Here is a 72089-nt window from a genome sequence, read left to right on the forward strand (position 1 = left end):
AACATCCTTAGTCACTAGGAAAATGCAAATCAAAACAACTCTGAGATACCACCTTATACCTGTCAAAATGGCTAAGATAAAAACCACTGATGACAGCCTATGCTGGAGAGGATGTGGAGTAAGGGGAACACACCTCCATTGCTGGTGGGAATGCAAACTTGTACAACCACTTTGGAAATAAGTATGGTGATTTCTCAGAAAACTGGGAATCAATCTACATCATGATTCAGCAATACCACTTTTGGGCATATACCCAAATAATGCAAATTCATACCACAAGGACATTGCTCAGCTATGTTCATAGCAGCATTATTTGTAACAGCCAGAACCTTGAAACAACCTAGATGCCTCTTAACTAAAGAATGGAAAAAGAAAACATGGTACATTTACACAATGGAGTGTTACTCAGTGGGGAAGAAACAATGACATCATGAAATTTGTAGGCAAATTGATGGAACTAGAAAAAAATCATCCTGAGAGAGGTAGCGCAGACACAGAAAGACAAACATGGTATGTACTCCCTCATAAGTGGATATTAGATGCAAAGCAAAGGATAATCAGACAATAATCCACAACTCCAGAGAAGCCAGGTAACAAGGAAAACCCTAAGAGAGACATGCAAGGATTCCCCTAGGAAAAGTAAGTAGATAAGATCTCCTGAGTAAATTGGAAGCATGGGTGGGAGCTGGAGGAGGAGATAAAGGAAAGTAGCAAGAGAACATAAGGGAACAGGATGGTTGAGTTGGAGAAGGAGAGCAGGGAAAGAGATATCTTGATAAAGGGAGGCTTTATGGGTTAGGGAGAAACCTGATGCTAAGGAAATTCCCAGGAACTCATAAGGATGACCCCAGCTAAGACTCCTAACAATAGTGCAGAGGGTCCCTGAGCTGGCTTTGCCCTATAATCAGATCGATGACTACTCTAATTATCATCATAGAACCTTTATCCAGTAACTGATGGAAGCAGATGCAGAGATCCACAGCTAAGCACTGGGTAGAGCTCCCACAGTTCAGTTGAAGAGAAGGAGGAGGGATTATATAAGCAAAGGGGTCAAGATCATGATGGGGAAACCCACATAGACAGCTGATCCAAGCTTGTTGGAACTCACTGACTCTGGACTGACAGCTGGGAAACCGGCATGGGACCGAACTAGGCCCTCTGAATGTGGGTGACAATTGTGTGGCTTGGGCAGTATGTGGTGGGGGGTAGGTGGGGAGTGAGCAGGAGGAGGGGAGGGAGGGGAAACTGTGGATGGTATGTAAAATGAAAAAAAAACCCTTTTAAATAAAAATAAAAAATAAAAATCCTAACAAAAAGAATGCAATGAATCTATATATGCATATGAAAAGAGAACATATTTCCCTCTTTCTATTTCACCCCTGGTACAAATTTGCTTTCAGATTTCAGGCTGTGTATTTAAAATGTTGGATATACTAGAATGACATTAGAATTCTTGTTACAGCTATCAGTAAATGATGTCTGAAAAGTAAGTCTTGACCTTGTTCCGGATCACAACTGGAAGTATTGATGGTGGAAAGTAACATTCCTTCTTTCCAAGAATCAAAGCACGTCTTGATGCTGTCTTGAAGAACACATGCCCAGAAAGATAGGAATTCCTGTAGGAGTTGTGTACTAAAGAAACAGAATCATTACCCATTTCTCAGTTTTCTTTAGGCAAGACAGTATCAGATATGATTTGTTTTCATTTATTAGTTACCATTAATTATGTTGCTTTTAAAAAGCAGTGAAGCAGTCATGCCACACAGAAGATGGGGTAGGAGAAATCACGGTTCTCATCACTCCTTTTCAAAAACTTAGATAGCTAGCCACAAAAATGTTTAGCTCTGGGGGAGCTGAGGAACGCAATGAAGAACACAGAGTGACAGGGGGACAAAAGGAAGAGAACAATTTAAGACAAGGGACCACTAGGACACTCACACAGCAGAAGTCCAGAGATGCATAGAAAGAGTTAGAATGCCAGTGACTCTGCATGTGCCGTGGGAGGGGTGCCATCATGGTAGTGTCACATGTCATCTGCTCTGTAGGGGAAGATGTGTCCTAATAGCCCCATCAACTTCATGGACTCCCCATACTTCTCATCGTGTTCAATGGTATTGTCCCCATGGCTTGCTCTGTGGAAAGTACCAGGAGCTTTCACCAGTGAACCCCTTCTGCACCTCCCTGAAGGTTGTTCCCCCCTCACACAGAAATGTTCCATGACCAGGACTGCCATCGACAACTACACTCATGCTCCAGATGCCACAGCAGCACACTAAGCATGTGCATTTCAGATGCTTTTACAGACACCTCTAAAATAAGAGCATATTCTAGGCTACAAGTCTTAACAAATGCAAAATAATTAAAATCATTTCTTATAATTCACCAGATCATAGCAAAGTAAAACAAGAAACTAACTGAAGAAAAACTATAAAAACTATGCAAATATTCAAGGATTGAACAATGGACTTTGAATGTCCAATGGATTATTGAAGAAATTGGGGAAGAGATTAGAAAAATAATCCTAGAGGCAAATGAAAAAAGTATAATTTAGCAGAACATTTTTTTTTCTAAGAGAAAAGTTTATATATGTAAGTGCTCCCATTTAAAAAAAAAACAGGAAATATTTCAAATAAATAGGCTAATGATGCACCTTAAGGCTCTAAAAGGCAAAGAGAAGCCAAGTCCAAAAAATGCAGTAGAAAAGGGGTTGAAATATGGCTCAGCAGTTAGTAACACTTCTTACTATTTCAAAGGTCCTGAGTTTGGTTCTTAGTACCATATGGCTCTTAGTGTCATATGGCTCACAGATGCCTATAACTCCAGCTCTAGGGAATCTGACTTCCTCTTCTAGACTCCAAGAGTACACACATGCACTTATATGTGCACATATTCACAAATAGATACATATAATAGAAAACAAAGATCAGGGTAGAAATTAATGAATTGGGCACCACTCAAACTCATAACACTAGAGATGGAAAGAGGATTGTTACAATAGATTCCAATGAGATCAAATATTGCAATACCTTCAGCATTGTGTCAGACATTTGTGGCCTTTTGTGCTTCCACATCGATTTTAGGAACCTAGTGAAAATTTGATAATTTATAATTCAAAAATACCCTGAAAATGTAAAAGAAATGGATGAATCTGAGACATATATGACCTATCAAAATTAGATGAATAAGATATGAAGGTAACAAGTTATGAGGACCTTAAACAGATCCGTAGGAAGTAGGCGGTTCAACTGGTAATAACAAGTGTCCCTGTAAAGAAGAGCTCAGGGCTAGGAGGCTCTGCTGAATTCAACCAGACCATTAAAAGAAGCAAACACTAGCATTTCTCAGACTGTATACAAGTTACAAAAGGAAGGCAGGCTAAAAAGCTAAAAAGCTCCTCCTAAGCCAGCACTATCCTGATGGCAGAACCAGCTAGGAATACAGTAACAGCAGACAAATAAACCACTAAACAACAACAACAAAACTAGAGACTAATTTTCCTGATGAACATAGATGCAGCTTATTAATGAAATTATTATAAACTGAATTCAAGAACTTTTAAGAAGATCATACATGAAGATGAAGCTGTTTTTGTTGTGGGGTTACAAGGATGCTTTCAACATATACAAATTGATAAAATGTTAATACAGCACACAAATAAGCTATGGCAGAGATCACAGGATCAACTTATTAGATTCAGACAAAGGCCTATGTATTCCCTCATGATCAAAAGCTAGAAAAAACTAGGAACAGAAGAAACATAACCCTGCATATTAAAGGCTAGATATGATGAACTATAGCTAACATCATATTTAATGGAGAAAGACTGAATGAATATCTTCTAAAATCAGAAATGAGTCAAAGGTGGTCAGTCCTTCTGTTCTTACTCTATATAGTGCTCAGAGCCTTAAACAGCAAGATGGGAGATGAGACAAGATAACGGGAAAGCAAATAAGGAGAAGTATGTATTAAGATGGTGTTACCACAATGAAAACCCCTATTTTGTAAGCTAACTGAAATTAATTTAAAAAGAAATTCTAGAAACAGCCCCAGCTAAGACTCCTGGCAGCAGTGGATGCACAGTGTGAAGTAGTCATCCCCTGTGATCATATTGGTGACTACCCCAATTGTCAGTGGAGAGCCTTTATCCAATGACTTATGGAGGCATATTCAAAGCCAAACATTGGGCCTAGCTCAGGGAACCCTGCTGAGCAGAGGGAGGACAGATTGTAGGAATCAGGGGTGTCAGGAACATTGGAGGGAAATCCACAGAAATGGCTAGCCTGGCTCACAGGAACACTCAGAGTCTGAACCAACAACCAGGTACTAAGAGCCTACATGAGACTGACCCAGGCCCTCTGCATGTATGTGACAGTTGTGTAGCTTGGTCTATTTGTGGAACTCCTGGCAATGGGAGCAGTGCTATCCCCAGTGCTTTGGCTGTTTCTTGGGAACCTACTCCTCATGCTGGATTGCCTTGCCCATCCTGAATTCAGAGGAAATGCTTGCCATGCTTTGCTGTTGCCCAAGGAGGCCTGCCCCTTTCTGTTCAAATACAGAGGTGAGGTGGATGAGGGGAGGTTGGTGGAGTGGATACAGAGATGGGGAGAGGGAGTAGGAGGAGAGGAGGGAGGGGAACCTGTAGTTGGTATGTAAAATAAATAAAGAATTTCTAGAAACAAGAAGTTTACACAGATTCAGATGCATACAAAATGAAATCTGTGGGTGATACCAGAATCTCAGCAAATTGGAATTTCAAAGCTCATTTTCCCCCTGGAGTAGGAGGCTCAACAGGCTACAGCTTCATGCTGCACTATGACTTCAGCGTTTCATCACTAGGACAGTGGCCATGCGGGAAGTGGAGACCAGCAGGTGAGGCTGTCCAGAGGTGAGTAGACATCTTGTCCACTAAAGTAGGTTGCTTGCATCTTTGAAGAATTTATGAGATGAAGGCAAGGAGGGAGGAGGAATGATCCATCCTTAGGTGACAGTAACGTTGAAAGTCCATGGGAGCATTTCTTTAGCCAAGACAAATTTAGAGGGACTAGATTTTTCTTTTAATTTGACATACTTGGGTTTATTATCATGACTTAAGTATTACAAACAATGTTAGGACTGTCAAGTGAGTGGATCTCTGCAAGCATGGGCAACAAAATCCCGCAATATGAGTGAATCAAATAGATCTTTGAAAATATGAAGACTTTTTGAAGCATGCTAAGGATCATGATATGCAGTCATGAAAAATGAGGCCATGTAGGCAACTGAGCAGGAACATGTTTTAAAACACAAGCTTTATTTATACATATAAAAGCTTTATCCGACAGAAAGATTTATTTGATACAAAACTATCTGCAGGTGTTCTGGTGACACCCTTGAAAGCAAAGGAAGTCAGAACACACATCCCACAGAAGGGATGCTTTAACAAGGCCCCCTATCAGGACATCTAACAAGTTGACATTGAATGTGATTCCAAGGAAGAATACTCTGATGAGAGAAATTGCGTGTTTGGTTTTAAATTAATATGTAAATGATGTTGATTACAGTAAGAGAATAACCAGGCTATAGCTAGTAGTAACATTCAGTCCTTGGCCTTGCATTAAAATCTAAGGTAAGGAAATTTAGATCCCATTCTTGACCCTCTGTCTTAGAATACGAAGCCTTGACATCACTACATCCCAGTCAGCATAAGCTCCTTCCAGATGGCGGGATATCTCAGTTCCTGCCTCATAGCTACGACGTCCATGGAGCAAGCGCCAGTTGTCAAAGATAATCACATCACCTAATTAGGAGAAAATTTTCAACATGAATAATTTATGCTTGAATGGTTTACAAAGATAGATATTATTTACAAGATAGAAATTATGCTTTTTGTTGCAAATAGCAAAATTTCCATGTTCAGATCAGTTGCTTACCATAGTGACTGTAGTTAGTAAGAATGTACTATATTCATTAAGAAAACAAATACCAAGAAAATGCAATAAGCAAGATGCCACCACTACTCAGTTCCCACTAAAATAGAACATTTCTTTTGTAAACAAAATTACACATCTACTTTTTTTAAACTAATTAATTTTTTTCCTGGACAATTTTGTACATGTAGATAATGCATTCTAACTACTCTCTCCCTCCACTTTCTCATATCTTCTTCCCATGCCTACCACTTCCTACCTCCATCACATCCGGTCCCTTTTCTAGATTCTTGACTTTTGATTTTGTGACCTCTCTAGTTTTTCCAAGGCCATCTGCATGACTACTGGGTTGGAACTATCCACTGGAACTTGTTAGGACCATCCGTGGGTACACAACCATAGGAAGTGGCTCCCCATATGCACCATGACATTTAAACTTCATAGCTTGACAGGGCTATCATGGACATGGTTACATAAAAGAGTTTGCTTTGTGTAAAGCTTTTGTATTGTTCAACTTTTGAAAACATCAATAACAGATATTTCTTCCCAGTTTAAGAGCTTCAAGTAATTATAAGGCTAGTGCAGTTTTCGGCTGTTATCCTACATTCTTCATATTTTATATACACTTTTTAAAAAAGGAAATACTTAAAAGACAGCAGAATTTAATCTCTTCATCTATGAGAAAACTCACATTGAAATATTTATCCAAAGCTACACTGCCACTAAATGGTGAAGCTTGGATTCCAACTCCTATTATTATTTTTTCCCATGGTATTTCTGTTTTTTCTCTTAAAATCAATGCACTTTGGCCACATGCCAAAAGCTTTAAGGAGTTATCTGGTTCTATTTATTTACTTTATTATGTCAAAGAGTGTTTCTAAAAACAACTCGACTAGATGTGGTATGTGTGTGTGTGCCTGTAGACCCATTTACTTAGGAGAAAGAGGTAGGATTATTGCTGAAGTCTAGCTCAGGAGCTAAAGATGAAGTTTTATGATACAGCTGGAAGGGTAGGATAGGGGGTTTGTGTATGTGTGTGTGTGTGTGTGTGTGTGTGTGTGTGTGTGTGTGTGTGTAGGGGCTGGAGAGATGGATCATAAATGAAGAGTATGCTCTTCCAGAGGATGCTTATTTAATATCCAACACCCACATGGTGGCTTACAACTGTCTGTAACTCTACTCCAGAAGATTTGATGTCCTTTTCTGGACTTTGTGGACATTATATGTGTGTAGTACACATAAATACACTCAGGGAAACACTCATACACATAAAAACCAGAAGTAAAATAAAATCTCAAAAATTAAAACAATAAAAAGAATGTTCAAATTGGCCAAACCAACAGCAAAGAGAAATTATGCCTTTTATTGCAGATAACATGCAGATCTTCATGTTCAGATCTATTGTTCAATATGGTAACTATAATCAATAAGGATATGCTGTAATCACTAAGAAGGTAGATCTTATGTGTTCCCTTCATGAAAATTGATAGATATGTAAAATAATGTTGTAAATTGTTAATTAACTCAATTTAGCCATTCCATAATATATACATATCTCAAAATATACACATGATAAACATTCACAATTTTATTGTTAATAAAAAATTAATGACAAGAAAAAATAGCTCAAGTTTGATGACACTTTAATTAGTAGAGATTGTCTAGAAAAATTATCCACGTTTCCTTATTCATTTTAAGCCACTGGAATAAGCTGAGTCCTGCTTTATTTTAGTATTACTATCTTTGCGAATAAGTTTTATCAATAAACATTACTCATGTGTTTTGGAGTGGGAATTACAAAGATAATTTTGTTTAGCAAGACAGAAGAATTTAAAGCAAACTTCATTTGTACTCTATAGTTTTTACTATCTCGAGAGGAAGTGATGCCTTTTTAGGACGGTGGGTGTGATCTTCATGTTGTAATTTCTATACCATCTCTTATAATCTAACTTGTAGATTAGATGATACTGTAAGATAACACAGCATTTGTTGTAAGGGAAGATAGCATCCTTTCTTGGATTGGAGCCATGATAGCTTTAATAAAATAGGAAAATCACACAAATGACAAGAGTTTTCCAGAAGCTTATTAGGAAGGTGACTATCAGAATAGAACTGTAAAACAGTCTTAATATTAGACATAGGCTTCATCCGGCCTCTCTTTGATTGGAAGCTTTTAAATTTCATGTACTAGGATTTCCATGACAGTTTGCAAAAAGGACTGTTTTTAAAGTCTGGGGAGTCAACAGTCTAGAAGTGGAGATGACAGGAATCTTCTATTTAGGCAAATCAGCACTCATTAATAGTCTGCCAGTCTGGATGTCGTTTTCTTCCACTCACCTGGATTCATCTTGAAAGTGTACTTGTATTCTTTGCTGCTCATGAGGTCCACGAACTCTTTCAGAGCAGAATAGAAAGGCTGAACTCTTTCAATGGGGACATCGAAGACTGTATCTCTGGTTGCATTGTTGAAGTTGATGCGAATCACTTGGCCTTTATCATCCAACCTGTTTTATTCAATAGGCAAAATTAACATCTAGTAAGGGTCAATTTATCTTAGAAGATAAGTCTGAAATACAGCATACATAAAAAGATACAAATTAAACATAATGGGGGTAATGTGATGTTTAGATGTATGCATAATTATGCACGTTGTGACTCTTTGTATCAAATTAAAATCCCAAATAGCATTTTTTAAAAGTAATGTAATTTAACTGTGAAGTAAGACTCTTGTGTTGCTGAGGACAGCGGTACATGCTTGTCAGAAGTCTGAGGAATGAGTATCTCAGGGTGAACACAACATAAGCTATATAGAGATACCTTATCCCCAAAGGGAAAAATTCTCATCTCAGAGTCACCAAGGAACTTGTTAGATTTGTTTTTATCTGAAATTTATTCCTGAAACTTATCTTTTCTCCACATTTTCCATCCACCTTCTCCAGAAAGTCATCTGTTTCTACCCATAAAATATAGGTCAAGCAGTTTGCTGAAATCTCGGTCAGGAAAGTTTGACAACCCAAGTTTCATCCTTAGAAAGTCACATTTTTTTAAAACATTAATTATAATTTGGCCAAAAAATTAAAAAAAACCCATTAAATATAAATTCTATAAAGCTTTGTTTTTTTCCAGTGATGCTTCCAAATACTGAGCAGTTCCCTGGTTCCAATAAACATTTGTTGAATGAAGGAATGAAATTAGTCTGTGTATATAAATGTCAGCTGAAGGATTTGATATCTACTAAATGACTTTATTTCTATACTATTTAGTTATTTCTTCTGAAATAATACAGATTGATTCTAAAGTATAACCCTTCCCAGTTTGACTGAGATATAATTAAATGCATGACATCTTAAAAACACAACAGTAAGGCAATTCTCAAATGAAAAGTTAAATCAGTGTCCTTTTTATGTTCAAGAAAATCATGATTAAATAATATTAAAAGAAAAACATAGGATGGAGGACATAGCTCAGATGGTAAAGTGCTTTTTGCATAAGTGTGAGGGTCAATGAGAGACTGTCTCAAAATACAAGGTGAAGAACAATCGAGAAATATACTCTAGCCTTCTCATGAACATTCACCTATATGCATCTATATACACAGGAACATACATACATACACACAGAGAGAAAGTTAATTGAGTATGTGAAAAAGAATAAGAAAACAGAAAAAAAGTATCATAATTAAGAATGAAGGACCAACCTTGTCAAGGAAAATAAGATGTTTCTCATCATGTACTCACACCAAAGTCAGAAAAAGGATAATATAAAATGGTCTATGTAGGACCATTTTATGATTAAAATGATTTATATTGACTTGGCACTTTCTGAGGGATTTTTTCATTCTTAGTCCATGTGACTAAAATAAGACAGATTCTGCTCTAGAGATGTACATGGGATCTAGCTATGGCCAAGCAGCATTCTGCAATCCCCTGGTAGGTCATCCTGGTGATTGTCTCATGAACAGACTTAGACAAGACTGGGCAGGGAGTCATCCAGATGTGCCATAGTTTTTGAAAAACAAATGCTATATTTGTGCTGTGGTTGCTAGCATGAAGGATGATGAAAAACTTGGAGCATGACTTAACTCCTGGACCTATCTATTCCTACCCTTATATTCTTTCACTTCCAGCTGTAAACTTTCTTTCTTTTTTTTTAAAGCTTGACTTAATACACTTTATTTATTTTTTTAATAAATATTTTTTCTTTATTATTATGTGTTTTAAATTTTATACATCAGCCATGGGTTCCCCTGTCCTCCCCCCTCCCGCCCCCACTCCCACCTTCCCCCCAGCCCCTCCCCCCCATTCACATCTCCTCCAGGGCCAAGACTCCCCTGGGGATTCATTTAAACCTGGTAGATTCAGTAAAGGCAGGTCCTGTCACCTCCTTCCAGACTGAGCAAAGTGTCCCTGTGTAAGCCCAGCTGTAAACTTTCTAATAGCTATAATCACATCAAGAAGGCAGAGTTTATACTTAATAATGAAGTATGGATGAATTCTTAGTTGCCCAAAAATCTAATATTGATTGACAAAAAATTTCATGTCATTTGGTAACTTTTTAATGCAATTTTTTTCTTTTTACTTCTAGCAATATATTAAACCAAAGTTTCAGAGTTAATCAATGCTTTCTGCTGTTTAAACCTCAGTTTCAACTAAAGGAAATTTATAAGACTACTCACTCTATAATCTTGTGTTTAGATTGCACAGAGAAATCACAGTAATCCACACCAATGTCTGTAAAATCCACAAAGGTGGAGGACAGTATGTGGAATGCCTGAGGATTCTTCTCCTTGAGCTTTTGGCATACATTAAACCCATCTACAATTTCAGAATCACCTCCTGTGACTGTTTGCTTTATACAGTGCAGAAGCTGAACCTATAAGGAGAAACAGAGAAATAGGTAAAGATAATGGCACTCACTTTAAAAAATTACTATTTTAAATATTCTAAAAGATACAAATAGATAAAAATTAATAAAATGAAAAAGATCTATTTTCTGATTCAGTATTGATAGGAAGTAGGGATGAAAAAGTTGCCTACAATAATGTGATATAATTCAATATTTATTTGTTCTATATGTAGATGTCTGCTGCAGTTGAAGATATGGACATAGGAATAAGGTTCACAGATTACACCATCTGTAGGCAGGGAGCACAGCATGCTGCTGCAGGTAGGGAAGGCAACAGCAGAGGCAGTTTTAACCTGGGCAGAGGACTGTGGGTAAGACTTGAGTTCCATAAAAGAATGAGAACATAAATAGATGACTGTGCTGACAGGGCTGACAAATATATAGCTTCCTGAATAATGAAAAGATTGGCTATAGCAGAGGGTTATAATGAGTGGATTGAAAGGATAATTGGGCTTTTGTCAAGAACAGTCTTAAATGTGAGATGAAGGATTCTTGTACTTCTGTTGTGCATAAAGGACATTGACTCTAGAGATCACATGGGCTGAGCTGAAGAATAATGTATCAGTCCAATGGTGTTGCACAGACACACTAATTTTAAGATGGGGACAAGCTTGGCCATAGCTACTTGTGACTCTAATGAGACAGTTCAGGCGTGAAGACATAAAGGGAATGAAGTAGGCTGTGACTAGGGAGGGTGAGTAGATACAACAAACAGTGGAAATGATGACCAAAGGGGTAAGGTTTAACGTAACTATGTTTTAACAGAACATGGTGAACATATTAAAATTTGAAAATCAAATCAGAGAAACTAAAAGAGTTGTTTTGTGAGTAGAATTTTCATGGATTTTGTGATTCCTTTTGGTAGGTTAGTTTGGGCAATTCTAGATATCTAAATTTAGAGCCTGGTTTTCTTCTTGAAGGAACTAATGGTGTTCTTTTGGGAAAACTTCACTTACATTTTAAATTATTTTCTCACTGATTTCTCATAGAATGAATGAATAAATTGTGATATCCATACTTGGATGGATATCAGTTTTAGTGGGAAAATATTCATTTAGCTTGGTTTTCCTTCACAGGTGGTTTAGAACAGTGGTTGTCCAGACTTTCTGCAGTGGACAGACATGTTCTTCTTTGTTATGTAATACAGTAACCACCAGTTACACATGGCCATTGTACACTTGAAATATAGTTATTATAACTAAGTAATGTAATTTGAAATTGTATTTAATATTTATTTTTTGTACATGTGGTGTGTGTGTGTGTGTGTGTGTGTGTGTGTGTGTGTGTGTGTTCATGTTTGCATGCATGTGGGTACACATGTATGTGGTTTATGTGAGCATGTGCACATGTGTGCAGAGACACAAGGCTAACATTGGGGATTTCCCTCCATGGCTTTCTACTTTATTCATTGAGGCAACATTTCTCAGTTGAACCCAGGTCTCACCAATAAGGCTAGCTAGCAAAGTAGATTGATCAGGAGATCCCTTGTGTATGTTTTATAAGTGCTGAAATTACACCAGGGCTGCAATGTGGGGATCCAAACTCTGACCCTCACGCATGCCTGGCAGGTGTTTCATCCACTGAGCCACAGGGGTTTTTGCAATTTTTATGATTTTATACACACGTTGTTCTCAAATGATAGTTGTGTAATGTATGTTACTATTTTATAATAGTACTAGAATTTGATAAATTTATCTTTATTTTGTAGATGGAGTGATTGAAATACAGAGTTGTCAAAGTTCACAATTAAAAATTCAGTTAATCTGTGATAAAGACGTCATTCAAACTTTGGCCCATTTGTCACAAGTCCCAAACATAGAAAATCCCTTTCCTTTCAGGGAATCCATTTATAGAGCTCTTAGAAATCCAGTCTTGCTAGGTGGTGGTGGCACATGTCTTTAATCCCAGCACTTGGGGTGCAGAGGCGGGCAGATATCTGTGAGTTCAAGGCCAGCCTGGCCTACAAAGTGAGTTCCAGGACACCCAGGGCTACACAGAGAAACCCTGTCTTGAAAAAGAAATCCAGTCTTAGGTGTTCATTTATATACATATATATGCAAAAAGTCAGTTATTATTTCCTAATTGTTGCACAATAATTCAAACAGATTAATAATGATTAAATATTTAAATGAAGACAAATTTTAACCTTGAAAAATATGTGTATTAACTTATCAAGCCATTTTAGAAAATCTCAGTAGGTCAAGAAGAGATCAGGCAATACTGATGAAACAAAGGAGAAATAGCCATGTCAACTGCAAGTTTGGAGAGTTCCAGAAAGCAAGAACACAGCATTGTCCTCAGGAGAATCACAGCAGTTAGACTATTTTAGATTTTGCCATAATGATCCCACTGATTCAAACGTTAGTTTTAAGAAGGCCAGTTGGTATCTTTTACATCTGGCTAGGCCAAATAATATCTCCTTTTGTATAGTTACATTTTAGCACAATCTTATAAAAGAAAATAGATTATGAAGCCTGACAATATTTTTACCACTAATTCAAAGGCTAAATATACTCCTGTCATGTACAAAACCCAATTTTATTTCACATAAATCATTCAGAATAAAAAAATTCCTTTCTAAATATTTCCTTATGGAAGCATGTGACTTTTGGCCCAGAGAAAAAAGTGAACAAAGTCACATCTGTGTATCATTTAAGATATGTTTCCTCATGCTGATCAAGCTGAACCCTCACGATAAAACTCATTTTCCAGATCATTTCAAATATACTGAAAAGGACATTTACCTTTTCCATTTGTTAAAGAAAAGATAAAACTTTGGTATTAAAAATTCTTTATAATCTAAAATCGAAGCTGCACAATAAGACAGACAGCCTATGTGTGTTTATCTGTTAGGTTGAAAACATGTCAGGGTTCATTACTTAAAGACCATAGAAAGTCAATGGCTCTGGACACCTCCTTGGCCACACTTTGTGGCTTCTCTAGAGCAGATCTCTCATGTCTCTATTTGTGCACAAGATGCTTTAAATTTTGAGATATAAAGAAGTACCAGGTCCAGTTACTGTCCTTGAAGAGTCTTGTAAAATATGAAGGCGTCTACAAATAGCCTATCACATCACATACTATGGAAGTTAGTAACTCCAGTTCTGGACCATACTGGTGTGTTAAAAATGTAGACAGAGATGTATGTCCGAGTCCAGGCTCCTCATTCATTAGTTGTCATCCTAGAAAAGCCTTCTGCTTTATGTCCTCATCTACCACTGCAGGGCATGATCAAGCTTGTCAACGTTAAAGGACTTCTAAGAGAAATCATGTAAAGAAATTGAAAACTCTGAGAAAGTGTAAAATGCTTTGTTATATTTCAGTTATATTTAGGAAGCCATTTAATCATGTTTCCCTGGGATTTCAGTTTTAGCTTAGATTCAGACTCAAATTCAGAAAGAGATAAACACAATTTAAAAGTTCAAGTAAGGGATTTAGTTATTCAACTCCATTTTTAAAGTTGTTCTGCATTCAATGTCTCCAAGCAATTGTTAGCAGGCAGAAGGCATTGGCCTCCCTGATCCACCTTCAGAACAAGCCTCACTGTTCCTCTCCTTCTCCATCTCCCACCCAAAAAGGTGATTAGAGGAGTCATCCCTCTGTCATCATTTGGTTCAGAGAAACCATGTGGTGTTTTACAATCAATACAATAATTTAAAACATATGAAGCCAAATACTAGAGCAGCTTAGCTAACTTATTCTGGCAAGAACAATGTGTAAGAAGCAGGGCACAGTGAAGGCACGCCCATTTATGCTTAATTAACTTGAGAAATGTCCAACTTCTTATCTACATCTGAGGATACAGATTTGTATGCGGTTGTTTCAGCTCAGTTCAAGTTAGCTAAAAAACGGAGAGCTACACTCTATTTAGTCTTCTGACCATCTGCTTTTTGGTTTAAGAAAATAATGATTTTGTAAAAATGTATTTGGTTTGAAAGATGATGATTTGTAAAGATGGAGAGAGAAAGTGTCCAGTCAGGATTCTCCTGGGTAGAACTGCTATGCAAAATGCATCTTCTTTGGCAAGGAAACTTGTGTGTGGATTAGGAGAGGACTTCCAATACTAGCATGGTTATTCTGCTCCTTATGCCGATAGATATCCCTTTACAATGCATTTTTGCAGCTTTTCATGTGAGCATCCCACTTTCTTATCCCCTCTGTCTGGGCTAGCCTCACTAACTGCTTAGATCAATAAAACTTCACTGAAAGGAGTGGTGATTACTGGCAAGGTCCCAAGAACTCACAATGCTTTGGCTTTCCCATGGAAAATGTTGCCAGTTGCCATGTGAGAAAGCCTAAGCTAGCCTGTTGGAAAATGATAGACTATGGGGAACAGAGGCAAACCATCTCAGCATCATCTGAAGTGAGCTATTTCCTAGTCAACCTAGCAGCTGACAAGAGCCAGATGGACTGAAAACAATTAACTGCTTAGCTGAGCGCAGCCCAAATAGTAAAAACACATGTGCTGAGTATCTAGCTGTTTATTATAATAATAGTAAGTATTCATTTTAGTTTTTAACACTACCAGGGATTGAATACAGAGCCTCATGTATGCTGGTCAAGAACTCTTATCATTGAGATACATCCCTACCTCCAGTAGTATTTTGTTAAGCTTTTAATTTCATATGTACTGTCCATCAGTTCAACCTTATGTTTGTGTGATGCATACATGTGATGTGAAGGTGTACACATGCCCATGTGTGTGCATGAGTGAGCTGGAGCAGGATGCCAAGTGGTCTTCCTGTATTGGCTGTTCTTGTAAGCTGTTAAATTGAATAGGTGATAGGTGTGTGTGTGTGTGTGTGTGTGTGTGTGTGTGTGTGTGTGTGTGTGTATGTGTACCACAGGTCAACATTGGTATCTTCCTCAATTACTCTCCACCTTATTTTAGGGACAGGGTTTCTCACTAAACTTGGAGCTCACCATTCAGTTACACTGGCTGTCTTGCATGCCCCAGAGCTGGGATTACAGAAACACATACATACCCACACCATTTTACTTGGGTGACAGGCATTTGAATGCAGACCCTCATGTTTGTGTAGCAAACATTTTTATCAATTGAGCCAGCTCAAAAACCCTGAACTTGGAAAGGTTTCAATTCATTTGCTGATATAAATGATGGGCATGTGACTTCACACTACGTTTCCACATTTCATTCTCTTTTAACTCTCATGGGAGTGATATATGTGCAGAGACATCTCAAGATATATTGCTGTCTTAAAAATATGTCTTGGCAAAGCAAAAGTGCTCCAATAATTATTTCAAAGAAGAAATAAAGAACTGATTTTTAGAAAGATGAGTGAAAATATCCCTTTCCCTTTAAAAAGTGAGGATGTTCAAGACTTAGGCATGAGATTTTCGTGAGTTCAGATTGTGTTTCAGAAAAGATGTACATAAGACAAATCCAGTGGTGAGCTATATAATCTAGACAGTCCAGAAGAACATTTTCCCTTGGCCTGGCTTGTGGAAAATGTGATGAAGCTCACCTTACCCCAGGTGGATGATGGAGAGCTGGGTAGTCAGTGTGGAAGCTGAGCTTCCCAGTGGTGTAAGCCACATTGTTGGCATCAATCTTGTCCTGCACTTGCCAAGTATGTCTGCAAAATACAAGAAACATGTGTTTTAAAAGTTTGACACTAAGCCAGAGGAAATGTGCTACAATGCATTTGCCCTGTGAGGGGAAATGGGAACTTTCCATTTTATGAAATAATTAAAATAATGACTAAGAGCCAGAAAAATGAGTTTAGCCTTTCTTTCTCTTAAGTGACTCTTTCAGAACCAGCATTTCTATATTTCTCCTGTCAAGACACAAAAGAACAATGCACAAACTAGTCTCTCCTAGAGGATTGGAAGAGAGCTGTATATGGGATTATGAGTCAATTTTTAAAAGCTTAACCCATGTGATTCGCTACAGAAAATTCATACAATATAAAATGAACAATTATAAAGTGAACGAGTTTGTGGCACTTAGTACATCTAAATGGTAGCAACATTATTGAGCATAGCTAGTCTAAAAACATTAGGCCATCCATAGCTACAACTGTGTAGTGGTTTGAATTAGAATGTCCCCCATAGGCACAGATATCAGAACACTTGGTCCCCCATTGGTGGTGCTATTTGGGAGGTTTATGAGGTATGGTCTCATTGAAGGAATATGATACTGTGGTAGACTTTGAGAGCTTAAGACCTCACTCTACTTGCAATTTTCCCTAAGCTCTCAGCCTCCTGTTCCTGCCACCATACCTGCTCATGCTGTCACAGTGGATTATTAACTCTCTAGAACTATAAGGCCAAATAAGCCCCTCCTTCTATAAGTTGCTTTGGTCATGGTGTTTTATCACAACCATAGAAAAGTAACAGTTTAAGGTTCTTATTTAGTGAATCTTATTTAGTGAATAGTTGCTTCCCATTCTGCTCTCCTCTAGATCCTTGAGAACCACTGATCTGATCTCTGTCTTTATGTGTTTACCTATTTTGAATATCTGATATAAGTGAGGTTGTACAGTGTTTGTCCTTTTGTGCCTGACTTCTTTCACTCTGATAATCTTTTCAAGATTCACTCATGGTGTTAAAGTACATCTTATTACATCAATTTCCTTTATACCTGAAACATTCTACTGTGTTGGGTAGTTGAATTCTGTACTGCTTATGTGGAGGGAACACAATGTGATTATCTGTTTTTCATTGGTGTGTCCATTTGGGCTGCTTCTACTTTTTATGTTACGAGTAGTGCCAGTCTGGACATGTGTCATGTACTTATTTGAACACCTGCTTTTATTTTTAAAATATATCCATAAGAGTACAATGGAAGGTCATTCACTTGTTCTGTGTGATATTGTTTGAGGAATGGTCAAACTGTTTTCCATAACAGCGGTACCATTTTAATTTTGACTAGCAAGGTTTGGGGTTTTCAAGTCCCTCACACCCACACTTGGACTTTACAGTGTCTGGTTTTAGAAACATTGTTATCATGGTATATACCCAGTTAATGTTGTGTTATTATGGTTTTGATTTTTATGTTCCTAATGACCAATTATATTGAGTATATCATAACGTGCTTGCTGGGCATTTATGTATCTTTGTAGAATCATCTCCCCAAATTCCTTATTTTTAGATTGAGTTATATTTTTTGTTGAATGACAATAGTTCATCATATAGCTAGGATATCAGGCTATTGTCATGATCTGATTTGTGAAAACCATGTATTTTATAGTTTTTTCATTTTCTTTTAATTTTAAAGATGATTTATTTGTATTACATATATGGATGCATTCCTGAGTATGAGCACCATATGCATGCGGTGCCAGAAGTGGATATTAGGTACCCTGGAACTTGAGTCACAGGTGGTTGAGAACCTCCTAATGTGAATGCTGGGAACTGAATCTGGCTCCTTGGCAAGAGCTGCTACTATTCTTTACTGTACTGTCTCTCCAGCCCCATGAGAATGAATGACTTTGATGCTCAGAGGTTTTTAACTTTTGTGAAATCCAACTTTTCTGTGTTGAGCATACTTTTGGTGTAATAGTTACAAACCCATTACCCAAGCCATGATCATTAAAATTACATGTATTTTTTTTAAGAATTGTATTGATTTATAGCTTATTTTTTTTTTTTAGCTCATTGATCCATTTCAGTTAATTTTTTTGTATGTAGTCTGATGTAGAGGATCCAATTTCATTCTCTTACCAGTGGATACCAGCTGTCTAAGCATTGTTTACTGGAGACACAGTTATTTTCGTATTGAAGATCCTTGATATCTCTTATGGGAGTCAGTTGGCTATAAGGAATAGGTTTATTTCTGAACTCAATAATTCATCTGATTTATTTGTCTGCCCTTATTCCAGCAGCACCCCATCCATAGTGATTATCACAAGTTAGTTTTGTCTACTTGTAGCCTCTTGAAATTTATATAAACTGTTTTTTCAATTTATAAAAGAGAAGGGTAATTTTGGTGGAGATGTCATTGACTCTGTAGACAGGCTTGGGTAGAATTAACATCTTACTGATATTACATGTTTCTGTAAGAGCACAAGTTGTTTTTTCATTTATTTAAGACAATTTATTTCAAGGATGCTTTATATTTTAATTGTATGATTTTTCTACTCCCTTGATTGCATTTATTATTTGATATTTTATTCATCTGGATTCTATCCTAAATTTCAATAGTCTTAACTTACTCTTCAGATTGCTCATTGTTGGTATATGTAGCTACAACTAAGTTTTACTTGTTCATCTTGTACCCTGCAACTTTGCTGCTTTGAATTATTAGTTGTGGTAGCAGTTTTTGTATCTATCTATCTATCTATCTATCTATCTATCTATCTATCTATCCTCTATCTATCTATTGTCTATCAATTAATCTGTTCTAGTCTACCTATCACCATCTATTATTGATTTATCTATCTATTTATTTATAATCTACCTACCTATCGTCTATCATCTATCTATCAGTATATATGTATGTATCATCTATCTGTATATATCTATATCCTATTTATCTGAAACTACCAGAACTATATTTAATAGTGGTGGCAAAAGCTAGCATCTTTGATTTATTCCTTTCCCAATGAAAAATGATCAACTTTTATTGCACTACTGAAATTACTACTTAGGTGATGAAATAAAAATTGGAACTCTTACACATACCCTGTCTCAATAATAATAATTTTTCTTCTTTCCAGAATAATCATAACCATAACTTCAATAATTATCACTTTTTGCATTTTATTATAGTGTTATCACCCACATATACATCCATCAACACTGTGCTTAACCTTGCTCAGAAAAATACTTGTTATGTTGATTGTATCTTTTAAGTATCTTTCATTTTTTTGCATGTGTGTCATTTGTGTATGTGTGTATACATGTTCAAATGCATGTGGGTGCACATATTGTGCAAGTGCATGTATATATGTGTAGAAACAAGAGGTTGACACAGGGAGTCTTCCTCAATCACTTTCTACCTTGTTCATTGTGGAAGGGTATCTCATTGAGCCCATAGCTCACTGATTTGACTAGTCTAGTTGTTGGCTTGCTCCTGTCTTTACCTTCTGAGCACCAGAATTGCTGAGCCATTGTGGCTACCCAACATTGATGTGGATACTGGGATCTGAACTCTGGTCCTTGTGCTTACACAGCAAGTGCTTTATCTACTGAGCTGTCATCCTTGCCCCTCTTTTAAGTCTCTTAATCCACAGGTTTTCTCGATTTAGTGTTTGAAGAACTATGGGATTTTGACTTATAGAGCATCCCAGTTTGAAATTTAACTGCATAGTCAAGGTGAATACCCTATTTTCTGTAGCACTAGAAAATTAATGACTAAATATAGAGGCTTGGGATTTAAGACAAAAGCATAGGCTTACATGGGAAATGTATGGCAAGAAACACAGTTCCTGGGTTTCTTTTGGGGTGCAGCCTTGTGTGCATTGATCACTAACAGATATTCACTGTTAATGCAGTAAGTCAGTGTGGAGGGATCAAAGTAAAGTGGGGAGAATCCTCTTTCCAGAATACTTGATCTTAAGAGGTCCACAGTGTGACAGGATCAAGTAATAATGAATTTTAGAAATTAACTAAACAAATCTCCATTACATGACATAGCTTCTTTCTGAAGAATGGTCTCCACATTAAGCAATACATCACCCCCAATGACAAAGTGAAGACAGTTGTTCAGGTGACAGTTCAGGAGAAGAACAAGCGGTTTTAGAAAGCTGTGAGTTATAGTGTTGAAATGGAGCTTTAAAACCAAAAGTTCAGGTTTCTACAGCATCTCTCTTTTTCATAGGTTTTTCTTTAGAAAATTTTTGTTTTGTAGGAAACTAGCAACAGAACACTATGAGGTTCCTTACAAGCAGTAAGATAACAGAGTACTGACAATCCCTGCCAGGTAGATGTGGCCTCCCAAAAGTGGAAAGTATCATATTTTCCTATTAAAAAAAAAAAAAAAAACCTTTTATTTTAGCCAGGTATGGTGGCATACATCTATTTTTATCTTTTTAAAAAAATCATATTTGTGTTTTAATTTTACATATCAGCCATGGGTTCCCCTGCTCCCCCTTTCCCCCAGCCCCTCCCCTCCATTCCTATCTCCTCCAGGGCAAAGACTTCCCTGGGGATTCAGCTCAACATGGTAGATTCAGTACAGGCAGGTCCAGTCCCCTCCTTCCAGGCTGAGCAAAGTATCCCTGCATAAGCCCAAGGTTCCAAACAGCCAGCTCATGCACTGAGGACAGGTCCTGGTTCCACTGCCTGGGTGCCTCCAAACAGTTCAAGCTATTCAGTTGTCTCACTTATCCAGAGGGCCTGATCCAGTTGGGGGCTCCACAGCTTTTGGTTCAAAATTCATGTGTTTCCATTAGTTTGGCTATTTGTTCCTGTGCTTTTTCTAATCTTGGTCTCAACAATTCACACTCTTAAAGTCCTTCCTCTTTCTCGACAATTGGAGTCCTGGAGCTCCACCTGGGGCCTGGCTGAAGACCTTGCATCCACTTCCATCAGTTATTGGATGAGAGTTCCAGCACGACTGTTAGGGAATTTGGCTATCTGATCACCAGACTAGGTCAGATCAGGCTTTCTCTCAACCATTGCCAGTAGTCTACAGTGGATGTATCATTGTGGATTTCTGAAGGTCTCTCTAGCACTTTGCTTCTTCCTGTTCTCATGTGGTCTTCATTTATCGTGGTCTGTTATTCCTTGTTCTCCCTTTCTGTTCTTGATCCAGCTGGGATCTCCTGCTCCCCTAAGCTTTCTTTCCTCAAACCTTGCCCTTCATTACTCCCACTGTCGTCCAGGTTGTTCATGTAGATCCCATACATTTCTCTGTTGCAGGGGTAGCATGGCCGAGCGGTCTAAGGTGCTAGATTAAGGTGGCATACATCTTTACTCACTGGACTTTAAAATCAAAACCAGAATCTCTGAATTCAAGGTCAGCTTGGTCTACATAAGTGAGACCATTTCTCAAAAGGAAAAAATGATTTATTTTTATCATCTCGGTGCATGTGTGCATGGGTGTAAGTGTGTGAAGGGGCCTTCAGAGACCAGAAGAAGGTGTCAGATCCTCTAAAGCTGGAGTTACATGAACTTGTGTACCCTGTGATGTAGGTGCTAGAACTGAACACTGGTCCTTTGGCAGAGGAGCTAAAGCTCTTAATCTTAACCACTGTATCTCCAGACCCACATTTTCCTATTTTGCATTTTTTTACTACTTATAACCCCTTCTAATGAGTCCAATAGTCTTTTATGAAGAGGTTCAATATGTGAAGAATAACTTTCATCGGAAATAGAAATACAAATTTGGAATAGTCTGTTTAGGAAAGAAAAAACAATGTATAAATGAAGACTAAACTAGAAGCAACGAGAAATTGAATATATGCAGCAGGTCATGTGCTTAGGTGGCTAGGTGATTAAAAAAAAAAAAAAGAGGTAAATTTAAAAAATAAGAGAGCCAGAGAGATAACTCCTCGGTAGTAAAGAGCACCGACTGCTCCTGCAGAAGACCTGGGTTCAGCTCCTAACACCCACAGCTGGTGGTTAATAACTCCATTTTTAGGAGATCTAATGCCTTTTTTTGGCCTCCAAGTGCAAGTGATACACACACACACACACACACAAATAGGTAAGTAAATAAATAAACAAAAAATACAATTAAGCAAAAAAAGGATGACAGAAGTGAGGAGAGAGAGCAGCAGGAGAGCAGGAGGGCAGTAAGGAGGGCTGAACACATTTGTGACGGGAGTCCCATAAGGAAGAACTCAAGACCAAGGAACAGAACAAATAGAAAAGCTTCAGGAAAAAAAATACCCTTGGGATTTTAAAAGGAAAACTTGTAGCTGCTCACTGAAGAACTGACCCCAGAACAACCCACAACAAAACGTGGCAGACTTCAAAGAAATAAAACACCTCCCGCCATCAAGCTAGAGATATTTTTGACATTACTCATAAGGAAACAAAATCTGATCACCAATAAAACTCTCACGACTTGTTAAATACGAGTGAACCAAGAATTCTTCACTTAGCCAGGCCAATTTTCAAGTAGAAGGGAAAGCCTTAAGTGTCTGGCAACATGGAAGAATTCAGACAATATTGTTCTCGTGGGTCCTTCCTGAGACATTTACAAGAGGCTCGGGTACAGACAAGCAAGATAAAAACAGGTCCAATGACATAGGAGTTGTGCTAAGCAGCAAATTTATATTTGCTCAAACCAATGACATCAGATTAAAAGAAAAGATAAAAACAAACAAGCGAACCAACCTAGGAAATTGAGACAGGGAAGAGTAGTGCCAATGTGCGCACACGTGGGTTGGCAACACTAAACCAGGACACCAAGGAGGCAAACCTTGTGGTTCCAGAAGTCTGGTTTTGCTCAAGACATGTGGTTGGGGGTTGAAGTTGCCATAGAGTTCTGTTTTTGACTTGCACTATGTTTAAGAACATTTGCATAATAATAATTCATTTAGCCGCACATTTCTTTTATGTGACTTTTCTATGCCTATGTTAACTTTCACAAAGAGAACTCAGTAATGGGGAGTAGATGATGGTTACTGTGGAAGGAAAGGGAAGACATTGGTTCAGAGTACAAAACTGTTGAGAGATGGCTTAGCAGTGAAGAGGAGGCTTGACTGCTCTTGCAGAGAACCCAGGTATGTGTGAGTGTGTGTGAGAATGTGTGTGAGTGTGAGAGAGTGTGTGTGAGTGTTGGTATAGGTAGAGGCCAGAAGTCAAAGTCAGGCATCATTCTCAATTATTTTCCATCTCTTTTACTGAAAAAGAGTCTTCCACTAAAGCTTGAGCTCCAAGCTTCAGCTGGACGGACTAGCAAGCAAACTTCAGGACAGCCTTGTGTCTGCCTTTCCAATACTAGCATTACCGGTGTGAGCTTTCATACATGGGTTTTGTATGTGGGATCTAGGGATCTGAGCTCAGGTCCTCATGCTTCTTCAATAACTTTACTGTCTCTCCAGCCCTAGAAACCAGATTTGACAGCCCCAAATTCCAACAGTGCAAACCATAAATAGGAAACTAAACTGCCATGGTAGAGTGTTGCAAAGGAAAAAACATGGGCTGTTGAGGCAAGTAACTCTGTGTTTGCAACCCAATTTGTGAGCCTCAGATTCTTACCTGTGAAATGGGGTAATGATTATTATTAGATTTGTGAGGACTCAAACTATTGATGGCAGAGAACTGAGTTTAATGCTTACAATGATAAAAAAAAAATGCTTAATCATTTATCTTGCCTCAGTGGCCACAGCTTGTCCTGGCTGCATAGAATGTAACTGAAGTGGCCATGGGCACCAGAGGACTTGTGGAGAAGTGGCCGCCTAAACAGACTATCTCACACGTTTCCTCAAATGATTTCTAAAGAGCATGAGGCACAGAAATTACTTTTCCTTCCATTCATGAGATGACCTCATAGTCAAGTGGTTTTGCTGGCAGCAGCATTAATTACTGTGAAACTTAATACCACAAAGGGAACCCCAGGGACTGGCTCTTGGCAAATAACATGAACTGGGGGGTGGGGGTGGGGTCACAATAGCTGTAGGAACAGGACTCATTGTTATCCTGCCTGAGAAACCCTTGTACTTACTGGAATGCTCATCTTCAAGGCTTTCTTCCTACTCAAACGCTGTAGTCAGTGCTACATTTACAACAACTCATTATGAAGTTCCAGTGGTTCAGTGTTTCTCAAAGTAGCATAGGATTACAAACTAAATTCAGAACTCAGACAAGTTTTCTTTGTTTTTCTCTCAAGTCTGAATCACTTCTAGGTTGGTTTCCATACCCCACAAACGATTTTTTATTCAGGACAGGCTATGTTACCCACCCCCTTGCCCCCAAGTTGTTTCTTGGTGACACATTTCAATACAATGGGTTAGCTTGTTATTTCTTTGCCTCTTTCATCCCCAAACTTCAGAAATATTTTCTGGTAACATGCATGTCAAACAAGTAGCTGCTTCAAAGTCAGATTTGGAGGCAGTGCTAATAATGATGGGGATGATTTATAAAGGGATGGACGCCAGGGACTGTGACTATTTCACTCATTCACCCACAATTTCTAACACAGCCTGGTGTGTGAACTGTTGCTGGGCTGGTTTACAGATGTCTTTTGAAACACCAGCACAAGTCCAGTGGATGCTGGGAAGGTTCTTCAGTTGTAATCCCCAGATGCCATTTGAGTGTTCTAGTTCCTAGCTGCTCTGCCTGGTTTGCTTGACAGATAGCCCACGAGAAACATTTATTTTTTGTTTGATTTTATTCAGCTGATGATGTCTGAACGCAAGGCCCTCGTGCAGATGTGAAACTGGGCAATAATCACAGTGTTTTATTCTCTTTCCAGCAAACTTTCATCCCAGGATCTCAGAAGGCATGGTGGGGATTAAAACCCTCAGCAGAGGAGAAACAGTGATATGGGAAGTTATATGGCAGGCTTAGCTGGACTTCTTACTTAAGTAGCCAAGAGCAAATCCATGACTAAACTCTGTTTGTTCTGGGGATAGCTCTTTGGGAACTAATTTAATATGAATGCCCTAGAGTGTCCAGGTCTTCTTTTGCTTCTAAAGTCTTTGGAGAAAGCATTGCAAAGTATTTATTTATATTTTTGACTATGACGAGCCCTTGTAAGTGTTATTTGGCAATAAGATAACATTTGACAAGCATCAAGAGCCTGCTTATTTAAGCACTTTTCTCTCTGTGCCTCATATCTTAATCTTATTCCTGAAGTTAATTTCAGAGTGTTTTCACTTTAATTTCATTGTTCACACGGTCTAGCCCTTGCTATGTGTGGTGTATGCTAAACCCAGGGAATAAAATAGTTTTAGAAAACCCAAAATTAAAAACTAGAAATCTGCAATTCTGGCCTCACTCTGGAAAGAAAATAGTTTATTTAGCTAGCTGTGGTCACAAGCCTTTGCCTCTTCTACTCAACTTTCTGATGAAGAGTTAGTATGAGTTCCTCATAATGTTAACTTTTGGAAGAAAGATAGACAGTCATCAATAATGCTAGGAAAGAAATTCTAAAATCTTGACTTGATGAAAGTCTTTAGTATTGAAAACTCACTTAGCAGTACCTTGTGCATCACACATTGAATTTTTACTCATGGTATGATCCTGACCAGGTCACCATTTTGGCTAGCAAGATGCTCAGTATGAACAGAGCAGTGATATCTACATCTTTATTTCAAAGGTGACCCTGACTAGTCCAGTCACAAGCAGGTTGACTGGTTTATTGCTCAAACTGGATGACTTTCCTCTTTATTCTACTTCTCCTATCTTGCTTTGTAACATAAATGCATTCATGTAATTAGTGACATCTTGGCATAGCTAGACAGTTTCTGTAGTCACATAATTAGTAAGAAAATGAATTTTGAGGGTTTGATTTTTCTTTTCCCCTATTTGAGGTCATTGGGATTTCTCAGTATTGTCTTAATAAAATTATAGTTTTAAACACTGCACAAACTATCAAATAATCAATAGGGGTCGTTTACAACTGTGTTCATTTTCTTTTATACTGAGCTTGTTATAATTAAAATCAGACTGTTCAACAAAAAAGCAAAAAATATTTTATGTAACAAATTAGTGGAGAAGAGAATTCACCATTTTTCCTTCCTCATTGGTCACTGAGAATACAAAATTGTTCATTTGTGTGAGAAGTAAATAGATGCTGTTTTCTATCATAATGCCTGGACTTGGGAGGAAAGTACTGGTAATAATCTCACAGAGCAGGGCTTGGCTGAGGGAGATTCCTTCCCTGAAGCTTCCAGATCAAGGAGTATGAACCAGGAAAGCTTGTTGGAAGAGAGAATGAAAAAGCTTAGTTGACTAAGGTAGAAAGACATGAAAAGCAAAAGCAAGCAAACAAACAAACAAAACAAAAAAACAAAGCCGGGGCTGGAGAGATGGCTCAGAGGTTAAGAGCACTGACTGCTCCTCCAGAGGTCCTGAGTTCAATTCCCAGCAACAGCCTGAAATATACGTAGACTTATCTTTCCTTGAAAAAACAGGTCTAGCAACACTACAGCCTAAGCCTAGCATGCCAACAATCAACTGAGCATAAACAGGCTGCACCTTGTGTCATTTGTTGAAGTCTCCCTCTGCAGACCTGCAGGGCTGTGATATCATAGGATTATGTTGTCCCTAAAGGGGAGTAAGATGCACAGATGATCAGGAACATTTAATCATCAACCCTCAATCATTTTAGTGAGTTTATCATAGCAAAAGACTGTGTCATGTTGGATATAGGCAACCTATTCCTCACCATTAGCATATGGATTTACTTACACTATTAGTAGATTTACTTTATATAAATGTATATAGTCTTTTATATGTAAATTTATATAGTCTTTAGTGAAAGAACTTACACTGTTGTAGAGATTGCCATAATCACAGACCAATGAATGAGAAGAAGATACTTGAAATTAGTAAGAGACACAGGTATATATTTTTTAATTTCTTTAAAGTTTTTGAAATAGTGATTATCCTCCAGTTTGTGGGGAGGCAATATGAAGCTCAAAGAATTAATTTGTAATGCAGATTATCATGAGTAATAATAAAAGAGGCAAAGTATAAATCTAGGTTTGTCTCTACTTCCCTGTTAATAACACAGAGAAGTACATGAGAAAGTGCTGAGACTGAACTAAACAGAACACCTCAAAATAAATCTCTTGCAAGTCATTTCACTTAGTTTTCATTTACAAACAACAAACACTGGAGTCTATTCCAATGCACTTCACAATTTCATAATAGTGATCAGTTTGGGTGCTCTTTTCAGAGGTTCTTAGTTCCATCCAAACCACTCATCCATCTAACTGGGGGTCAGAATCTTAATCTGATTTACAGTTTGACGTTTGTTTTGTTTTGTTTCTACAGGTCCTATAAAGGGGCTTAATAGCTTGGCCACTGATCTAATATTGTGAAATCTTTAGAATAAATAGTAAAAGTCCATTGTCAAAATCAATCAGACCTTCTACACATCCTGATTCCATTTTTCAAAGGCCTTTCCCACCCAGCCAGAGTGGTTTTTCCTATCCCACCACACGTTCCCTGGCAAATAAAAAAAAAAAATCTGCCCAAGATCTCTCACACTGCACATATCTCAAGATGACCCTTGCTCACCACCTCACAGCTGTCCCTGCAGACTTTCCTCCACATTTTCTGCAACTTTAAAGGAATTAAAAAAAATATACCTGTGTCTCTTACTAATTTCAAGTATCTTCTTCTCATTCATTGGTCTGTGATTATGGCAATCTCTACAACAGTGTAAGTTCTTTCACTAAAGACTATATAAATTTATATATAAAAGACTATATACATTTGTATAAAGTAAATCTACTAATAGTGTAAATAAATCCATATGCTAATAGTCAGGAATAGGTTGCCTATATCCAACATGACACAGTCTTTTGTTATGATAAACTCACTAAAATGATTGAGGGTTGATGATTAAATGTTCCTGATCATCTGTGCATCTTACTCCCCCCTAGGGACAACATAATCCTATGATATCACAGCCTTGCAGGTCTGCAGAGGGAGACTTCAACAAATGACACAAGGTGCAGCCTGTTTATGCTCAGTTGATTGTTGGCATGCTAGGCTTAGGCTGTAGTGTTGCTAGACCTGTTTTTTCAAGGAAAGATAAGTCTACATATATTTCAGGCCTCCTAGTTTTAAAGTGTTGACAACTAATTCTATTTTCTTTCAACATCTTATGGGCCAAACCAAACATTTGAGTAAGACTATGTGCTACTAGTATGTTAACTTTGGCTTGTGAAGGTTTCATTCACTTCTAATGTGCTCTACCATATTAGCACAAGAATAATTGTATTTATCTTACAACCAAAGCCCCCTCTTGGGAATAGATCCAACTGCCTTTGTGATTACAGAATCCAACCCAACTGAAGACTCACCCATAGAACGTGAGGTACAAGAAGCCAATCCTTTTTCCAAGTTTGGTGATCTCTCCGTGTTTGTCAGCTGCTCCGACGAGTCTCACAATGCCTACTTTCTTGAGACTGGAGAGCCATTTGTACGCATGCTCATCATCTTTTAATACATCTTCAAAGTTCAGAGTAGGCATCTGAAGTTCTGAGCCCCAATACTCACATTCTGTCAATTAAGAAAATAAAACAAAAAAATTCTGGATTATCTTATTTTTAGAAGAGACACAAACCTTAAATGAAAACACAGTTCATTGGAGTTGACCTTTGATTTATCATGGGGTTTATTAAATGTTGGTCATAACAGGAATTCTGGTCACCAGGTCCTTCTTCTTTGGGGTTGTGCCTATTATATGCCTCTTGCTTACAATATGTCTGGCCTACAACTGGTATTCATTATGTTCCATCTATTCAAAGAATGGTGGTTAGAAGATGACAGGATAGCCCTTGGTATCTGTGTCCTTAAGACTACTTAGAAACGACCATGAGATACCGTGTGCATAGCAGGCAGGTTACATCGTCAGATTCCAAGTAGATAAAATTAGGTTTCTGCACTAGACCAACATTATGACTATTCTGGCAGGAAGGTAGGTAAAGATTCCTCATCCTTTCATTTCTTCTACTAGGACTGTGATCAAGCTGTTGTTTGGGGTCAGCACGATGAAAGTGTGTTCTTGGGATGTACAGAGCTGTGAGTGGCAGTCCCAAAGGAGATAAGACCAGATGCTGTTCTTTGTTCTCTTATTCATGATGATGAAATGCTCGTAAATATGTCTGCTTGAGAAAACAGGAAGGTAAACAGAAATAAAAAATTGTAGGCTTGCAAACCACAATTTCCTAAAGGAAGTAGAACTCAGAGGGAATGCTCACTGACCCATTCAGGCTTTCTTAACTGGGAAGGAAACAGTTTCAGTACAGCAATCCTTCCTAACAAGTAAAAAGGAAAGAGCTCTCATTATCATGAGTGATGCTATTTCCTCTAACTAAGGAATGTGTTATATATGGAAGTCACTCCCAAAGCCTCTAGCTTAAGAATGAAGAGTGGGTCAGTGGTTGTTTCTTACAGTAGTTCTGGTCTGGCAGTTATTTCCTCTTTGAGGTCAACATGGCTATTTCTACTGTGATAGAAGAATTCTTAGAAGATAGTAGCTCTAGCTATGAGAAGACATATTCAGATGCAGAGAGGCACTTGCTGCTCTTCCAGCAGTTACAGGAGAGTATTTGCAGGGATAAGTCATATAGTGCCCAGATATTTGCGTTATTAAGCATAAAAGTTTATATACTGAGCCAGATTTTCTAAGAACTAAATTAAAACTATGAATTGGGTGTTCCTAGTGTCTGTATTAATTCTACTGGGCTATGTTAGTATTATTTAGTATTAGTAGGTTATGAAATATGCCTTTGATCACAGTTCTCAGGAGGATGCAGACACAGGTAGATTGTGTGAATGCAAGGCTAGCCTGGTCTTTATAGTGAGCCACACTATGTGGCTACACATAGAGAGACCATATCTTAAAACAACAAACAAACAAACAAACATTTATAGAGAGACCATATCTTAAAACAACAAACAAACAAACATTTATAGAGAGACCATATCTTAAAACAATAAACAAACAAGCAAACAAACATTTGACAAGCATTCTACCACTGAAATATTTTCCTGGTCCTCCCCTTTTTCTCATCTGTCTGTCTATCTATCTATCTATCTATCTATCTATCTATCTATCTATCTATCTATCTATCTTTTTGTTTATTTATATTTATTTTTGAGGTGATGGTATCATTATACTGAACCTGTTGTTCTCCAGACTCAGCCTCTGGAGCAGCTCAGGTACAGGCCTAAGCAATCAGATTCCGTTTAGCATCATGGTGGTATTTCTTGAGTGTATTAGCTACTCAGTAGCTATTTATTAGCTTATTTTTCCCAACACTAAAATGTATTTTAGGATGTCACAAGGCTCTTCCAAAGATCTCAGAGTCTATGGAAAACTTGGCCATTGGTGGTTATAAAACAGTGTGGTTGAAGCTATCATTGAAATGTGTTCAAGATACTGCAGAGGACCATCTGATGCTTCCTGTGATTCTTAATGATTCTTTTACCATACATGGTGTTTCCTAGGTCTATTCCTTATGCTCCAAGTATCCTAGAACCAAAGTTGGCTCTATGTGAAAGCGACTCTTTGCAAATAAGCAATGTACTTAGTTTTGTTTTGAATAGTGAATTATGTGGCTATTTGTTTGGCCATTATCATTTGTTTATTGCATTTTAAATTTCCAGACTGTTGTAATTGAGAGGTCTCCAGAAAGAGGATGATGCCTGTCATTAGTATTACCTAAAAGGGTAATTGGTTTTCAGTTAGGAGAAAAATTTTCTGAGGCAAATTCATCAGTGTTATGGTCATAGATAACGGAGCTTACCTGGATTATATTCAGAAACTGAGAATAGACATTGAAAACACTTTAAAGCTTGATGAGCCTCAGCGACAATCAGGGAACTATAGAAACATCAACAGTTGGTGAAAGTAGAGAATTACTGGACATTTTCACATTGTCTTTGGTATTCTAATTATTACTCGTCTATTCCTATTACTGCGCCAACTACAAGGGGTAAGTCCTCTAGTTTCCAGCTCTGTGAAAAATCCCCACAGAGGTTAAGTAATTTATACATGAAGATTTATTTTAATGTTTAGAAAAAATGCTTTGTATTGTTTTTGTATTGTAACTAAAGAAACATAGGCAGATGCATGATACCATCCAGCAGAATGTTCAGAAGTGATGGAAGTATCTGTGTGCACCAATACCACAGCTACTACTAACATACTGACCATTGATATATGGGTGATGGAACAGAGAAACATTTTTTCATTTATTTGCTTTTAATTTTTAGGTAAAATTTGAACACTTGTATGAAACTTGTGTTAGACAGATCATGATGGGGAGGAAATAGAGGCAGAATGGTCTGGCTCTGAATCATTGTTCTGCCTTTTATCTGCGTGTTCCTGGGAGTCTCAGTTTAAGTTTAACTTCTATTTAAATTTTTTTATTTTTATTTTTTCTTTATTAAGAATTTTTTTAGTCATTTTACATACCAACTGCAGATTCCCTTCTCTTTCCCTCTCCCATCCCCCCACTCCCCAGTTTAATTTCATAACAAGGACTATTATACTTTCTCTGCAGGGCATTTATAACTCTTGTCACAAGACTGTTCAGAGACTCTGTCATATCACATGGCACATATTAACATATAATGATCACTGAACAACTGTTTGCTAATAATTTCTAGGAATTATACAGAAGGCTTGATGTTTTACAATTTTATTTCTTTTAATCTCCATAACAAGCATGTGTGGTAGATGATTTTAGTACTAATGAATTCTAAAGAAGGGGACAGTAGCCCAAGGCATGCAGCTAACAATTTTCAGTGCTTGTCAAAAAACCAGGTAACTTATCCCAATGGCTACTTGACCATATAACTTGATGCTTTGAAGTACTATCATAATGAACATTTTTTGAGATTGTAATTACATCTCACTCCTCTTTCCTCCCTCCAAACCTTCCCATTGGCCCCTCCTTCCTCTCCTACAAAGTAATTGCCTCTTTTTCCAATAATTATTATTGCATGTATATATGTATATACCTATATGTTCTTAAATATAACTTGTTCATTCCATATAATGTTACTTGTATGCATGTTTTCAGGGCTGACACTTGGCACTGGACAACCAATTGGTATGCCTTTTCTTGGGAAGACTGTTGCACAAATCCTAAATGATCTTAATAAAAACCTGGAGCCAGATAACAGGGTAAAAGCTGAAAGATCAGAGAAGCAGAGCAAGCCATAGCCACCACCACCTCTTAACTCACCAACTCCTCAGCCTGAATGAAGCCAGAGTTCCTGTCTCCTCCTGCTTTATATTCCTTTCTCTGCCCAGCCAAGTACTGGAATTAGAGGTGTATGCCACTACTGCCTGGCTCTGTTTCTCTTTTAGATTGGATTAATCTCATGTAGCCCAATGTGGCCTTGAAATCACAGAAATCCAGATGGATCTCTGCCTCTGTCTCCCTAGTGCTAGGATTAAAGATTTGTGCCACCACTGCCTGACTTCTAGGGCTAACTCTGTGACTAGCTCTGTCCTCTGATCTTCAGGCAAGCTTTATTTCCTAGGTTACAAATAATATATCACCACAGAAGACCACTTCTACTCCCAGCTTTCTTCAGTTGCTTATAGTTCTTTGTGTAAGGTTGAGACCTCATGAGCATTTTTTTATGTTGTCTATTGGAATGTTCATAGATTATCCTGTTATTTACAAAAGAAATCTAATAGATAACAAAGAAATCAGGGTAAGTTAAACTGAGGAATAACTTTGAACTCATTTAGGCATGAGTGTTTAGAGATAAACCTGGCAACTAGTCAAGCTTTTAAACACAGAGAAAACATTAGGAAAAGGGCTCAGTTGCACAGTATATGACATCACTCTTCACTTTGGATGAAATCAACAAAAGTTTTTTGTATTTAAAAATAGTTTTCCTTCCGTAACTCCTGCCTGTGTATCCAGACCTTTTTAATTTTAATAAAGGTTAATATCATGCTCAGAAAATTTCACTTATTATGTGAAAAGGAAATAAAACTGAAATTAAAATCATTTTCACACCTGCATTTTGATTGGGTTGTTTTTTATAATGGTCTATGTATGCTACAAATATATGTTTCTTTGATGCGGATGGGTTGACACTTATTTGTGGGTAGGGAACAAATATTTAGATGTACTTAGGGATTATACTGGTTTAGTGAAGTAGTAGTTGTAGGTTCTCCACCAAGATCCATGACTTCTCTAGCTCTAGTGAACTGACTAGGTTTCAGTACCTGGTATGATTTCCCTCTTGTTGAATGGGTCATAAATCCAACTGGAGAGCTGTTGGTTACTGCCAAGGTATGATTGCCACTACTGCACTCGTAAGGTGACTGTGTCATGTTAGCTGTTGTTGTGGTTCATCTATAAAGCACCTCCCATACCTAAGGCTCAAGGATCATTCCAGAAAAGGGGGCAGAATGGCAGTAAGAGCCAGAGGATAATGGAGTTTGCTATAAGATTGTGTCTCCTAGTAATGTCAGAAGCTATCGATCATCTCATCACTAAGAGCTAAACAAGCACAATAACAACAGACATGCTAACATGGAAGGGGAGAAAGACCATGAGGCCTCAGGACTTCAGACAACTAAGAGATGCTAAGAGCAGGAGGAACAAATTTCCCTGGGAAAAACACATCAATTTGTTATCCAATACCAAGTGGTTGGTCCTGAAAACATACGTACAAGTAGCATTTTACAGACCGAGCAGGTTACTTTTAGAATGTGTGTGTGTGTGTGTGTGTGTGTGTGTGTGTGTGTATAACAACAATTAATAAAAAAGGCTATGAATTTAGAAGAGTTTGGAGGGAGGAAAGGGAAAGGGGAAATGATGTAATTATATTATAACATCAATAAATAAATAATTAAAAAAGAATTTTCAAAGATATAAATTATACCCAAGAAGTATTTATTTAGGACACATACTATATTTAAAGGATTTTTTGTTTATTTATTTTTTTGGATTTTCAGGACAGGGTTTCTCTGTGAAGCTTTGCTGCCTCTCTCTCTTAGATCTCCCTCTGTGGACCAGGCTGGCCTCAAACTCAACAGAGATAGGCCTGGCTCTGCCTCCCGAGTGCTGGGATTAAAGGTGTGCATCAACACCACCTGGCTTTAAAGGATGTTTTAATGAAAATTTGTTTTTGTATGAGTCATTTTCCCATTATAAATGTGCATACTGCACTGTTGACTGTTGTTTATCAATATAGAAAGCTGTAGGTTCTTAGGTTCTTGTGTTATTCTTTTTTTTTTTCCCCCTTTGGTTTTTTGAGACAGGGTTTCTCTGTGTAGCTTTGTGCCTTTCCTGGAACTCACTTGGTAGCCCAGGCTGGCCTCGAACTCACAGAGATCCGCCTGGCTCTGCCTCCCGAGTGCTGGGATTAAAGGCGTGTTATTCTTGATATGTGCAAAACTATATTACATAGAGACTTCAGTAAAAACCCACAGTCAGCACAACACCCAACACAGTCCAAGCTACCAACAATTTTTATTTTCAAGTTTTTATTATCATAGTGTGATGATTTTTTTTTCATTTTCTGTGGTGCTGAGATTTAGCCCAGAGCTCTTATAGTATAGGCAAATGCTCCATCTATCTTTTAAGTTCTACACAGTTTAAAATTTTAAAACCAGATCTCTAGTTTTAGAGTATCTACAATGCTTTCTTCAAACCAGAGACCAAAGGCTAAAGGCCATAGCAGATTGGGTAACAGAATATAAACCACTAACACACTTCATTGTTTAAAATGTGACTTGCAAAGATAATACTATGAATGGCTGGTTGCCAAATCTGACCTATGATCTGGAATACAATTTTACTCTAATTATCAGTGAGAATTAATACTGTGTTTCACTAAACCTGCCTTACAAAGCATTCTGTGATATCTGTACAGAATATTAAACACCAACATCCAGAGAGTGATTTCAAAACATGTTCCCATTTTCTTCCCACAGCAAAAGAGAACTATCAGGGGATGTAAAAGAAAATACATTTGACTAGAGTAAAACATTTGTCAGGAGAATATATTAAGAACAAATTTAGGCTTCACACTTGGGTCTGGATACATAAGCAGAATGGAAATGATGGAATATGTAAGGTATGACCACCCTTCCTCATTTAACTTATGGCCTTACTAATGAATACTTCCTCAAACATGCGCTTCACACATCATAAAATTTATGATTGGGCTACATGCCAGATTTCAAGGAACTGTTTGTGTAAGGGTTCCTACTGAGGGCTAAACATCACATTCCTGGGACCTGTGCTATATTTCAGAAAGGAAAAGACACAAAGAAGGTCTTTAGTTAAAGATTCATGAGCATAGAAAGTGGGTTTTCAAAGTGTTATTTCAAAAGTTTAGGACTTCCTGGCTACCCGCAACATGCTGGGACTTTGGCTCTGAGATGGCTTATCTAATAATGTACATAGCATCAGTTAAATTTTTACTCTTTTCTTAATATCTTCATAGTCTGTTAATTACATTTCATTTTACAATAATTACATATAGTCATATAAATGCCATTTTATTATTTTTCAGTATTTTATTATGAATAACTTCTAAGGGCTCCACTAAAACCCAATTCTGATCCCTAATAGAGGAGAGAAGGCAGAGGAAAGAAACAGGGCTTTGGGTCTCCTTCCTTCACTGGATGGAGGTTGTGGTCCTTTATCTCTTGTCTGGTGAACTCTATATGTCTTTTAAGGTCTTGCTCATCTGCCCTTCTTTAATGTTCAGATGAAACGAGGATCTGAAGATAAGAAGTCTGTGTGTGTGAAACCCTGGAAGCAGTAAGAGGGAAGAAAGCCTCAGGAAGAACTATGGGTGTATGGCTCACTGCTGCTGGCAATGGTATTCACCAGTGTGGGACCTTATGAGACATGACATTACACATTTTCAGTGTCTTGGATATTGAGCGAAGAATCTGAGGACATCACACTACTCTTCAGTGATTGAAGGCTGCTCTTCCTGGCATCCACTTCTTGGTCTTTCCAGCTGAGACTGTTCCCTCGTGCAGGGAGGGAGACTGGCAATCTCACAGTTGTGGACTGAAATTTGGCAAGAGCCTCTGAAATGGCCTGCTTCTGGAAACATGCTTGGGTTGCTAGGCAAGGGTGAGGTGTCTCTCCTCTTAGCTCAGCCTTGATGCATACCACAGTGCTTATCTCTTCATGTTGAAATCTTCAACATGTATTTGTTGAAAAAGATTACATTCCTGAATAAAGATAGGCAATTTGATTGAGTTCCCTGCTTGGAAATTTGGGTAGATAGGTAAAGAAACAAACACAAATATATAATAGTAAAATGATTGTGTCAAGTGTCTCTGAAGCTTGTAACAGCGATAAATAGCACTGGGAGTGGAGCGGGAACTTGTTCAGACACATCTCCTTATCTCTGCCTCTCCCACTAGATGGCAAGAACCCCACAAACAATGGAGACCACACTATTTGTTTTTATGTCTCCACTAATAATGAGTTTTCCCCATTTCCCCAGTGGGCATGCTAGGGAGAGTACAAAGCAGGTGGTACAGAGCAAATTGTGCCCTGCACCTTAAATCTTTCCTTACTTTACTTGGACTCATATCTAATTATTCTATTTTAAAGATTTATTTATTTTTATGTGCACAGATGCTTTATCTCTGTGTAAGTGTATCATGTGTGTGCAGTGCCTGCAGAGGCCAATTGAGGGCATCAGGTCCTTTAGAGCTGGAGTGACAGATGGTTGTGAGCCACCATGCCAGTCATGAGAATTGAGCCCTGGTTCTCTGGAAGAGCAGCCAGGCCCTTTAAGCACTGAGTCATCTCTCCAGCCCAACTCTAAAAGTCTAGAGTGAATTGTCTGTGAATATATAAATGAGGCTTCTAAAGAAGTTTGAGCTTCTGAGAAGAGAAACACACGTTCATTTTCATGACACTGGAATATCCTAGATCCATAGGCCTTTGCCAAGAACGGCTACCGAGCTGGAGAACACAACACATAAAGAGTGAGGTGGCTTGTGTAGGATGTTTAATAGCGCAACAAGCACTTAGAATTCCAGGGACTCTTCTAAGCACTAGACATTGATTAATTCATGAAAGCCTTACAACAACTCCATAATGTATGCACTGAGTTGTATATTTAGAATCACAGAGAATACAGAAATCCTAGAGATGTCATAAAGACAGATGCTGGGCTATTTCTCTAAGGTGACTAACTCCCTTTCTCCCCAACTGCTTCATGGATCATGAGACCCCATCCGCAGCCTTCTCTGTTTTCCTTCGAATGTTGTGTTTCAGCGTGTGAAAGTCCCCTATTTCCTCAGTGGAACATAGTTGTAACTGGTCTGATCCATGCCTTCTTGGTGAGCTCACTGATACATTTTTACTAATAAGCTCATATCTCCTTTGGCAGCTTTAACTTCTTTGGCTCATATTCGCTCTCCCATTAACCAGAAAGATAGGAGTTGAATGTTATCTGAGTATTCTCCCTCTATGACTCACATTATGACTCACATTTCTATGACTTTATTTCTGAAACTGGTTCACTGCAAAATTCACAAGTTCTCTTATAGATGAGAATGCTGGGCCCACCTGACAGAGAACTTGTGTCAAAGCTAATGACTTAAGATTAGAATGGTCATTTTGGGTTCAATGCTTTCCATCTGCATGGGCGTTGGGAGACAAGAAACTACATGTGCAGCCTCTATCTAGAGAACATAACATAAAGATAACCTACCAAGGTATGAAAATACAATGCTATAATGTCAGTGAAGAACACAGTGGCTTCACTGCCAGATTGAATCTGCCTTTGAGCTGCAAGTACTGAATATGTCTTGATGAAAACAGAGTGACTGCTCTCCCTCTATGGATGTGAATCTATAATTAAAAAATACACAAACTCTTCTAGCTATTTCTCACATTCTCTAGTCTCAAGTTTCCACACTTCCTCCTCTATTTTAATCTCAGATGATTTTCCTCATTTTAGTGTGAAAAATACAAGTACTCACAAAAGGAATTCCATCTACTATCATTGTCATACTTACCAATTTGCTTGTGTCTTTTTGTGCTTCTCATTCTTTGAGGAACTACAGGTAAGTGTACATTGGGGGGGTGTCTCTTTCACCACAAAAGTGTAAATGCCGAAGGGCTAAGGCCTTTTCCTGCTTTTCTCCCTATTGTATTTTCAACCCTGGTATATGGCACCCGTTATTCAATTGAACCCACCAGGATGATGAATGAATAAACATCCAATGTGAGGCAGATATTCAGTCAGCTAAATCTGTAGCTGAAATGATTATTTCTCTAGATTAAAATCTAGTGGAGCAGAAAATGACCATTTAATGCAACATATATAGTGTCAGATGGGTGCACACACATAGATCATCACTGTGAACACAGAAAGAGGAGGGGTGCTCATTAGTGCAGATGCTCTCTAGTCAACTCTTGGCCCTGTTACTCTTTGAACTAGTTTAAAGTTTTTATTACCCTCATTTATTGCTGGGATTAAATAGGTCAACACTCAATCTCACTGATTCGTACAGTAAATGATGAAACAAGTGAAGACGGAAGAGTGGCCTGAGAGTGGGGGAAGAGGTTCAGGAAGAAGGACATTTGGTGGCAGTCAATTCTATATAGGGTTGATGGTAGAGCAGGTAAAATGTGGTGATGATGGATTATTTAATGACAGAGCAAATACAATGAGCTTAGTAGGTAGATAAAAACAGTCATAGATGGTATAAATGCCTATATCATCACAGACTCCCACATAGGTCAAGATTGGATTTGACTCACATCACGAGTTAGACAACTATGCTATGAGCATTTCCTGCTAATTAAAAAGAAAATCTCACATGTGTGAGTCTTGCTTTTGGCCAAAGTTTCATAAAAGCGTTCTCTGCACCAAACCAACTATATTTCTGGCACTATAAGAAAATTAAGTAAATGCCCAGTTCTCCTTGAGAAAACCAGCTCTGTACAGTTCTCTTGCTATGTGAAAGGCAAATCGATTTGAGAGGGATCTCACAGTTACCTGTGAGTTTTCACTTCTTGCAACATGTGCTTTTCAAACAAAGAGGGGATTCTAGTTATGGACTGAGAAGTTACAATCTGATGAAAGTGTATGGCAAAGAAAGGTTCAGCTATAAAAAAGGAATATGTAGTTGAGAGTAAATGATTTTTGGTGTGCAATGTTCTCAGTTTTCATTGCTGAAAAAAATGAAATATACTAGCTCATTGAAGAGATTTTCTTTAAGTTCTCTCTTTTTAAAAATCTCAGTTTTCAATAACAAATGTCATTAAATTCAAAGAGTAATATGAAATATGTTTAGCAACAAAGAGATAGGAAAAAAAGGATTCATTCACTTTGAAACTGTGGTGGTTTGGAAAAAAATGGTCCCCAAAGGGAGTAGCACTATTAGGAGGTGTGGCCTTATTGAAGTAGGTGTGGTCTTGTTGGAGGAAGTGTGTCATTGTGGAGGTGGGTTTTGAGGTCTCAGTGAGACTGTCTACTTCCTGTGCCAGCATATTAACATGTAGCAGCTCCTTCTTCAGTATCACGTCTGTCTCATGCCACCATGCTCCCCACCATGATGATAATGGACTAAACCTCTGAAACTATAAGTAGCCAGTTCAATTAAATGTTTCCCTTTATAAGATTTGCTGTGGTCATGGTGTCTCTTCACAGAAAAAGAAACCCTAAGACAGGAACTAATAAATAAAAATGAGAAATACATGGGTTCCTATATATGCTTGTACTATGTAGCATTTCTTTTTTCATTTTATCTCTGTCAGTTAAGTCTTGAGAAGTTTACAGCTCACAAAATAAAAAAGAATGATGATTATGTCAAATTTCATGTGGAAGTTAAAATATGATTACCTAAAAACTTTGTATTTTATTAAATTAAAGATAATTTAAATTTATTTTTTGGTGTACAGGGTCTGTATGTCATGCGTGTACCACAGTGCCCTGAAGACAGGCTATAATAAAAGAAAATCAAAGAGTAGGAGATATCTGTGGACTTGGAGGCACTTGTGATAGTATGTTACTTTAATCAAAAGCAGGCAGACAAACTCAAATTTAAACAATGAAAAGGAAAATCTTGCAGCAATCATCTGAAACCTGTAAAGGTCTTGAACTCATTTGTCTGGTTTGTCAATAGAGAATCAGCTTAGAGATGAATGGAATGGTATACTTGAACCCTATGTTGGAAAAAACTCATCTTTGCCTCTAGTCTATGGACCAAGCAGTATATGCAAACTATTTTTTACTTTGGCCTTTGACATCTCCTCTGTTGCTTAGCAATTTCAATGTCTAGCTCATTGTACTTTCCTGAATTCATCCTATTTTCTACTTCTGTGGTTTTCTGCATGTCCTTTCCTCTGTGGAATTTTCTTCTATCTGTGTCTGACCAACTATTCCCCAAAACTCAATGTGAATAACAACCTCTCATTTCTGCATATCCTTTGCTTTACATCATCATTAACCTTCAGCACAAGGTCTTAATGTACTTAATGTATTACATGTCCAGGCTTCCTTTTTCACCTTGGTATTTCCTTACACCTTGGTATTCCCTGCACAAAATAGGTATCAAATCTCTGTGCAGCTAAATGGCAGTCCATGAGGGAAAGATTGTTCTCCACATCTTCCTTTCAGTTTGGAGGGACAGTCTGGTCTTGTCCACAGCTGATTGTCATTTATCCTTTCATTTTGTATTTGGCAACCTGTGCCAAGAGGAAGAAAGTGGTATGCATCTGGACTCCAGATTTTCTAAGCACCGTAGCTCTTATCCCAAGGGAGAGTAGAGGAGGCACATTGCAATTAAGTCTAAAACCAAAGTGCTTTCACCAATTGAAAATCACTTTGTTTACATGCTTTGGAGTACTAATGTTTGAAGACACACATTGGAGCAGGGTATCAAGTTCTACAGGCAAAAAGCCATCCAACCAGGGCTCTGAAATGGCCCATCCATTTCTTCTTTTACCCATAACTGCACAGCTTGAGAATATATTTTAAAGATGAATCTTACTTTAAAGCATTAAAATTTTTTCCAGTGTCTACCTAGCAGCCAGTTTTCTTATGTTATTCATGTTCGCAAGCTCTCATTGTGACTGGCTTTTTCCACTACTTAATGGAGGATACTATCATTTCCATTTTGCTACTGCCTGATAATACTGAGGGATGTAAGCTATAAAAAACTTCACTTGTCAGGAAATATTAATGGAAGAGGTGTGGCCATTACTCTTCCCAAATTTAAAAGCTTAAGCTGTGGTAATAAAAATGTTGACTTCTACTTCCTGAAATGACACAGAGAAGAACTTGAGGGCAATGAAAGTAAAATCCAAATGGATTACAAAATTAGGGCAGAGTTAAAGAAAAAGAAGAATACCAGAAAACACATTTTGGACACTGCTATTTACCCAGACCATGGCTGTGAAATTGTGTTGTTGGAGACCCCCCAAAGAATCCAGAAACATACTCTTTGAAAGAAAGTAGCAAGAATAGTTTCCTCTGTATACTCATCTACCTCCAACCACCCAGCAGAGCTAGATAAAGGGGAATGGATCCTTGGTTCAGACATAACAGTGGAACAAATCCTAATCAGCTGTCACAGTGGTGAAACCAAGCCCTTAGAGGAATTTAATTCCTGACAAGACTGGTTGGTCTGTGCTTAAAGAGAAGAGGAAACTACAGTACCTTGTTAGTGAAAGCTGCCCGACAAGTTGATTGTTAAGTAACATCTCCACTTCCAGTGAACTGTTGTAATACTAGTTTAAAAATCCCAGACCATATCCCATGTGAGGTTTGAAAGAGTAAAGAAGAACCGCCTTTATTAAAAGACTTAGAGTTCCCCAAAGAGGTGGCACAGAATTCACCCAGGTGGTCATTTCCTGAAAGGGATGGTAGTCTGATAAATGTTGACAGTGGAAAAGAAGATTCAGGGAAATGTGCTGGGCTGGTGTGACTGTGGAAGTCGGGGTTCTGACAGACAGGCAAAACTCTTGTATATTAGAGTTTGCCTTTGACCTGCACAATCATGTGTAATGATCTGTAGAACAATATAAAAGGAATCAGAGACTTTCCCACCCCATACAACATTTCCACTTGGCCTGTATTATTGTGAATTTCTTAGAAATTTTATTTTAAATTACCCATTTATTTTCAGCATTTATTTTACCTATTATCTGGGAGATAACACCTCCACCCTTTGCCACTGAATCTGTCTTTTGGTTATCTCTAAACATATTTTGCTCACAGATCCTCTGAGACCCACATAAATGCTCTTCAGAGAAACAGGCATGCACACACAGTCATGTGCAAGCTTAATTCTGGTCTCATTGTTTCTCAGCTTTACTCACATAATCTCATGATAGATACCAGGGTAGGAATTTGTGCTTTGTTATTTTTTTGCTGTTCTGACTTTATACATTGTTAAGAATGACACGCTATCTCTGGTTTACTCTTCTCCTTTGCAAAGAGCACAGAGGGAACATCTTGGATCCCCAGCTTTAACTTCAGATGAGAAGGGCTCAAGCCCATTGTCCTTTCTCCTGCTAGTGCTTTAGAATGTCTCTGTTCTCCTTTTCAGTTTTGCCCAAATGATCTGTGTTACTAACACATTAATCCTTCCTCATAAACTACAATATTGTTTTAACGAAGATAGAAGGGCTTGAATTTTCTCCTGAGTAAATCCTTAGGAAGTGATATAAATACTGATTACATTGATTTGATCACTTTGTAATATATGTATGTATAAGATCACTAAACAATGTCCTGTAAATACACCCAGTTCAAATAATACTATTTCTCTTCAAGTAATTCCTACTACAAGATTTTAGTATAGACTGAAGATGATGGCAAAGTTACCTGGTAAAAACAATTCTTCTTGGAGTCTTGCTCTGGCCTGTTGGGAAAAGCATCTTTTCTTCAGCCAATTAGCTTCGAATTCACTGTAATGCTCATTGGGCCATGTGATATAAACCTTATAACACAGAAAGCAATTATCACCCATTTGTACATTGCACAGCTATACACTTCTGCCTTCTGAAGTTGCTTTTCTTTGGAATGTTATTTAAAATGATTAGAGAATTCAATTAAACGTTACTCTCCCTTTCCCCAACAAGTTGAAGTTCTACTTCTGGTGCCTAAGGTTGATGAGACAATGTGTAAGAAATAGAATTTTGCTAACCTGACCTTTTTGCTTTACATACTCTAAATATGTGATCCTCAAACATCCTATGAGAGGGCATGACTGCTCAGAGTGAGAACTAGGAACAGAGAACATAGGCTGAGAGGAGGACAGACTAATGGGGAAAGGATGGGTTTTCTGATCACATTTGTTCTTTGGGTGAGAATTTGGAAATAAGGAAGAAAGAAAGATGGTGGATGCCACATCTGGTTGATTTTGAGAGTGACGCTCTTAGGATATTACTTCTTACACACCTACTCACTAGTTTGGATAAATAATACCAATTAGTGTGATTTCTGAGTGAGTGCACGCTGCTAGACAGTATGATAAACATTTCCATTCAGATTAGCTCATTGAATTCTGACATGGATGTGAGCAAATTCTGTACTTTTGTAGTTTGGTGGAAGAGTAAATGTGAGTACCAGATGCACCATTTTTATTATATAAATTGAATGATTGTATTTCAAGGCTGCTACACATCAAAAGTAAATAAGACAATTTGCATATTTTATTAAAATGGTAGTAGTGAAAGGTAAAAAAAAATATACAATTTGAAGGGAAACCAGAGTATATCAGCAGGCTGTACTTATATATTTATATGTTCATATGTATATGTAACAATATTAAAGAGGAATAGGCCACCAGTTTGAGAGAGGGGGATAGAGGAGGGGTTGGAGGTAGGAAAGGTAAAAGCACAGGTGATATAATTAAATTTCAGTTAAAATAAACAGTATATGCATTAAAGAGAAAAAGTAAAGGAAAGCATTATAGTAATGATAGCAACAGCCGATTCTTCCACTAAATATGCCTACTCTGTACCAAGTGCTCTACAAACATGTCCATGGAAATGGCTTGTTCTATATATGGTAAGTTAAGGAAGATCGATTTACATTATTATAAACTAACCCCTTTATTTAACTCAAAAGAGAAGGGAAAGCTCACTAGAGATAATTACCTTTTTCCGGTCAAATGTCAAGTCTTTGATTCTAATGTTCACATCGAGAGCTTCCAGGAGAAGTTTTCGAGCTTTTGCAGAATGCAGGTAGCATTCAGAACACTGGCAGTTGTCTCTCAGCCATACTGCTGGGTAGAGGGACTCTGTTCCATCATGCCAGAAGATCTGCATCAGATGAGCCCCATCCACTGCTTCCGCCTTTAGGATGGCACAGTGCATATTTCTGGTCTTTGAAGATAAATTCTACCAGCTCCCTGCTATGACAAGTCAATGTTAAAAGTAATAGGCAGTCAGATTGGACCTGAACCTGACCTCTACAATAATGCAAGCGGACTCTGGCCTCTGCTATCTGCTCAGCAGTGTAAGCCTGCCATTTGACCAATGCTGGGACCTTTGTTCTGATTAGGGTATTTCACATGTTGTAAACAGAAACAGAGTGACTAGCTTGAAGATAAAAATGCCACACCAGAATCCAATGGAAAGAATTCCTTGTTCTTTTAGCAGAACTTTTAGATGTTAAAGTGAGAACCAATGATATCCCATTTATACAACTGTGTTTTCAGAAAAATTGTGGAAACATTGCTTGGCAAATGGAAAATGTAATGTTTGCCTCCTTGTTTTGATTTTTCAGTGCTGACCATTGGCCAGACAGGTACTCTTCTATTGAGCTTCAGCCCAGCTCACATCTCTGCTGCTCAACTGATGACAGCTCCACCCGGCTTTTGAAACACAGCATGCTTGCATGATTCTCAATGACTACCAAGGGACTTAATACAATTAATTTGCTTAAAGGTTAGCATGACTTGGAATATGGTGCTATTTCTGTTCTTTTTGTTTTGTTTTTTGAGACAGGGTTTCTATGTGCAGTTTTGGTGTCTGTCCTGGATCTTGCTCTGTAGTCCAGGCTGGCCTTGAACTCACAGAGATCCACCTGGCTCTGCCTCCCGAGTGCTGGGATTAAAGGCGTGTGCCACCACCACCCGGCTCTATTATTTTATTTTTACTTGCACAGTATATTTTCTCACTGGAATGTCAAAATACCAGAGTCCTTCCAAAAGCTTATTGGGTTTGTTTTCTGACATTATCTTCCTTTGCTCATTTGGAATGTCTTACTTTTATCCTGAGAGTTTATGGGGGAGTTTTATGTATGACTTCTTTTTATTACAAAATCCACCAAATTTATAGCAATGCAATAATTTCAGGAAAAGAAATAAAGTGAAAGAAAGGAGCTGTGCTACTTGCACTGTGCAATTCAGTGCCGACCCTTATTTCATATAGTGAGTATATACCTGACCTTCAGAAATGATACAGTGTTAGAGACTTAACTTTCTGTATATGTTTTTCTGAGATTCTCCACATGTGTACGAAGAGTAGAACTTAGTTAAAAACTTTACATGAAAGAACCAGGGTGTTTTAAGTGTTTTCATGGGATGATTGACACCTTTCTTTAACCATCCTAACAGAAGATGACAGGGAAGCAGAGATGGATGACACTGTTACCTTGTGATGACATGACCAAGACCCCCGTCACACAGTGCAGCGACTGCTCATACAACCTCTTCAATGTATTGGGAGCCAAAATAGCACCAGGGACTTAGCAAGCAAGGCAAAAGGACTTACTGAGTTTCTTGAAATTATAGGAATGTTTTGTAGTGTATTAAAATAAATGTACAGGCTTTTCATGGTATTTAAGTAATCAACTTTTAGGTGATTGTGTTGTATGTTATTTCACAAATCAAATAGCTCTGATGATTTCTTCTGATTATAGAGCTGAGTCAATGCAGGAAAGTTTGCTTTCTCTATTTAATTCAAGTACACTGGGATTACCTAGTCACTAAACGGGAGAGAGACAATTCACTAGGCCTCAAGTGCATATGCTTGCTTGGGAACTCATGCCCAAGTGTTTCTTAAATGCTAACGACAGAAGAGCATTACTATGCAAGCTATTCATTACAATTATAATTTAGTTTAAACTTGGGAAGTTAGCATATGAGTTTGAAGAGAGCTGTAGCATGTCTGGAACCAGCTCCGCTGTGGAATAGATAGCACACAGTGCTCCAGATGGGAGGTGGTGAATGCTGCAGGAATTGCCCCAGGCACAGTTTCAAAGAAGAGTGGTGATTCCAGTCAACAACTCTGAGATAGCACAATTAGACCTTTAAGTAACATATAACACAAAGACAAGAGAGAGAGAGAGAGAGAGAGAGAGAGAGAGAGAGAGAGAGAGAGACTAAAGAGATGGCTCAGTGGTTAAGAGTGCATACTGCTTTTGCAGAGGATCTTGGTTCAGTTCCTGGTACCCAAATAAGGTGGTTCATAACAACCTGTAACTCCAGCACCAGGGAACACAACAGCTCTGGCCTTTTCAGTAACTTGCACTCACTTACACATACCCACTCACAGACATACACACATACACATAATTAAAAATAAATTAAACTTTTATAAAAGAGGGAAATAACACAATTTTTAAAATCTCTGTAAGGAGTCACCACATAGTTTCTACAAACAGGCTGAAAGGCTGTTAGGTTTGTAGGGCACATATATTTTCTCTTTTCTATTCTTAATTTTTAAACCCCATTCAAAACATAACAGCTATTCTTAGCTCAGGACATGCATAAAAGTGGCCTGCAGGACATTTTTGGCCAAGAACAGTAGTGTAGCTGTCTTTTCTAAATTTGTTCTTTCTTTCAGTGAAGTGGTATGCAGTGATGCATTCAGTGCAGTAGTATGCAGTGATGCAGTCAGTGCAGTGGTATGCTTTGATGCATTCAATGCAGTGGTATGCTGTGATGCATTCAATGCAGTGGTATGCTGTGATGCTTTGATGCAGAAGACAGTGCTCTTTTATTTCCTTGGGTATGGAGCAAAAGTTAGTACTCGCATATAATAATATCATCTTTGTATACATGGATTAGAAGATACAAAGACAACCATGAAGTTCTATACCACAAGGGAAACTGAGAGGATTACAAAGTAAACAAAATAAACTTGGTGTCAAATGGTCTCAATATTTGTTAGAGAATGTCATTTAATTTACTCTGTGACTGATATTGCTTTATATGCCTCAATTGTAGCTTATTTTGCTTCCTCACTAATATAAAATTGATTTTTCAGTATAAACTTGGGGCATAGTTACACTTCTAGCTTTTTCTATTGCTGACATTAGCGTGTGTTATGTGAGTCTAGCCAGTGAAATATTTTGGCTATTTCCACATAGGAAATATTTGTTAAAAGAGATAGTAAGATTTCAGGATATAAAACCAGCATATGAATTTTCATAATGTAAGAGCACAGTCTTACTTACAATATCATCAATGAAAAGACTTGGGATTAATTTAACCAAGGAGATGAAATCTATACATTGAACTGTGAGACAACTGTGAAATTATTTGAAGGCAATTATAGCAAGTGGAAAGAAATAGCATGTACTCATGAGTTGGAAGAATCAATATTGTTAAAATGCCCATAGTACCAAAATTGATTTACAGATTCAGTGAAGTGTATGTAATAATGCCAATAACATGATTCAGAGCAATAGAAAAGTTGCTCTTGACATTTGTATAGCAGCACAGCAGTTTCTAAATAGTCAAAGCAAGCAACCAGCAAAGAGACACAAAACTGGAGGTGTCATGTCACATGATTTCATAATACATTGTAAAGCTATTGTGGCAAAAGTAACATAGCATTGATATGAAAATTGAAAAACTAGTGAGACCAGAAGTAAACCGATGTGTCTAATGTCAAAATAGTTTTGTAAAATTTCCAAGACACTCAATGAAGAACAACAGATGGCCTCTTCAATACTCTTGGGAGTGTTGGTTGTCCATATTTGGAAGACTGAAACTGGACTCTTCTTCCAGAACACAGATAAAACTCTTAGACTGAGACTAAGATTCAAAACTGTAAAGCTACTAGAATGGCATAAAATATTTGCAAATAATATGTCAGACAAGGGTCTACCAACCAAAATGTTTAAGAAGGCACACAATACAGCAGGAACAAATCAGTTTCCTTTAATAATAAGAAGACATGCATAGACATTTCTCAAAAGAAGACACAAATATTGCCAGTATGTATGTGAAAAAATGGGCAATTATGTTCAGAGACTACAAACCCAAACCACCATGAGAAATCTCTTGTCCTTATTACAGTCAACATGATAGAATGTCTTTAAGTGTTGGCAAAGATAAGAGAATGAAGAACACTGAGGGGGTATAAATCAGTACAGCTATTAAGCAAAATCATGTAGAATCTGCTTTTCAAACAAACAAACAAACAAATAAACAAACAAAAAACAAAACAAAACAAGAATTGAACTTCCTGTGATTCAGCTTTCCCACTGCTAGGTATATGTCTAGATAGTGTTCTCTGCTTTCAATTGCTGTGAAAAAGACCATGACCAAATGCAACTTGAAGAGAAAAGGGTTTATTTCATCTTACAGTCCATCATAAAGGTATGTCAGGGCAAGAACTCAAGGCAGGAACTGGAGCACAGCAATGGAGGAACACTGCTCACTGACTTGTACTCCATGGTTTGCTCTGCTTACTTAAAAAAAAAAATCTATCTCATAACTACATGCCTAGGTAGGCTGGGTCCTCCCACATCAATCAGTAATCAAGAAAATGCTCCACTGACTCGCTCAGCATCTTCTCAGTTGAAGTTCCATCTTCCCAGGTGACTCTAGCTCATGTGAACGCGGCAAACAGAGAGCCAGCAGATTGTATGTGTCACAATGTCAAAAGTTTGGACACTCTTGCATGGTAGTATTCTACCTTTAGAATAAAATTTTTTCTTGTTCTATCAACTAGGTTTCATGTGTGTTGGCATGTGTTCTAAACTTAGCTCATCTCTATTACATATTCATTAATATACTCATTTAAAATATTTATTTTTATTTATGTGTATGGCTGATGGTCATGTAGATCAGAAAGGAGCATTATATCCCTCAGAGCTGGAGCTACAGGTATTTGTGAGTTGTCTGATGTCAGGGTCCTGGGATGTAATTCCTGTCCTCAGGTAGAGCAGTAAGCCCTCTTATGTGCCAAGCCATATCTGAAGCTCCTGTTTAAGATTTTCTGATTGAAATGATAGTTATTCCATTTGGCATTTGAAACATTGTTACTTAATGGATACTCATGTAAGACAGATTTTTTTCCATCATGATGAACACGGTTTTTGGTTTCTGTACTTAAACATGGCGTTATGCCCCGATGTCAACTTCTTCAAAAACTGAGAAAATGCCCTGGTGGAGTGATCAGAACTGCAGACATCTGTGCCGACATGTAGTGATTTCACTCTAGCCTATTCTGAAAACTTTATCTATCTTTTTAAATTTTTTCCCTTCTCCTCCATTTAAACATTTGGGGTAAAGAGGTAAAACTGTGTTTCCAGTCAATAAAGAAACCTGAGCCTTGCCTGTAACCCATCTGATTAATTAATATATAACATGGGGAGAAAAGAGCCCTAGATATCAGTACTGTGCAGAATGGAGGATCCCGGGGGGAGTGCATGGGAGAATCACTAGGACTTTGGTTTTACTAAAATAAGACAATTTGGATGTCTATACAGGAACTTTGTAGGACATTTCTGCAATAACATAGTCTCCTTCTTAGATTCACAATGAATATAAATGATAATTCAAACAAAAACATGTTGAGATGGGCAACTCACTCCCTATTTTAACTTTTCTTGGCTAATTTTGAGTATTTACTGGGGTAAATATGAAGAATTGAAAAGAAAAAGGCCATTAGGGATCATAAAAATTTAAAAGAAAACTTCCTGAAAAGCCACAGGCTTGCTACACACAGGATTTGTTGACTTCTGTTTCTAGCTCACCCATCTTCCAATTGAACTTAGAAAAGCATTGTGGGAATTTGGTTAGTGACACATTATTATGTTTCCAAGAAGCAAAGGAAAACAGTAGACATTCTACTTGTGAAATGAAAATATTTATTTTATGCTTATTATTATTTTGGTTTTTGAAAAAAATTATTAGCTTATGAAGCATTACATTGGGCGTGGTGGGACAGAGCAGTCCTGCCTGGCCTGTAAAACAGCCCTGGGATCCTGGCAGCTTCTTATCTGATGGAGGAGTTTGCTCTCCACTCCACAGTGTTAGCATGTGTATGTTCCCTTCTTAATCATCTGCTGAAGTTTCCCTCTCCATGGTTAGGGACTTTACCTGGGAACTCTGTTTGGCATAACTAAGTTGTTTTTGACATGGTCCTCCTTTAGATATAGGTGTGAGTTTTGTCATTTTTCCTGTATCTTAATTTTATGTGTAGAACTTTATCATCAATTTCTCTTACTCTCTTTGGGAAAAAAAGGAAAAGAAAACAGCTGTGAAACATAGTTTGTGTACTGGTCTTAAAAAAAAAACAACAACAAAACACAAGTACTAGGACTCTTGGAGGCAGGAAGAAACCATCTGTGATGTCCCTGCTTTCAGTGCCCTGGTTAGATACAGAGCCTGGCAGGAAAATGGAGGCAAAGAGATCTTCTGCACCACACTCACTGTTAGTAGGTAAGATTACCTCAAACCTGTGTTCATTACTCTGATGTATACTCACTAGGTGAAAAATGTCTATTCTGAAAAAATAGAATACAGAAATCAAATACCTAATTTAAGGAATTGTCTCTAAAGATGTTTGACAGTATGATACAGGGATGTCATAGTAACCATATATAAAATTAGAACTGCAGGGTACTACTGTGACCACTAACTCCACAGAATATTTTAGTAGCATCAGACAAGAACATCATGAACACATCAACTGTCAATGTCTGTGAATTTCCATCTGTTCATTCTCAGGGTAATTTTGACATACTATTGCATCATGGAAAATTAATGTTTGTATCATCTTCCAGGGAATAATTTCAGTTTATTAACACGATACTATTAAAGCAGTGACTCATTCTCAAGTTCATTGCTTAGCCAACCTCACCATTTGACATTTTATTTTTGTTTTATATTTGTAGAAAAGGGTAGAAAAAGAGGTTTTACAGTTTTTGTTTTTTTCTAAACTTTATATCACTGAGACTTAAAAAATATTATTCATTTATAGGTCAATCTTTAAATCAAGCAGTTTGCATGTGGAAAAGTTACTACTGACTGGGTTGTGCTCATGATGCCTAAATAATATTAAAGCTTAATAACATTGGAGTATATACTCTCTCTAACTCATGATATCTGTTACCTACAGACTTTTAACTTAAGGGCTTTAAATTTGTCAAAATTTATTTTTAATTTTAACTTGCTTGAATAAAGTAGCTGAGGCACATGATCATTGCTGACTATATTCACATACAAATAATGAATTCTATGGAACCATAGGGGAAAAAACCACTTGGTGCTCTTGAAGAAGTTCACTGGTTTGCTTGCTATCTTGTTGAAAATTCCAAATTTCATTCAAAAACTTCCTTCATACTTGGTAAAAAGGAAATGTTATCTTCACCATAGTGGAGTTACCACAAGTCAATGAGAACTGAAATTATGAAGCCTCTTGTTTACTGATGTAATGAGAATACAAAAAAAATTTCTAAGTTCTTCAAACTACATCACACATTGATTATGAAAAATCTTATGTTTTAAATCTATTCAAATCACATACAATGTTTTTTCTTGAGCTGCATTCAGGGAACAAAGTAAAACTGCAGGCTGGCCTTAATTGACCAGCATTTTAAAAAAGTGTGCTCCTTTTGGCTCTTTTGGTTCCACAAAGGTCCAAGGAATAGTATGCATCGCCTTCCTTTGCCTGGATTGTGGATTATTCAAAGAACATTTCAAAAAATTTCATTAGAGCTTTTCTTCCATCACAGGCAATCAGCTTTGTAGACAGCGTTGTCTCTGTCCTCTCTACAGACATCCTAGATCAGTTTGGGGATTGCAAAGTAATTTGACAATCAGACTAAGCCAAATATAATTGGAAAAGACTAGCTGCCAAGAAGCAATCAGATCCACTACATTCCAGAAATCTAGCCTATTCCATGTGCCTGATGGTTCATCCTACTGCAGCCCACGGCTGTGAATGACATGTTCCTGGAGTTTGATGTAGATGTTCTTTTTCCCCCTGTCCACAGAGTTTAATCTAGGGGCTAGTCAATCATCAGAGTTGAGTCCAATTCATCTCTGTTATCAAATATTCTCTGGATACCAAAACATATAGAACATATCAAATAAAGGAAACCAGCTTAGGTCCTAGATATCCTTTGGGACAGAAACCTTCTTGCTCCAGACATATCTGCCTCCAGTTTCCACTATGTTGATGTGCTTTCCTTGGAAGCCACTGTACGCCTTGCTGCTCTGCTTTGACCCTGCCCCCAGACACAGCTGAGGTTGGCCAAAGAGGAATGCTAGCTTGATATGAAGGTGCAGTCACTTCCTCGATTGAACATTTAACAACAACAACAAATACAACAGCAACACTAAAACAAAGAGCTTTCATCGTCCACAGGGAAAGCAGTTAGCAAGAGAAAGTACTCTAACAGGTCTCCAGAAACCATAAATTCCCCATAGCTCAAGCAAAGCTTTGCCCCAGTTCTGAATCAACAGAGAAAGAGAAGCATTTCTCACCTGTCTTTTCTCCTGTGTCTGAGCCAGCTGTAGAAACAGGAACAAGCCAACAGGCGCTTTTACTTCGTTTCCACCTGTTCACAGTGACAGCTCTTCTATTGCAAAACTCCCTTGGAGAAGAAGCCTATGCATTTAGCAGGGAGGAGCTGTCGGCTCTCACCTGAGCACAGGCGCAGTAGCGTGTACTTGGTCATTGACTATTCCAACAGAAATGTTTTTAAGAGAGATCTTTGTACAGGTCTGCTCTGAAGGCTGGGATTGGCCTCCTTTTGCTAGATACTCTCTCTTTGTCCAGTTTTGTCTGGAGTAAACAGTAGCAGCTAGAGAGCCTCGGGCTCTTCTGAAGATACTTGGTTGCCCAGTGATTTGACTCACAACACAGAGCCCTTAGGGCAACAAAAGGGAAAATCCAGGGTGGGCCATATGCCAGGGATTCAGAACTTGGCTGACAAACATTTTACTTGAGGGAGGGCCTAGTACGCGGAGGATTTGTTGGACAGTTCCCAAGACCCAGTTCCTTACACTGTAGTCATTATGTTGAAACAGAATCTTTGAGTGGTAACTAAAATCTAGAAAGTGATCAGCAGTCCTCTGGCCTCCTCCCGCCAATGTCAGGCTTCCCAAGAAGGTACAATTCGTCCCAGCTTGCAACTTGTTGCTTCTTGTCTCAAGGACACAGTGATGAGAGACTGATATAAAAATAAACAAAAGCCTTAATCAAAGAGGGAAGTCATGCTGCCTAGCTCCCAGGTGACCTCTAGTATGGTAATGTCCCCCACAACCACCAGTGATGCTTTGTCAGCCGATTTCACAGTAAAATATCAACCGTGTCCTTGTCTCACCTCCTCTGTTTGACTTCCGTCTGCAAGTTAAGTTATTGATGCCCAGTGCCCTGGGTTCCGTTTTCACCCACAGAAGGAGGGTGTAGATGTGGGTGCAATTCTAAATGCTGTTAGCATTGAAAACCCCATGGGAGCAGAAGTTATAGAGATGCCAGAATCAATTAATTATGCCTTAATAATTCAAGACACAAATGAAAGAGACATAAGAGACTTTTACTTCATCTCTTGTGCTGTAGTGACTATTAGTGGCATAAATTAAGTAAACTCAGCTCCAGCTTAAAAAAAAGTTGTTAATACTAAAAGAGGCCAAGAAATTTGAAAAGGAGCAAGACAGGGTATATAGGAATGGTTAGAGGGAGGAAATGATGTAATTACAATCTCAAAGCATAAACAATTTTAAAAATATGGTATTAAAAATACCTATATATTAAAAAGTTGTTGAAAAATATTAAGTCACATGACCATGGCTTCTAACATTATGAGTAAATAAAAGAAACAACAGATTTATTAATAGGTAAAGCTTAAAATTTTTAAATAAAGAAGACAAGGTGGTGGTGGCATACACCTTTAATCCCAGCACTTGGGAGGCAGAGGCAGGCAGATCTCTATGATTTGGAGACCACCCTGGTCTTCCTAGTGAGATCCAGGACAGCCATGGCTGCACAAAGAAACTCTGTCTTGAAAAACAAAAATGGAAAAAAAAAATCAAAACCTAAAAACTTAAAGAATTAACTTCTATCAGTAGATAGGCAAATAAGTAAAATAAGCAGGCAAATGAAACATCACTCTTCCCTGGAAGGGTTCTCTTAAAGTAACCCTTGGACTTAATGATTTCATATCAGTTGGCTATACACCCAGTGGTACTGTTGCTGAGTCATGTAGCAGCTCTTTGTCTAATTTTTAAATCACCTGTATCCTGTTTACGTTAATAGTTGAACTTATTCACACCCTGCCTCCTAAAAATGTCCAACAGACCCCTTTTACCCACGTCTTTTCAAACACTTAGTTTTAAATCTTCTGGACAAACACCTCTAACAACATGAAATGATGTCATCTGTGGCTTAATTTTTACATCTTTAATTACTGGGCATTTTTGAAGCAATGTTCACCTGCCTAGTGCCCATTTGTATGTCTCCTTTTGATGAAATTCTATTTAAGTCTTTTCTCTCTATATTTAATCAGAGTATTTGTTTACTTGCTATTGAGTTGAGGTCATATATATTTTGCACATTAACCCTTAATTAGATATATATATATTGATCTAGTTCTCCTTTTGCTGTTGAGATAAATGCCATGACCACAAGCAACTTGGTTTATTTCGACATACACTTAAGGAAAAATTCATCATTGAGGGAAGTGAGGGCAGGAACTCAAGCAGAAAGCGTGGAGGAGTGCTGCCTGCTGGTTCATTCTGTGGCTCATGCTCAGCTAACTTTCTTCTACAGCCCAGGCCCACCTACCTTGGGATGGAACCACCCCATGGTTGCCTGGCCTTTGCACATCCCTTGTCAATCAGGATAATCTCTCAATGGCATGGTTTTCTAGTGTGCTTTCTATTGCTATAGTAAAATACTAACCAAAAGCAACTTGGGAAAGAAAGGGTTTATTTCACCTTACACTTACAGGTAACAACAGTCAGTCACCAAAAGAAACCAAAGCAGGAACTCAAGCAGGGAAGACACCTGCTAAAACAGACATCACTGAGGAACACTTCTTACTGGCTTGCTTTCATGGCTTGTTCAGCCTGTTTTCTTATAAAACCCAGGGCAACCTTCCTAGAGGTGGCAGCTCCCACTGTGGGCTAGATATTCCCATATGAACCATTAATCAAGAAAATTAAGACTTTGCCTAGAGACAGATCTGATGGGAGCATTTTCTCAGTTGAGAGTTCTCTTTCTGGATGACTAGCTTGAGTGAAATTGACAGAAAGTTAACAGGGACACAAAGTAACAGGCCAATTCTATCAAAACAGTTATTCAGCTGAGACTCTCTCTTCCCAGGGACTCTTTGTTTATCAAATACCTTAACTAAAATAAGTGATGTAGTACTTCTTGGGATTAAAAAATATACTTTCTAAGGGCTTGGTTCTTTCTGCATTAACTCTTTCAAGCCTTTAGTTTGATTTCATACGTGCCTTTTAGTTCGTCTCCTGCTGTGCGTGCTGTGGATTTTAGGAGGAAATGAGCACAATGGCTCATGATCTAAAGGAGGAACAAAACACATGAATGCTGCCATTGGCATCAGAGCAGCACTGTTGCCATGTTGTCCACAAGCTTCTACCAGGAAATACGTTGATGCTCTCCATAGCCACGGTGACATTAGTAAAGAGGAAGTCCAGTCCAGAATTCACCACAGGATTCTGCTTGAACAGTGGGAGGCCCACATGGTAAGCATCCTCGAGTCTTTCCAATAACATTTACTTTGTGATCAATACCTATTAGAATTTTTTTGTGAATTAAAACTAATGAGCAGGTTCTGAAATTGTAGTCATTTCAACATCAACAATTTAGTGAGAAAAAAAGCCCAGAAAGCTGCTGTTAAATGGAAATTATTAATATTATGCTTAACACAGACAATTTGATGTTTAAAATAATATTTGTTTATATGTAAAGAGGTTTGTTTATATCATCTCTCAGTGGACCAGGACTTCCATACAGACCTGGGAAGTTCTGCATTTGGCATGAATCTTATAAGGATCAGGCACTAGGGACCAGTACCCTAGGCCTTGTGCTTTAGCAGGCCTCCATCATACCATGGACCAAAGGACCTAGCCAGAGTCTATACCATCCTTCTACTCTAGGTAATGTTGTGGAACCCAGAACAAGATGTATTAGGTATCTAAAGATGTGGGTCTGCTTCTCAGGTCTGAGTGTATCCATCCCCTTCTTCCTGTTCACTGAAGTTGTGCTGCACGTCTCTAGATGTGTCTAAGTGGATGGTCAAGGGCACCTCTAGATTTATGTGGTATATAGATCAGTGAGATTAGAGGAATATACCAGAACATACATATGGGCTTACCTGAACTTCTTAGTGCATAATGAAAATTGGGATATGAGGAGAAGAATCTAGGCTTCCAGCCTGCAGTCTGGGGATTGGGATCTAACAAACTGCTTCTTCCCCACTCCACTCTGCCAACTTTTGGCCTGGAACAAAAAAGAATCTGGGAATAAATTTAAACTTTGCCTTCTTGGTTATAGTGAAGGTACTTTTTCAAGTTTAGATAATGGAAATAACTCAATAGTCAGAATTTATAAGCAATGCCATGCTAGTAAATGCTTAACTAAAGTCTCTTGGAAAGCAAATAAACATAAAAGCAAATGTTCACTCCAAGGTAGTGTTTGCGTTGATTGTGGTCAAAGGTCAAAATGAAGTTAGGCTGACCTATTTCAGTCTATTAATGAAATGTTACTAAATGGGAATTTGGGAAGCTTGACATAAAATCAGCTTTCTCAAGTATATGAGAATTGACTCCAGAACATTAATGCTTATAATTCTAAGCTTTTGTCCTTTTGGTACATTTGGTATAATGACCTTAATTATTACTCCCACCCTGAAATTCTTATGGTCTACCCTAGTGTATATAAAAGTCCCAGCACACAGCACACTCTTAAATGCCTCTTGTATAAAAGGCTCTGTTAATCCTGTGACTCTAGGCACATCACCAGACTACAAATTAATCTGTGCTTCACATCATGTTTGACTAAAGGAGACAGTTCATGTGAAAGCACTGAACACAATTCTTGGCACTTTATTTACAACCAATAAATGTTGTTGAAAGAATGAATCATAGGTATTCAATAAATTTTAATTTTTTTATTATTATCTTTGGGAAAAACTCAAGTTTTTCATTTTAGGCTTTTCTTAGATGTCTGCAATTTTCTGCATTTGCCTTTAAATCAGGGATTTTCTTAGAGAACCCTAGTGGTAGACATCTCATTTTCATGAAGTCCCCAGGGGAACGGCACTCACACCATGTTACTCATTTTAGATGGTTTGGTAAAATTCCATTTGTCTGCATGTCTGTTATCTGAGTCCAGAGAAGGAAAGTTTGTTTTTATGCTCTGACTTTGTTCTCAGCTGTATTTTGTATCCTGGGACAGTAACAGAAAAATGGTTCTGGATTAAATTTTGAGATGTAGTTATTCCATATGTTGTCCTAGGTGAGGAATGTTTTGAGTTTTGAATATGAACATGTACAGAACAAGGATGCACAAAAGATTCAGTAGTCCTCTAGGCTATTTGTCTAATTACATGAAAATTCTTTGGTGAGCAGCAATTTCTATATGTAATTTCTGCATCTCATGAACATATCCCATTGGTTGGTGATTTATACACTTCATCTAAGCATTACTATTTTCTCAGTTTAAAATAGTTTAAAGTGGCAGATATCTAACTCTCAGGAAGATGTTTTTCCTCCTGAACTGTATGTTTCATTACTCCTTTTATATCCTATATGAACAGCTTCTTCATCCTTGATATTTTAGTTGATGCACTGGGGAAGATGGCTTATACACATGGCAAAGATCATGGCTTTGAGTCTTACATTGCTAGCAAAAACTGGTCATTTCTCCAAAAGAGCTTCAAAAGAGGAAAACCTATAATGAGAAAGTAAATGTATTGAAAAGTCATTTGGATAGCTGACTGAATGGAAAGACAGATTTATAAATATGAACATCATTTTGAAGAAATGTCAGGGGAAAATCTTCAGTATGTTCTTAAATACAACTTGTGACTTGGAAAAACTTAATACACTTTCTGATTAAATGATCTGATCTTATAAATGATGAATATGAAACACTTTCAAGATAGCATAAAACCAGATGTCATCAGAGGACAATGTAGACATTTCTAATTTTTGTTTTTGTTTTTGTTTTTTGGTTTCTTTCCTGGAACTCACTTGGTAGCCCAGGCTGGCCTTGAACTCACAGAGATCTGCCTGGCTCTGCCTCCCGAGTGCTGGGATTAAAGGTGTGTGCCACCACCGCCTGGACATTTCTAATTTTTAAAATATTAGTTAGAATAGCTTTGGGTGTGGTGATAACTATAATACTGAAGTAGATAAGGAGCTTACCACAGTGAGGGCATTGCTCATATAAACCTCATTCCCTTCATAGGAAGCCTCAGGAACCTGCAGGATAACTAAGGTTGATGAGCTCCCTGCTACTTAAAATAAAATAGGGGGTGCTAGGGAGGAGAAGGTGGATTTAGGAGGAGTTGGGTGGTTGAATATAATTAATACACCTCGTATTAATTTTTCTCAAAAATTAATGAAAATATATTATTTTAAAATAAATATCAATAATTTGATTAGATAAATTAATTTTAGAAAACACATTCTGAAATAGTGACTGAGTAGTCAAATAGTTTCTTCCTGTCCTAGAGACTACATGGTTACCTGACTCAATTAGTCAGAACCATGTCGTCATAGAATATTAATATATTTAAGGGAAGGCCCAGTTGGGATATGAAAAAACACTGACAAAAAAGAAGTTGAGAGGAATGACAGAATTTCTCCTGCACTATTGCAAGAATGTGGCAGTATGGATTTTTATGGGTTTAGCCATACTGAACCAATTTTTAGAATGACTTCTATGGATTTTTTTCTTAGAGAAAAGAATGAACTTACCAGCTTATAGTGAGTACTTGACATTTGTGCATTAGAATTCTCATCACAATTGAATAAACTGCCATCTATTTTACATACTTCAAATTAGATATTGTAAGGTAGTCCCAGTAAATGTCATCAACTCCTGGAGACTGACGTGTTCTATTCTTCACATAGACAGTACCTGATTGTGGTAAATTCACCCAGGAAAGGTTACTGAACAAGTCCTTCTATTCGTCAGCTTGATGACTTTCTCTTGGTAAATTTTGACCTTTCTCACCCTGAGAAAGCTCTATTATTGCTTGGCTTCTCCATTGGTGAAGTTGCTTTCAAAAATCAGAATGACAACTGCTAGTTAGATTTACTTCTTAATGAGCTCTTAAATACATAGAAAGCTCAAAAGATATACACAGAAAACCTGAATAATCAGATCAGTAAATGAATAAGTGAACTGATCAGTTTTGAAAAGAAGAAATACAAGTATACAATAGACATATGAAAAATATTCAGTAACTATAGGCATCAGAAAAATTAAAATTGAAACTACATTGAGATTCCATGGCATCCTGGTTCCAATGGCTGTCATCAAGAAAACAAATGAATGCCCCAACATTGCGGAGAAACCTCAGGTGACTGTCCAGGTAGCTGGCTGTTTCTGTCATAACTCACATTTTTTTGGAAGTTGCTTTTTGCACTTCTTGTTTTACTGGTAATAGTATTTCTTTCTCAGGTCTCTGAGGGAGTTGAAGATTAGAGAGTTATAGTTATAGTTTTCCTTGTTAAGAAATTCAGAAAAGAAACTCACTAATAAGTGTAAAGTGTATAAATTTGAAAGATATCATAAGATAGTTTTCTGTTGGTAATACAAGACAGGGTAGAAGTGAATTAGGTACTATTTAGGACTCACCAAAATAGGATAGAAAATGGAATATTTTCTCTGAATTTGTCAAATGCAAATGGACTAGACATTGTTGATGTATTTATTGCTTGTACATATTGTATATAGTTATTGTACTTATTGCATATAATTTTTCTTATCTTAGTTATAATTTTCTTCTTATTTAGATAATAAAAGGGAAAATGTACTAATATTTTATCTGTGTCCTCCAGTAAAGTTTATCTGAGGATCAGAAAGCCATCCAATATATTAAACATACAAGTCAGGCAATTGTAGCACACACCTTTAATCCTATCACTCGGGAGGCAAGGATCAGTCTGGATCTCTGTTAGTTCAAGGCCACACTGGGAACAGAGTCAGGTGTGGAGGCACATGCCTTAAATTCCAACACTATCCAGGCAGTGGTGGCACATGCCTTTAATCCCAGCACTTGGGAGGCAGAGCCAGGTGGATCTCTGTGAGTTCCAGGCCAGCCTGTTCTCCAGAGCTAGTTCCAGGAAAGGCACAAAGCCACACAGAGAAACCCTGCCTCAAAAAACAAAACAAAACAACAAAAATTTCCAACACTAGTAAACCATAAAGGTCTGGAGGTTTGTACAGACAGACAGGAAGTGACAGAGCTGAACTGAAGGGGAAGTGATGTAGCTGGGCAGAGAGAGGAAATGAGATGGCAGAACTGAAAGGCATATAGGTGTGGGTATACAGGAAGTAGGCCTCTTTAGCTGAGGCTCTCCAAATGGTGAAAACAAGGCTGGCTTCTTTCTGCTTTTCTGATCTCTCAGCTTTTTACCCCAATATCTGGCTCCAGGTTTTTATTAATAAGCAATTCATCCTACAGGAAGCTATAAAACTAATAAGGTACTAGAATTGAACAAGCTGGGCTTTAAATTAGCTTAAGTGAAGAAAATGCTGAAGCTAAATGTGTGAGGAGCAGGGCTCTGTCTTTGGAAGCTGGGAAACATTGCAGACAGAGAGGACAGAAAGATTAGAGAGAGGATGAGAACAGTCCAAAGTAGAGTTACACAAAAATGTTTGAGCAGATCAGATGTCAGCCTGGCATATGTGAGGGTCGGACCAGCCATGATGACCATGGGGTAAAGAGAGAGATTAAGGTAGACAAAAATCAAATAATTTAAAATCTAGAACATGAAAAGGAAACACCAACATCCACCCATGAATTCAAATAACATAGGGGGTGGTGGTGGTAGAAGATTTAAACAATTTTCAAAGACAGAAACTTTTCTTCCTAACTCTCCTTTCTAAGAGTTGTCTCTCTGTCCAAATTATTCTCCCCAAGACCTGGTGACATACAGACTTAATTTTAGATATGAAAAGATATGAAAAGGACTGCATACATTTAACTATATTTAGCACCTGGTGACTGTAAAACTAGCTATTCTCTGTAAAATGGACTGAAGTTGTAGCAAGCATGCCTTCTCACCAGCAGCTGACCTCAACAGTTCCAACATCTCCAGAAGTCAGTGTGTAGAATTTTGACTATCAGAAAGATGTGTAACAAACATTTGGTGGCCCAGGAACCTCAGTATGCTAGAAACGAGGCAGAAGAAATGTTATCTGTGAATTACAGGACATGATACATTGTGTGATCTAAGGAGTTTTTTAGTCTGTTCTGGAACATTGGCCTGGATTCTATAGGATCAGCTCAAGGGTCATTGGTTTCTTCTGTATCTTCAATCAAAGGTTTAAAGGATCAATGAAAAAAGGACTTATATTTAGGATTTGAGGATGAGATGTAGACATTGAATTTTGAATATGACAAGAAGAAAATATTCTCTACAGTGAAATCTAACAACCATGGCCCAATGCATGCAGTGTATTTGTGGAAGCATACTCATGCCCTTTGCCCATTTCAATCCAGATCCCAAGTCTTACGTTCTTTCCTTTTGAAGATAGATTTATAATTCTTTTTTACTTGCTTTTAGTTTTAAAGATCTTCATAACCTTCTCCCTCATAATTGTTTTCCTAACAAGCACCCAGTACTCTTGGCATAAAGAGAATAACTCACTCCTTACCTCATGACATAAACAGTGGGAACAAATACTGGCATACTTGATATAAAGAATTTGAAAAAGGCTGATCCATGAGCTCACTGTTTGTCTAGCCACATCTAAGTTCTTCAAAATATTCTTTATGTTTTTTTTTTCCAAATCTGGAGAGTCATTCTATGTGGATAATGAAAAGCCACTCAAAGATGTTTTATCCAGATATTTATTGACTTGCAAATGCAGAGTTAAGTTCAATGTTGTGATGCCTTAGAGAGAAACTGGAGATAAGAAAATATACCAGTGGTAAAAATGTTTGTTCCCTCAATAAATTACTTAAGAGGATTTAGGCTGACCTATTAATGTCTCTGACAAATTGAGAATCACAGACATCTGAGACTGAGAACCTCATGAAATGCTAATAGAAACCTGGAATGCATTTCTTTTGGAGAACACTTGCATTACTTGGCTACTTTTATGAACCCAGTAATAGATATACTTGGTGGGAATTTTCCTTCATTTCTTTTCTCTTTAATTAGTAAGAGGCAATATCAGTGTCTGCCTTATTAAAATTATGTTCAAATGTTTTTTATTTTTCACTTAAAATATTTGATATTATTAAGCTAAATAACATTAGTGATAACTATTAGGCACACACAAAAGTAAGAAATAACACTTCCATTTATTATTCTTGGTGAAACTGGAAACAAGAAATTAAGAGGGAGATATGGCTGCATAATGTGAGATAGTGAACATCTTTGTGTTATACGTAAATCCTTTGTATTTGTTTCATTTTCTTCTATTATAAATTATTGCATGTTCATAAGAATTTAAACAACACAGACATGTCTAAAGTAAACAAAGTTCTCCTCATCCTGTCTGACCACTAGTTTGTCTAAGAGAATAATGGTTACAGTTTAGGAGGTGTATTTCCAAAGCAGTATATGGCAATGTTTTAATGCCATTGGTTCAGAAATTTTACTTTTTAAGATTTTTGTTTGTTTTTTTGTTTTTTGTTTTTTGTTTTTTTGAGACAGGGTTTCTCTGTGAAACAGTCCTGGCTGTCCTGGAATTCTCTGTGGAGACCAGGCTGGCCCTTGAACTTACAGAGATCTGCCTGCCTCTTCCTCCAGAGTGCTGGGATTAAAGGTGTGCACCACCACCGCCATGCTACTTTTTAAGTTTATAGAAGCAATTTCTCATACATAATGGCATTTGGAAAAATATGTACCATATAGCACTCTAAGTTACAAAAATGAAAAGATAAATAGCCGAATACTTATACATAGGGAGAATTATTAGTTTATAGTTGCCTGTGCACTTGTTACATGTGAAGCAGTTGGTTAGAATTCATTTGGTCTAAGTTGGGTATGGCTGAAGTTTGTGAATTGGGTTTATGCTTACTCCACATAACTTCCATCTTCTTAATACTGAGTCTGTTGGAAGAAGTATGTTTCTCTCATGGTGAAAAGCAGGAATGCAAGAGGGATAGCCAACCTAGCAAGTACTTTTAAAGCTTGACATCCTATGTGTCAAAACAATTCATATGGCCAGGCCCAACATAAACAAGGCAAGATGTTTACTATTCTTGATGGAGGAATTGAAGGGTGAAGGGGAAGTGATAACTATTTGTCTACAATATAATGTCATTTAATCACCAATATTTCATCATCTTAGAAATATTAGACATGTCCATAAATTCAGGCATGGAGTTCAAGCCATGATAATTTAATGTTTCAAAGTCATATCCTGAGTTTAGGCTTCACATCCTGTTCTGATCTAACTTTAGATTTGACATTCTTTCTTCTTTCCCTTCCTTTCCTTGGTTTTTCTATTATGAAAGTAGAAATGCAATGATCATCATCTCTAACTTAGCAGGTCACAGCAATGCTACACCTGTCTCTTGGCAGCCTCTGCAAGCAGACTAAGACTGACTGCTAGTGTCATCCCATATCTAACATGCACAGGCTATTTCTGTTGGGCACTACTGTTGGGCTCTGTAGGATTTTTCTTGTTGTAGATTTATACAATATGAAATTCTTCCTAGCCTAATGTTCTTGAATCCTTTCAGCTTAGACTCCTCATTATCTGTCCCACAGTCTCTTGATGCTCTTTCCTGTTCTTAGTTATGTCTGTATACTCAGGGCCGCTTGGGTGTGTCCTGAACAAGGTGTTTACTGTTTAACTACCCTTTGCAGCCTCACTTTACCTGGAACAATTGAACACCTTTTTCTAGCACCACCATTTCTGCCCCTTCCTCCAATCCATTCCCTCTTCTTCAGCAGTCATAGCAGGGAGATGAGTGCCTGTGACCCCTAAGTACAGGCTGAACTATGGGATGAAATGGAGGTGCCATGCTGGTAAAACAGCTCTGAGACCTTCAAGTGGTCACTGAAGGCCTTTGTTCACTGGGTATTTCTTGGAGTTAAGGGCATCTTTCTCCATCTCATAGGAAGGAGAAGTTAAGGAAAAGACACTCACTCCAGACCACCGAATCCCACACCTGGGCCCTTATGGTTCTCTTAACTTTCTGTTTACATAGGTTGGAGACTATGGAGGGAGAGAGAAAAAGCTAGAGACATAATTAGAGTTATAAAGGACAGTTCCATTAAATAAGCTTCAGGCCAGGTGGCAGTGGTGCACGCCTTTAATCCCAGTACCCAGGAGACAGAGCCAGGCAGATCTCTGTGAATTTGAGGTCTACAGAGCAAGATCCAGGATAGGCATGAAAACTACACAGAGAATCCCTGTCCCAAAAAAATAAAAGAAGAAGAAGAAGAAGAAGAAGAAGAAGAAGAAGAAGAAGAAGAAGAAGAAGAAGAAGAAGAAGAGGAAGAAGAGGAAGAAGAGGAAGAAAGCAATAAGCTTTGGTCAGATCCTGGCCCATAGTTGTTCTGCCTTTAAAACAACAGCAAGGACAACAAAACCACATTAGCTCTAGATAATGAGAGTGAACTTGAAGTAGATAGGAAAAGTTTCACATTAGTTCCCTGTTATGTAATATGTAGTTAACTGGAGCTTCCAGTCAAGCCCAGTCATGCTACTAAAAACTTGTTGTGTCTGTAGGGTGTAATATGAGTGGACTGCCTTGGTTAAAAGTAGACACCCTTAAAATTTTTTAAATAGGTGAGAACCTAGGAATAAGCTTATGTCTACAGTGACTAAACCAAGAAAACATTAATCTTTTGTATTATTAGTTCAACTGCCTGCCACTTGTGCTGTGGTGAGCCAAAACTGAGTTAGGTATTGGGACCGCAGGCTTCCTATTGGAAATGTTCTAGCCAAACTCAGGACGTCTTCACTCTGGTTGACATTGTGAATGATAGAATTGACTCTGAGCCATACTCCTGCTGCTCATCATAGTAAAAAGGAAAAGTGTTGGTAAGAGAGGGATTCATGTTTTGTTACTTCCTAGGTACAAAATTCCTTAGTCAATTTAAATGTTACAATTTCTGTATTTCCATATGAGAATTGAGAATACCAACAACTACCTTATATTATCAATGTGGATGAATAACTGGTTCTCTACAGCAGATACATAGTTGGTATTCAAAAGCTGTGTGTTATAATCTATTCTATTGCTTAACTATTAACTTAGTCTATTCTATTTGTCTTAACTATTCTATTGCTGTGAAGAGACATCATGACCAAGACTGCTTTTATAAAATAAATCATTTAATTAGGGTCTTGCTTACAGTTTCAGAGGGTTAGTCCATTATAATCCTGGTGGGGACCATGGTGGCGGACTGACATGGTGAAGTAGCTGAGAAGTAGCTACGAGCTACATCTTGATCTGCAAGGAGAGAGGGAGGGAAGTGAGAGAGAGACAGAGAGAGAGAGACAGAGAGAGACAGAGAGAGACAGAGAGAGACAGAGACAGAGAGAGAGAAGAGGGGAGGGGAGAGGAGGGGAAGTGAGGAGAGGAGAGCAGAGGAGAGGAGAGGACATTGGGCCTGGCATAGGCTTTTGAAAACATGAAGCCCATCCCAGCAATACATTTCCTACAAAAAGCCCACACCAATGCAAGCCTATATGGACCATTCTAGTATAAACATGCTTAGCTGTGGAATATTTGCCACAGTTCTCTAATAATCTAGCCACACTCTGTGCTGAAACTCCTTTGTTTGAATAGGCTTTGCTTTTTGTAAGTCTTAAGTACTGGAAGTTATGGTAAGGGGATTGATTGTCATTATTTAGGATTATAATTGCTGTTTAATCAAAATAGAAAATAAATTTTAAAAAGTGCTCTATTTGGAGAAACAAGGCCCAGAAAAGATTTTGGACAACATACAAAATATACTGGTTTTTAATGTAGTAATTGCTCCTACAATTGTTTCCTCTTCCTTGTCTTAATGAATACACAGACTATATCAGCACATCCCTCTTTTCCATGATTACCAGTTGAAGAATAGTTAACTCTGTGTGGATGATTCAGGTGTTTTGTGGGGGATTGTCAATAGAGTTAGCATCATCAGGAGGAACTTCATACCGATTTGCTTGGGATATTATGATCTCAAGGTAAAATATCTCAACAGGGTCCTGTGTTGGAACTTTTGGTCTCCAGTGGGTGGTATTCTTCTGGAAGATTTTGGTTGACTTTTGAGATACTTATTGCCTATGGAAGATCCCTGCAGGCTTTACACTTGGCAAGGAAAATGATCCAGGCAAGGGAAAAATGAAACTTAGTTCAGCCTGATTTAGGTTACTAGTACAAGGCCAAGACTTCTTGGATCTGACATCAGATCATATATTTTTGCCATATTTAAGCATAGCACAATTTTGAAAAAAAAAAAAAGAGTTTTTCAGGTAACAATTAAATCAACCCTGTGAGTACAACAAAAACTAAGACATGATTACATTGAAACTCTTTATGGCTTTGTCTATAAGATGGGTTTTTTTAAAATGAATATAACAAAATATATATTTTTCTTTTTTATTATATTTGTGTTTTAATTTTACACATCAGCCATGGGTTCCCCTATCCTCCCCCCTCCCGCCCCCACTCCCACCTTCCCCCCAGCCCCTCCCCTCCATTCCCATCTCCTCCAGGGCCAAGCCTCCCCTGGGGATTCATTTAAACCTGGATTCAGTACAGGCAGGTCCAGTCCCCTCCTTCCAGGCTAAGCAAAGTGTCCCTGTGTAAGCCCAAGGTTCCAAACAGCCAGCTCACGCCCCAGGGACAGGTCCTGGTCCCATAGCCTGGATGCCTCCCAAACAATTCAAGCTATTCAATTGTCTCACTTATCCAGAGCGCCTGATCCAGTTGGGGGCTCCACACCCTTTGGTTCATAATTCATGTGCTTCCACTCGTTTGGCTATTTGTCCCTGTGCCTCTCCAATCTTGATCTCAACAATTCACACTCTTAAAGTCCTTCCTCTTTCTCAACAATTGGTGGCCTGGAGCTCCTCCTGGGGCCTGGCTGAGGATCTCTGCATCCACTTCCATCAGTTATTGAATGAGAGTTCCAAGATGACTGCTAGGATGTTTAGTCATCTGATCACCAGACTAGGTCAGATTAGGCTTTCTCTCGACCATTGCCAGCAGCCTACAGAGGATGTATCATTGTGGATTTCTGGGGACCTCTCCAGCACTCTGCTTATTCCTGTTCTCATGTGGTCATTTATCATGGTCTGTTATTCCTTGATCTCCCTTTCTGTTCTTGATCCAGCTGGGATCTCCTGCTCCCCTAAACTTTCTTTCCCTCAAACCTTGCCCTTCATTACTCCCACTGTCATCTAGGTTGTTCATGTAGATCCCATCCATTTCTCTGTCATTAGGCGATCCCTGTGTCTTTCCTAGGGTCCCGTTTTCTAGGTAGCCTCCCTGGAGTTGTGTAGCAGTCTAGTCATCTTTGTTTTACATCTAGTATCCTCCTATGAGTGAGTACATACCATGTTTGTCCTTCTGGGTTACTTCACTCAGGATGATTTTTTTTCTAGATCCATCCATTTGCCTGCAAAACTGATGATGTCATTGTTTTTCTCTATAAAGTAGTACTCCATTGTGTATAGGTACCATATTTTCTTTATCCATTCTTCAGTTGAAGGGCATCTAGGTTGTTTTCAGGTTCCGGCTATTGCAAACAATGCTGATATGAACATAGCTGAGCAAATGCCCTTGTGTTATGATTGAGCATTCCTTGGGTATATGCCCAAGAGTGCTACAGCTGGGTCTTGGGGGAGATTGATTTTCAATTTTCTAAGGAAGCACCATATTGATTTCCAAAGTGGCTGTACAAGCTTGCATTCCTACCAGCAGTGGAGGAGAGTTCCCCTTGCTCCACATCCTCACCAGCGTAAGCTGTCTTCTGTGTTTTTGATCTTAGCCATTCTGACAAGTGTAAGGTGGTATCTCAGAGTCATTTTGATTTGCATTTCCCAGATAATTAGGGATGTTGAACAATTCCTTAAATGTCTTTCATCCATTTGAACTACCCCTGTTGAGAATTCTCTGTTTAGTTCCATAGCCCATTTCTTAATTGGACTGTTGGGCATTTTGATGTCTAATTTCTTGAGTCCTTTATATATTCTGGATATCAGCCCTCTGTCAGATGTGGGGTTGGTGAAGGCCTTTTCCCATTCTGTAGACTTTCACTTTGTCTTGTTGACCGTGTCCTTTGCTCTACAAAAGCTTCTCAGTTTCAACAGTTCCCATTGAGTGATTGTTTCTCTCAGTGTCTGTGCTACTGGTGTTATATTTAGGAAGTGATCTCTTATGCCAATGTGTTCAAGAGTACTTCCTGCTTTCTCTTCTATCAGGTTCAGAGTAACTGCATTTATGTTGAGGTCTTTGATCTACTTAGACTTAAGTTTTGTGCACAGTGACAGATATGGGTCTATTTGCAGCCTTCTACACATTGACATCCAGTTATGCCAGCACCATTTGTTGAAGATGCTTTCTTTTTTCCATTGTACATTTTTGGCTTCTTTGTCAAAAATTATATGTTCATAGGTATGTGGGTTAATGTCAGGGTCTTCAATTCGATTCCATTGGTCCACATGTTTTTTTTTTTTTTTTTTTATGCCAGTACCAAGCTGTTTTTGTTAGGGTAGCTCTATTGTAGAGCTTGACATCTCTGCTTTTGTTTTCACAGAAAGCCAGAGGCTGTGGATTTGTTCCAGATTAAGATACATCAGGTTTTATCAGCCAAGACCACTTGAAAGGTCTCCAATGACACCATGGCCCAGATAATCCAACATCCAGAAAGGTTTCAAGGCAACTGGCTCAGAGGTTTACCCTCACGGACTACTCCATAATCCTAAAATTTTCTTTATGTCCCCATAAGATACAGCAATCCCCTCCAGCAGGAAGTAGTAAGAGAAACTATGCCCAATTTCCCAAAATCATCAAGCTGGCATTGGAGATGTAATTGGCTCACTCCTTCTCTAAACCCGGACATATTGCTAAAAGAAAAGGTTAAGAGATTTTTATGTCCCAAATCAGAAGAGCACTCTGGTGTGGGACAGAAAAAATAACCAGTATTTTTATTTAAAACAGGTTGATTATAAATGTGATCTCTTTCTAAAGAATAAAAGGGTATATGATATAGATATAATAGGAAGAAAGTAGATTAAGGAACTTACTTCTAAAGAGCAACAACTTGTTTAAAATGTTTTACATTAGTATAGATTTCAGTCTATTGATACAAACTTAAATTTAATTTTGTTATACTGTGTGTATATTTCTACTCTTGTTTAAGGTAGTATGTTTGTATAGCTCATTTAAAATTGTAATGGATAATTAAAAATAGATTAGTAATTAATCATCTGTGATAATCATACTCGTAGCCATGTTAGTTAAATCTTCTAGGTATACATAGAGATATTTCAGATAGATAGCCTTCAGAATATGGCATTTAAAATATTTTTAAAATTTAGACTTTCTGGACAGTGAGACATGTATGCTCCTGGCAACACCGATTTACTTCAGAGAGAGGATGGGCATTGAAGACAGTTCATATCTTATCTTCACCTTGGCAAAAATAGCCATTTGGGCAAGAAACTGTTCTTTCCTGGACTGCTTGATCAACTGAACATGCAGGACCCATAGAAACGTGACCACTGAACTTTGCTTGACAAAATGTTCCTTTAGGTTCCTGCTTCAGAGAGGAAACTGCCAGACATTCTACAGGACACTGAAAAAAAAAAATGATCAAGAGACTCTAGACCTGTGGGCTGAAGACAAATGTCCCAACTTTACAAAGAAACATTAGGTGACTATCCAGGCTGCCAGCTGTCTCTGTCTACCCTACAAGACTCCCGAAAGTTGCTTGCATCCTTCTCCTGGTTCTCAGGTAATATTATATCCTTCTGAGGTCTTTGATGTGGTTGAAGACTAGATAGTTATAATTTCCTCAATTATGATCAAAGATAAGTTAGATATAAAACCTTAGACTCACAAATATAAGATAGATAGGATACCTTCTTTAATATTGTAATTGAAATTCTTGCTTGATAATTGTTTTATTTTCTGAAATTTTACTATATAAGAGTTAAAATCTTGCTTTAAAAAAAAGAAAAGGGAAGTGTTGTGGGATGTTCTGTATGTCAAATGTGTTGCTCTGATTGGTTAAAATAAATAAAGTACTGATTGGCCAGTAGCCAGGTAGGAAGGATAAGGTAGGCGGGACAAGGATGAGGAGAAGGCTGGAAACAGGAAGGCTGAGGAGATAGACTGCTAGCCGCCACCATGATAAGACATAAGGTACTGGTAAGCCACGAGCCATGTGGCAAAGTATAGATTAATAGAAATGGGCTAAATATAAAAGTAAGAGCTAGACAATGGTAGGCCTGAGCTAATGGCCAAGCAGTTTAAATAATGTAAGTGTCTGTATGATAATTTTATATGTGGGTTATGGGACTGTGGGGGCTTGGTGGCACCTGGAGAGAAGCTCTCCAACTACAAGGATCACTAGGTGGTAAACTACATCCATTCCCAACATTCCAGGAGGAAGACAGGTTGATCATCTTTTTCCCTTGAAGGATGCCTTCGAATTCAAATTTCCTGGCACCTCTAGTGTGTGCACTTCAAGCACAGTTAATGAAAAAGAGGCCATCAATTTGAAGGAGAGCATGGTGGGATATATGAGAGGGTTTGGAGGGAGGAAAGAGGAGGTAGAAGTGTTGTAATTAAAATACAATATTGAAAAAGATACAAACAAAATATGTTACTCAGCTTTTTTTTTTTTTTTTTTTTTTAAGCTGAGGATCGAACCCAGGGCCTTGTGCTTGCTAGGCAAACGCTCAACCACTGACCTAAATCCCCAACCCTTTTTAAAAAAAAGATTTATTTATTTATTTATTTATTTATTTATTTATTTATTTATTATGTATACAGCATGTATGACTGCAGGCTAGAAGACGGCACCAGATCTCTTTACAGGTGGTTGTGAGCCACCATGTGGTTGCTGGGAATTGAACTCAGGACCTCTGGAAGAGCAGTCAGTGCTCTTAACCTCTGAGCCATCTCTCCAGCCCCTAAAACAAAGTTTTTTTAAAAATTTTATTTATTTGTTATTTACAGTGTTCTGTCTGTATGCATTTCTGCAAGCCAGAAGAGGGTGCCAGATCTCATTATAGATCATTGTGAGCCACCATGTGGTTATTGGGAATTGAACTCAGGACCTCTGGAAGAGCAGCCAGTGTTCTTAACCTCTGAGCCATCGCTGCAGCCCCAACT

General features: G+C 38.0%; 1 protein-coding gene across 2 annotated transcripts; it reads right to left on the minus strand.

The window, feature by feature from the left end:
* Positions 1 to 5259: 5259 nt before the first annotated feature.
* On the minus strand, positions 5260 to 53422 carry Bbox1 (gamma-butyrobetaine hydroxylase 1). 2 transcript variants are annotated; one of them, XM_036186466.1, is made up of 8 exons: positions 53062 to 53422; positions 44486 to 44739; positions 43209 to 43323; positions 28709 to 28907; positions 16303 to 16408; positions 10582 to 10778; positions 8244 to 8410; positions 5260 to 5776 (listed from the first exon to the last, which is right to left on the minus strand). In XM_036186466.1, exons 2-8 carry the CDS (start codon positions 44702 to 44704, stop codon positions 5616 to 5618), a joined length of 1164 nt encoding a protein of 387 aa, XP_036042359.1. In that variant the 5' UTR covers positions 44705 to 44739; positions 53062 to 53422; the 3' UTR covers positions 5260 to 5615. The 2 variants fall into 2 exon arrangements, with proteins under 2 accessions (XP_036042359.1, XP_036042358.1); XM_036186465.1 differs by having other exon boundaries at positions 44486 to 44742.
* Positions 53423 to 72089: the final 18667 nt, after the last annotated feature.

This window comes from Onychomys torridus, chromosome 4 (assembly GCF_903995425.1).
Source record: "Onychomys torridus chromosome 4, mOncTor1.1, whole genome shotgun sequence".
NCBI classification, from domain to species: Eukaryota; Metazoa; Chordata; class Mammalia; order Rodentia; family Cricetidae; genus Onychomys; species Onychomys torridus.

What these genes read in the sequence shown, in the direction of transcription:
- Bbox1 (XM_036186466.1), bottom strand. Translation starts at nt 44,704, where the DNA reads ATGCACTGTGCCATCCTAAAGGCGGAAGCAGTGGATGGGGCTCATCTG. An exon ending in TTGTACCTCACGTTCTATGG is followed by an intron (nt 16,409 to 28,708) that starts GTGAGTCTTCAG and finishes TGTATTTTGCAG; the next exon opens with ACATACTTGGCAAGTGCAGG. An exon ending in CACTTTCAAGATGAATCCAG is followed by an intron (nt 5,777 to 8,243) that starts GTGAGTGGAAGA and finishes TCTCCTAATTAG; the next exon opens with GTGATGTGATTATCTTTGAC.